This window comes from Coptis chinensis, chromosome 3, assembly GCF_015680905.1.
Source record: "Coptis chinensis isolate HL-2020 chromosome 3, ASM1568090v1, whole genome shotgun sequence".
Taxonomy (NCBI): domain Eukaryota; kingdom Viridiplantae; phylum Streptophyta; class Magnoliopsida; order Ranunculales; family Ranunculaceae; genus Coptis; species Coptis chinensis.
The window spans coordinates 30,824,528-30,896,616 of record NC_141458.1 but is presented as its reverse complement, the minus strand read 5'-3'; the positions used below and the strand labels follow the sequence as shown (position 1 = coordinate 30,896,616).

Here is a 72,089-nt window from a genome sequence, read left to right as displayed (position 1 = left end):
TGCCATGGACAATTGATTTTCCAATGGCCAATTGATCCGCACCCAAAACAATTGATATTTTATGTTGATCTTGCTAAATCCACAGTTGGCTTATTACTGCTAGAACCTTCACCTTCTCCCCCACCCATTTTGTTGGACACAGAAAATAGAAATGAAATACCCAATGAAATACAAGTCTGACTGACTATTTATATAGCAACATGTTCCTGCCCAACTGCTTTCCCGCCTAAAAGGTTTCCCGCCAATATGACATCATTCTTAAGCATTTGTTGTAACGGTCATACTACATTGAAGTTACCATCAGCAATTACCTACCAAGGTAGACAAAACAAAATAATATAATTGGTTGCCATAGGATTCCACACAAAATATAGCCATATATGAAGAAAGATTAATATAGCAAAGTAAGATCCTACATAAACATTAAATTTATCCTCACAGCTAAACACATATAATGTCAAGCCATGTGACACATGAACAGTCAAACTCCCATTAAGATACCATCAACAACTTATGGGAGTTACAGAATTCAAGCAAAATAACCAAGTTTAACAAAATTTCAAAATATTGATAATTTATGGCCTGTGTCACTTGTTTTCGTGCACCTCAATGGCCTCTACGCCATGGTGGGTAGCTGCTTCTCTGGCATCCACCAAACGCTTCTCCAATTCCTGTTGTCGGCTTTTACAAACACTATCTAGATTCAATCCACAGTTAATGATATCCATTCCAATCCTCTTCCGCATTCGATGGGGCTGCATATCGCTTTTGTTAACTTGGTCAGGCACTCCCCTAAGAAGGCAATCCAGAAAACCTAGGCAAAATAGGCCACAACTGTTCCCATCTGGTTGTTTGTTCACATGCACAAACTCACGAGTCTAAGAGGTGTTCATATCATGATCTGAATATGGATCAGCACACTTGATCACATAAGCAAGACATGACTCCAATGCTAGTTGCTCATTACCAACACTCTTACCACCAAGAGAATCATATGTGTAGATTTTTTCCTCAAAATAATTGTATACCTCAAGAATCCAGTGACTATGTTGAACTTGAAGTGGAATGATAATACCTTTGCCTTTGGTTAGCTTCGCTTGATTTCTAATTCTTCCTTCAAAAGGGTCTAGGTGCTCTATAACAACTTCAGAGGGATGATAAGATAAAATTTCTAGTCTCTGATCAGGTGTTGCTGCTCTAAAACTTGGCTCTTTAAGCTTCTTCTTCAAGATATCATATTCTCTCAACATGAATTTCTACATCAACAAAGTCATCATTCATGAATTCATGAACAATGTCTAGAGTACTATTATATTCTAAAATTTGTTAAACGAAATATCAAGAAATGAGAGATAACTTACAACAAAGTAGACATCCTGAACGATAGTATATGATTCTTTTTCTAGAATGTCATTATCCTTACAATGTTGAGTGTACCACCTGGACAACAGTTGCACATATATGCTCATAACCTACAAATCACATCAACCAATTAAATAGGAAATCAAATGTACATGTGAGTTGCGTACTTACCTCATAGTTAGTGTATGAAGGCATGGTGGTTGTGTACTTACCTTACCATCCACCCACTATCTTCCATGCAGTGAATGAAAACTATGCACTCTAACGCCAATATTACTGGAGTATGTTCAACTCGCCTTTGGTTGTGGTTTTCATGATAAAGGTTGAAGACAAAGCTTCCTTGATCAACTTATCACATTCCTTTCCAATTGTTTCTTGCCATGACCAACCCTTCTTCCCTTCTTAGTTCTTTTGCTTGTCTCTTCAGTTTTTTTTTCCATGTGAGCCTCCATTTGAGTCTCAATCTTGAACACATAAGGAACGACCATATCATCCTCCACAACATCATCATCATCATCCACATCATTATCATGTTTGGACTGCTCAGCAACAGTTTCATGTTGATAGTCCACAACATCTTCATCAATTGTTCCTCTGGTAAGTGACAAAGTTGGCAACACGGTTATGTCACCAGTGGCAGAAAACAAAGTAGAGAAATGGACCTTATCCATTTCATTGTTAAGGACTGCCTCAACGTCAAGATCATCATTATCTGAGTGAAAATATATGGTTGTATCCTAAGGATCGAGTAACAACATCTGAGATAGCATTGGGCATTGTTTGTTGCAAAGGAGTAACAACATCTGAGATAGCATTGGGCATTGTTTGTTGCAAAGGAGTAACAAATATGACCAATTGTCCAAAAGGCAATAGTGTAACATCATCTGAAGTAGTCAGTTGATTATTCTCCTAGGAAGACAATGGTGTAACATCATCTTGATCATCATTGAAAAGCTCATTGGATGGTTCCTAAACCACGTCTTATTTCAAACCTCAACAACATCATTTTTCAGAGCTTCATCAACATCATGTTCTTTCAAAATCTCCTCATGTGAATCTTGCTGACTATCAACGTTATCTTGCTGACTATGATCATCAAAATCCCTTCCAGTCTTGAACATCTTTTCACTAATCTCTCTCAAAACATTAGCTGCAAATTTCTCACCTTGAGTTTCTTCTGCATCATTTTCATATTCTGAATCATCTGCACGAATAAGATTTTTTCTTCTTTTTGGTTTCTTTGCTTCCTTCTTTTTAATCTCCATTCCTTTTGTTTTCTCAGTTATTTCACATCGATCTATTGAGAATTGTTCGGGTTTTGGTAGCCTGTACCGCTAGTGTTTTACTTGATCTTGATGGTTGGACTCTCACTTGCTCCCTAGTCACTGATTTCCCCCTCCTCTTTACCATTCTAAACTATGTGCGGATTTTGCCATCTTGGACGACTTCAATGTGTGTTCCATTTTCCAATGGTCTTTTTCTTTTCCCCATAGTCTCAGCAGAAAGATCAAATGAAACTTTCTTAGAAGATGATGACTTCTTCTTCTCAGGTGTTGAATCGATAACTTCTTTTTTAACTGATTTAACCTTATTCTGAGCAGGCTTTGTACTAGGTTCTTAGAGAACAACATTAGCAATGGGAGACCTTGAATTCATTCCCCTTGTTCTCTTTGATCTCGGTCCCTTCATAACCCCCTCAGATGAACCTTCACCTACACTACCTACTTTCCTCATAGTCTGAAAAAACTCTTGCATTATTGTCTCCATACCTGCCCTTATTTCACTCTTGATCTCCTTCCTAGCCACCATAACCTCCTCACTTACCTGCATTGCAAAGGTAATATCCACATTTAAAGATATATATAAATAAATTGTATTTGCTAATATACAAAGTTAGACAACATATCATATGAGTACTAAATATGTAAGGCAATTAATACTACAGAATTGTTGATATATCAACTTCAGGAAAATATTAGTAAATCGTCCAACACATAGAGTTTTACACTTACAAAGCCTTTGAGCAATTCAACATGTCTCTCAAACATTTTCTTACTACTGTAGGGATCTGAAATTGATGCAGCACTTTGGCTGGCCTATTGCTGCAAAACCTCCTTGCTAAATCTTCTTTAATTTCATCTTCACCAATATCTAAAGTGTCAAAAGCTACAACCTTACCCTTCAAAGGCTGGAGTTTTTTCTTCCAACTTTGGAGATGTAAGTTCTTGGAAGGCAACTCTTCCCATTCAAGTATTCTTGGGAATCTACCTTTCATTTCCCTACGAGCCCCAAGAGATGGGATGTGAAGGTATGCCAAAACATCGAAGCATTTCACACAACCATAAACTGCATATGAATCCCTTTGTGCTATAACATTTTTGTAAATATCATCTAGACAGTACTCCAACATCTCAAACAAAGGAGTGCCCCATGGAAACTTATCAAAAGCAACTAAATCCTCTGCAAGATCAACAAACCTTCCATCTATAGTCCTAGCAGATCCAGAAAGAACAACTTGAAGCAACACATACAACCTATTAAACCTAAAGATATCAGTTTTATCATCCTTACTATTGGATTTTGCCATTTGTAGAGCTGCTAATATTTCTTTCTCACCAGTTCTAGTTCATTTCAAAAACTGTGAATGAAAATCAGATGATTTCTTCTTCACGTATGTTGTTTAGAATGAGTTTGCAATAGGTTTTCACACTGAGACCCATAATCAAAGCAACATCGCTCTTTTTAAACACCAAATCTTTTTTTACCGATCCGGTAACAAAGTCTACCAACTTTGTACGTAGAAATGGCACAAACAAGTGTAGTTGTTGTGTGTATATTTCTCTGGATTTGCATAAAACTCCCACAGCAAAATTTCTAAAAATCCTCTTTTTCTTCCTCACTAAAAGCATCGAACAATTTGTGCATTTTATGTAGTGACATTCGACAAGTCAAATTCAGCTTCCTCATTTCTTTATGAAATAACTCTAACAAGTAAACTAAACAATATGGAATGTGGGCAATAACTTTAAATTCAGTTAGGCTTTCGAATTTGACGGTTTTTTTTTTTATAATTTCATATTTCATCTGAAATAGCAACTTCCCCCCCTCAATTCATATAATTAATTTCGATATATATTGAGATTGACACGTGGCACTCAACACCCTTAATAAATTTTGGGTAATTTTTGGGAAAACATGTCCAAATTTGTTTCCCGCCAAAATACACTTATCAATGCAACCACTATAGACCTATGGTAGACATACTGTATTGCTTACTTTATCAACAACTAAATTTCATTTATTATTCCGATATTTTTTCGATATTTTTTGTGTCAAACTTAATTCACAACAATTAATTGCATTTAGACTATTACATTTCCAATATACGTTATAGATTTATAGATAAGTATGAACCATTAATTTTTCTACCGACCCAATTAATTTTTAATTTTCCCATTAATTTTTCATCTACTTAACACTGTAGAAACTACATTCACCACATCTGTTTACCTATTAACATATTCTTCTCTGCAAAAGGTAAGCAACTACCTTCAACATAACAACATGTCTCTAAATAATTTCTTCCTGTTGATTTTACTAATGCCACTGGCCTCCAGTCATCCTATCCATCCCAAATTGTGACAGCCCTCCTACAACCGATTATTCTGACGAAGAGAACTCGGACAAGTGGGAGACCTACTCTACTGATGATTTCATAGAAGAAGAAGACGAAGAAGAAGATGACTGGCTTCAGGATCCCTACTATGTTGGAGATATTCCTATGAATAAGAAGAAAAAGAAGAAGGACAATGACGAGGAGGACGACGATGATGATGGGGGTGCTGATGATGAGGAGGATGATGATGATGAAGAATACTGATTTTGTCTGGTCTTATTTTGTTGTTTAGGTTTTATTTTCATTAGTTATGTTCTCTGTTATTATGTTGTTTTGTTTTGTTTTCTTCTGCACTTGTTGATACATTTTGCACTATAATATGTTTATTATCATTATCATCATTTGAAAATTATCTTTTTTATTTTATGACTTTCTAATATGAACCATCAAACTTCACTTTCAAAGATACAGTTAAAAATGGCGAAAATGATTTTGCCCTTTGTGTATCTCGATGAAACTTTCTGATTTGTTCAAAAATGGTGAAACCGATCTTGGCCCTTCATTTTAATGTTTTCATCTCGACGTAATCGTGTGGTTGTTAATAAACACAAATCAAATCACGTTGGGAATAGACGGAACTGACAAAAGCAAATTTGTTGGTCCACATGGCTCTGTCTGGAAGTATGCGCAAGTGTAAAAATGTCCAAAAATCATTGAAAAGTTAAAATTACAACTCGTGGTCTAATTGAGAAGGAATTGACATTATCATGGTCTAATTAAGAAATTACCCTTCTAATTAATGCATAAGAATATACGTCTAATGCAGAGCATAAAAGCCCTGTACTTTGGAACTCTGCTGCAATACACTTTATGTTCCATTATGGATGACCATGTTCAATACCATGGAAGGTTAAGACTTGATTCTTAATTTTCTTCAACTTGAAAGGAAGGGCAAAAGTAAGTAATATTAAGGAAGTGGCACGGACACCTCCTAACTGGGGAGTGATTAAGCTAACACTGACGGTTCTGCCTTGGAAAATCCTGGAATGGGTGGAGTCGGCTTGATATTCAGAGACCACAAGGCGGTGGTTATTGGCGTCTTAGCATATGGCTTAGGAGAAACTACAAACTACTCTGCAAAGTGTTCTGCCATTGTCATGGTAGAGGAAGCAACAGTAAAAAATAATTGGAATAAACTTTGGATTGAAAGTGATTCAATGGTAGCAGCTCTAGCTTTTGGGAAGAATCAGGACAAACTACTCTGCAGAGTGTTCTGCCATTGTCATGGCAGCGGAAGCAGCAGTAAGAAAGAATTGGAAGAAACTTTGGATTGAAAGTGATTCAATGGCAGCAACTTTAGCTTTTGGGAAGAATCAAGTGCCTTGGAGGTTAAAAACAAAGTGGTTGAGAGCATCAAATAAGCTAGATTTCTGGTGTATCATACATATATTACAAGAGGCAAATTTTGGAGCAGATGCAGTAGCAAAGAAAGGCTCTTCCCAAAGCATGGGAGAAACAGAATGGAGTACTACCAGACCTTGTTGGAACCACACTTTAACAATATGGAAAAATTTAACAAAGCAAAACTTTATAGATAACAGTATGAATGAAGAAGATGATGTTTCACAGAATAAAACAAATAATAATAAAAAAATAATTACTCTTGATGATTGAGGCTTGCAAATGCAATGTCCTAAAGACGAATTTCACTCCTGTCCGAGTGCTCACAGTTCTTCGTGTGCCGTCTTCCGAGGATACAACAATTAGTTACTTCGAAATCATAGCACCACAACTTCAAAGCCCTAGCGAACCTTTTAATGGATTTTTGTACTCTCAATGAAACTTCAGAAATCGACAAGGAGAAAAGACATGCACGTTTTGTCACTCTCAAAAGTTCTTTTCTCTTCTCCAGAGATCTTTCTCAAGTGTCTTTTGAATGAACAAGACAAGGGTTTAAATAAAATGAAAGTGTCTCTTCAAATAGCCACCATGTTCCCAACCATACAACAAGTCCAAGTCCAATACCCCCAAGGCCCAATCATAGATCATAGAATATTCAATATATTCCTATGTCTATTTTGTTGGGGAGTAGGTTTGAACCCTTCACATCCAACTTGGATTCCAAAATGTGTACCACTAGACCAACTTCTTAAAGTTGTTCAAGTACATCATCTTTCATATATGGGACTACATTATATTCACACTTAGATTTTCCAACACTTTTATTATTTCTTTGGAGTGTCCTTATGGAGTTATAGGTCATACTACAAATCTGTATAGAATGTCTTGTAGATTCTCGTTTCTTTTAGCTATTTAAATCCTACTCACTTTATTTTTTTGCTAGGTGAGCGAAATTTATGTTAAAAAGAAAAAAAAATGAAGGAATACAAGATTTTTGGGGGCTATGCATAGCACCCCAAGAGCAAGCCAAGTACACACTAGGTTGTTTCCCCATTAGGCAAAACCCAACAAGGTACAACATAAGAAAACAATTAAATTGGTTAATACCAACATAGCCAAGCCCAAAGACTGATATCCCTACATGTAATTATTATATTTTATCAATAATATCCCTACTTGTGTGTGGAAAAAATAGAACATACGGTCACTGCCCTGGATCAATTTAGCAAATAGTTTTTTATAGTTTATCCTTTGAAATCTTATAGAACCAAAGTATTCATTCACACCTATTAAATTAGGGCTTCCGCTACAAGCACCTAGCTTCTATTTCGTGTTGGGCAGACAAAAAATAAAGAAAAAATAAATAAATAAATATATATATATATATATATATATATATATATATATATATATATATATATATCGGTTTGTCTAGGGTGCCACTCTTAGAGTGCCACCCTTATCTCACTCTTCTCTTGAGCCGTTGGATCCGACCTCAAGATCTGAAGATCTCAAACCACTGATAAACCAATATTTCAATATTTCGCGGTATTTCAAAATAAAAAAAACGAAAATCACAAAAATCACGAAATTCAAAACTCTCTCTCTCTCAGTTTCTTCTTCTCCAGTTTGAACCAAGCTTCTGGATTAGGGTTTAGGGTACTCTCTCTCTCTCTCTCAGCTTCTTCTTCTCCAGTTTGAACCAAGCTTCTGGATTAAGTTATTTTTCCACTTTTAATTCGTTTGATTTGTTATTTAATTAGCTTGGATTCATTTGATTTGTTATTTAATTAGCTTGGATTCGTTTGAAATAACCTAGTAAACTTTATCAGTGGTTGCTGTTTATATTGTTGTTTAAAACGCGAAATTGGGTATGAACTAACCTAGTAAACTTTATTCTTGAATGTTGTTTATATTGTTGTTTAAAACGCAAAATTGGGTATGAACTTAGACAAGTAAACAAGTTTAAAACGCTTGGTTAACGCTTGGTTCAACTGTTTATGAACTTAGACAAGTAAACAAGTATGAATTGGGTATGAAATTGTTTATATTGTTGTTTAAAACGCGATATAGTTTGGTGAACTCTGCCGTATTTTGTATTGGAAGTAAACTTTGCGTAATTCTTCAGGAGTTCGGTGAACTCTGTCGAGCTTTCAACTCAGTCGTATTCTTCATGCCGTATTCTGTCAGAGTTTTGAACTTCGAGTTCGGTGACCTCTGTCGAGTTTTGAACTCGTCATTATTCTTCATGCCGTGCCGTGAACTCTCGTCGAGTTTTGAACTATTCGTGAACTCGCCGAGTTCGGTGAAGTAGCATATTCGGTGAACTCGTCGAGTTCACCGGTAGCATATTTGGTGAACTCTGTCAGAGTTTTGAACTCTGTCGTATTCTTCATGCCGTTACGTCGAGTTTTGAACTCGTCGAGGAGTTTTAAATTTCGTCGAGTTCTAAATTCTCTCGGAGTTCGTGAATTAAATCGAGTTTTGAATTGTCGAGTTTTAAACTTCGGTGAATTCGTGAGTTCGAGTTTTAATTTCGTCGAGTTTTAAATTCTGTCGAGTTCTAAATTCTCGTCGAGTTCGGTGAATTGACATCCGAGTTTTGAATTCTATCGAGGAGTTCGTGAATTCGTCAATGTCGTGTGTGTTTGGCAACCGAGATTTTAGGGTGGAATTCATAATATATTTTCAAAATTAAGAGTCACCTGTTTGGCAACTTTTTATGCACCGAATAGAAACCTCAAATCCCCAAAATCAAAAAATTGTAAGTTTCTATAGGGGTAGAAACTTGAGATTTCCATATATTCAGGAATTTTAACTACTTAAAATTGTAAGTTTTGGAATTATATTTTCAATTCCAATTCCAAAGGAAAACTTCCAAACACACCCTCAGAGTTTTGAACTCTGTCAGAGTTTTAAATTCTGTCAGAGTTCTAAATTCTGTCAGAGTTCGGTGAATTTTGTCAGAGTTTTGAATTCTGTCAGAGTTTTGAACTCAGTCAGAGTTCTAAATTCTGTCAGAGTTTTGAATTCTGTCAGAGTTCGGTGAATTCTATCAGAGTTTTAAATTCTGTCAGAGTTCTAAATTCTGTCGAGTTTTGAATTCTGTCAGAGTTTTGAATTCTGTCAGAGTTTTGAACTCTGTCAGAGTTCTAAATTCTGTCAGAGTTCGGTGAAGTAGCATATTTGGTTAACTCTGTCAGAGTTTTGAACTCTGTCAGAGTTTCGATGTTTAAGTTATTTACACTGTTTATGTACATTGGGATTTTTGACTGTTTAAGTTATTTATATTTTTAATTTTTTCGATTTATAGAAATGGAGACAGAGACATCAATGTTATGTTTATCCAAGTTCAAAATAAATAAATCATTAAATCAAACAATGAAGTTATGAACTTATTGTCTCTCCTGTTGATATCACTAGATTTTTATTTGAGGCCATATCGACTGGAGTACTGCTTGCTTGATTCAAAATAAATATATAGCTCTGTTTCAGGTAACTGTTCTATCTTTCTATCTTTTTTTTTTTTATATATAATGTTATGTTTGATTCAATTCTTTTGAATTCTAGACACCCATTTTGTACTTTCCCTGTTGATATCACCCATTCTGTTGATATCACCCATTCTTAAAATGAAGTTAAGAATGCATGAAAACCAAAATAAAGCTGAACCTAGCTAGTGGTCATCCATCTAACACAAGTTTCACAAGATTTCGAGTATAACAAAATTTATATTTTCGCAAGTATAGCAGATATATATAGATACGTTCCGTAAGATCCACATCAAATGATATCGAAGTTTTGCATTCACCAAACTCAGGAAGGATAAATCAGTTGATAATCAGAGAAGTGAAGTTAGACAAGCTCTTTGTGACACCATTTAGAATGGTGTAATAGGAAGTAAATACAAGCACAAACTAAGAGAAAACAAAGAACTCGCTGCCCTATGGAAATCCACCAAAGGGATAAGAGTTGTGTTACTAGAACTCACCACTCTATGGAATCCACCAAAGAGATAAGAGTTGTTTCACCAAGAAGAACCACTTCTTCTCAATAAAAGTCCTATATCTTCATTCAAATACTGTTCTACTTCCATTACAAGTCTTAGAGAATTTATAGCTAAATACAAACTTCGGATGCGAAGAGACAAGCATTAAAACTATTCCTGATTTTCTTCTAAGTTCAAAGTCAAACTTGAATCTGAATAGGACGTTTCTCCATACATAACACACACCACTAGAAAGCTCATGAAGTCTAGTTTCCAACCAAATTTACGGTTCAAGAAAACAAAGGTTTCTAGAGAAAGTTATGATCATTTTGTCGTATGTTGTCAAACCGACTGCCAATCCAAATTAGACTTATTTGGGCTATATCTTGGACTTTCGATTGAATGTTTCGTCATCACTTTGGCTTATCGCGAGAAGTCAATCCTGCTACTTGGGCGTACTTCCTTCTCAGGAACGGTGAATAAAGCTAGGTACTACGAAAGTACAACAAACCCTTATGTGAACTAATGACCAATTCATTGTCTGAATCAAGCCAAAGCGTCATTGCTTTATATACAACCAATATACTTAGATGCTTATTGTGTTTCAGCTAACCCGATCGGCACCAATACATAGTAAATCGAACACTTCAACGTCAGATAAACTCTCAAAGGTAACTAATCGGTTACTACTCTTCAAATTCTCATCAGATTACTAGTTTATGGTACCGATCTCAATCAACTAAATTAAATCTTTAAGTTGTACAAAGTCACAAACCTTATTCCGAAATATTTCTCAAAAAGCTAACCGAATCCAAAGTCTAAATCTTCCAACAAAGATGTGATCAAGAGAAATGTAGAAACGATACCAAATTCAACATAGAGTTCATACAGATCGATCAAAGGTGAAAAGATGACAAGACACCACTTGAGCACTAATTCGACATCACATATATTATTTATTTGGGATATTTTCAGTAATGTAGGGTAGCATTCTAGCAAAGCACACTGACAGTTATAGGTTGGCATTCATGGCAGAGGAAGGATATCATAGAACAACATCCTTTTCACACACCAAATGTAAACACTCATTCTTTTATGTTAGTACATTATTAGTAAAGAAAACGTTTGTTAAGCAAAGTAGATTTAGGTAACTCACACATAGAGAACAAGAGAAATCCAATAGCAGATCCAACTAAGCAAACACCCCAAAAATCTTATCCACACAATACAATCTTGATACATAATATCCCACTATTTAGCAACAAAGTGCAGAAAATTGAGTTTTCCAAAGTCAGAGCTAAATACACTAATTAATAGAAAAGTTATTCAGTTTTCTTTTTCTTTTGTGTGTGTATGTGTATCACTAGATTTTTATTTGAGGCCATATCGACCGAGTAATTGCTTGCTTGATTCAAAATAAATATATAGCTCTGTTTCAGGTAACTGTTCTATCTTTCTATCTTTTTTTTTATATATATATAATGTTATGTTTGATTCAATTTAGTTTTTGAGTTAGAGACTTAAAATCGAGTATCAACAGTTGTTCCCCTTTGATTAGGGGTGGTCATCGAGTCGAGCGAGCTGAGTATTGGCATGCTCAGATTCGGCTCGTGAGTTTTCGAGTCGAGTTCGAGCCGAGGTCAAACTCAATGTCGAGCTCCACTTTGTGCTCAAACTCGACTCGATTTGAATTATAATTAGCTCGAGCTCGACTCGACTCGACTCGTTTTACAAAACAAGCTCGAGTGAAGCTCGACTGCTCGAGCTCGAGACTCGTAGGTCATGAGCTTGCATCTGGAAACAGTGGCATATATACTCAAAATTGTTGAATAAACCCCATTTTTGTATGATTTAAGTACAAAAATTCCAAAAACGTAACCAAGGTCTGATTCTAAGTCACAGTTGAACCGGTGCTTACACCGGCGCAGTTTGTCGTTGCCTTAAAGTTACTTAACTACAAGTAAAGAGAGAGTCCCTGGGAACTTGATGAGGATTATATTAAGCTTTAGCTGGGTCTTGCGCACATACCAAAGATGCGGGATGAAAACAAAAGAGGGAAAAGAGTCGCCTTACTTTCGGGTCGAGCGCCAAGCCTTAGTAAAACAAGTATGTGATTTGATCTCAACCTCGATCTCTATAGTTACTCATCACACTACAAAAGACCAATCTCTTGTTACTAATAATATTGTAATCCGGGGACCACATCATTTATGTACGCTCTCGCCAAGAAGGGGTACTACCTCTCACAACATCCCTCAAAGAGGGGTAGGTGGTAGTTTGGCTTAGCTTTACCCCCAACCCGCACCGAACTTATATCTAATTTAGGCAGGGGCGGGTAGGTGCAGAAAAGTCGTCTTTCGGGGACATGCTTTGTTGAAGACATCTCTATACCCATTCAGGAGTGAAAGGGCCTAGTAGGCTCCTCCTTGGAGAGATAAGTACTTGATTGAGATAGGGCGCGGGTCCTTGTAGAATTGGTTGGGCGCAGTCCTCGTAGCTAGGCATGAAGGATCGAATCTCTTCTTGTTGACGGACTTCTTCCCTCGCTTCCTCACCCCTAGGAGAGCAAGATCTTCCTCCTACAGGTAGGTTTATAGGAAGCTAGGATAGATTCTAACCTATTAGATGTAGCCATCTGGTTCTTCATGTAATCCAAGATTGCAGCTATCGAAGAGCGTAAGAAAGGAAAAGAAGTAAGAAAGGGTATGCAAGCAAGGAGAATCTCTCTATCTTCCCTATAGTCTGTGTAGTCTGTAGCTTCATTTCCTTACTGCATCTATTCTAGAAGGAGATGCAAGCTATCTTCCTATGGATTTTCGCTTCTTCTTTCCTCTGTTAGTTATTGCCTGTAAGCTCTCGAAGGTGGTTATTCCTTCTTAAATGGATGTTCCTAGTGAGTTGTAGTACTTAGATTAACTTCACGGAGTTTGTTTGTAGTTTCTCTTTTTAAGTTTATAACAGATAAGGAAAGACAAGAATGTATTAGATTGGGCTTTCCCTTTTGGGAAGTAGGATGTAGCCTCACTTCCGTAACTAGCTTGCAGTTCTCTAAGGGGAGTGAAGCGAGGTCCCTCCTCTATCTAGAGGGAGGAGCGTAACGTCTAAGAGTATGATCTACTTTTTCTTTTGATAGCTCGATAGTGAAACCTGAGGCAAGTAGCTAACTGCGAGTGCTTTCAGATTCAAATAGCCCTGGTTTCTCATTCAGTAGTATCTTAAGCGAGTTCCGTTAAGGCGGCCAGTTGTTCCGGTTTGGCCTTAGTTCCAAAGCGTTTGGCCTTTTGAGTTCCAAACGGTGCCGCCATGCCGTTTGCTTTGAACTTGCAAAAACAATGCCTGTTTGGACTTTGTCCCAAATGGCTAAGGCCAAACCTTTGTCCCAAACGCCATGCGGCATGACCACCGTTTGGCCTTAGTACTTTGAACTTGCAAAAACAATGGCGGTCTGTTTGGACTTTGTCCCCAAATGGCATGGCCATCCAAATTCAGTACCGTTTCGCCGCCATTTTGATCCCAAATCGGCATGACCACACCATTTGATCTTATGAGTTGACCAAAACGTTGGCATTATCTTGCCATCAATACATCATATCAACTTTGGAACAAAATTGCAAGTGGGCACGCCAATAACAACAACATAAATTTATAATAACATCAAAATGCTTTATGCAATCTCAAATATTATTGTTCTCAGTATTACAACATTTAAGCACATCGTAATGAATTAGCAACAAGTATAGCCCGCCTGCACCTAGCTTTGGCTTGTTCAACAAAGTTTCAAATTCAAACCTTCTTTCAACACTTCGCTTTTTCTATCCAAATTTCTCCCGTTGTAGCTAATAACTCATCCAAAAGGCGATATCGCCGCAAAGTCCAAACAGACACGCATTTTTTTATCCAAATTCAAGTCCATATCGCCGCATTACTAAGTCCATATCGTTGATGTTGATGTTTTGGCAATCTATCGGTTTGGTTTGTTTGTGTTGATGTTCATTGATGATCATATGAGTTGAGGTAAATTTGTTGTTGACAAACGTTGGCATTATCGGTGGTATAGTATCTGCATCAATACATCATATCAACTTACGGAACAAAATTGCAAGTGGGCACGCCAGGTAACAACAACAAGAACATTTATAATAAGCACATCAAAATGCTTTATGCAATCTCAAATATTATTGTTCGTATTACAACATTTAAGCACATCGAATGAATTAGCAACAAGTATAGCCTTTTGCAAGACCTAGCTTTGGCTTGTTCAAGCCTTTCACTCCAAGTTTCAGCTCTCTTCAACTTCTCCACCTTCTTTCAACACTTCTGCTTCTTCTCTCGCTCTTTTCACGACAATTTCTCCCGTTGTAGCTAATAACTCACCACACCGTTTGGTACTAAGGCCAAACGGTGTGGCCATGCCGTTTGGGACAAAGTCCAAACAGACACGCCATTTTTTTTATCCAAATTCAGTAGTATCCAAACGATATCGCCGTACTAAGTCCATATCGTTGATGTTGATGTTTTGGCAATCTATCAGTTTGGTTTGTTTGTGTTGATGTTCATTGATGATCATATGAGTTGAGGTAAATTTGTTGTTGACAAACGTTGGCATTATACTGGTGGTATAGTATCTGCATCAATACATCATATCAACTTACGGAACAAAATTGCAAGTGGGCACGCTTGTGTAACAACAGTAACATTTATAATAAGCACATCAAAATGCTTTATGCAATCTCAAATATTATTGTTCTGTATTACAACATTTAAGCACATCAGAATGAATTAGCAACAAGTATAGCCTGCCTGCACCTAGCTTTGGCTTGTTCAAGCCTTTCACTCCAAGTTTCAGCTCTCTTCAACTTCTCCACCTTCTTTCAACACTTCTTCTTCTCTCGCTCTTTTCGACAATTTCTCCCGTTGTAGCTAATAACTCAATTTTGACGCACTTTCTTCGAATGGTGCATAGTCAAGGTGGCAGTGATACTGTGGCATCTTGTGGAACTGTAGCAGTCAGAAACATAACCGCAGAGAATGATGAAAAGATCAAGATCGACCGATGCAAAGTCGAGGGCTGAAAAATGAATTTGAGTAGGCAGTATTTTTACCTAAAGCAAAGCTTTGCCTCCGTGATTCTCCATTTCTCCTTGAGCCATACTTCTCTTTTCTACAACATCAATGAGATTAGAACTTCGGTCTAATTAAACTCCCCAAATATAACCTAAACCAGCAATATTGAACTTTGAAAATAAAAAGGGATAAAGAAGTTATCAAAAAAAGCACCGGTCTATCATTATGATGTTTCCTATCTAGAGCCTAGCTAGCGAGACAACATTAGATACTATCCAATGGACATAATGATGCAATGGAACACAACCCTCGACCGCAGTTCAACTTAACAACACTTGATAAAACTCTAACAAGGCTGCCATATCTAAACCACTCTTAACAAGTCCGGACATCAATGAAGTCCATGACGCCATATAAAATATCATTAGAACTAGTGAACATTTAGAATCAAAGAGTTTTGAATAAAGCTATACTTACACAATCGACAGTTACGTATTATTTTTCTCCGGACAATTTCTCGAGTCATGGTTAGCAATCATCCACATCCGTGACACTTTCTTCTGAATTGTTTAGGGCTATCTCTTTGGGGATTTCCATCTATCCGCTTTCTTCTTCCCCTCCCTTTTGTTTGAGAAATGTTGGGATTCAAAATCAATAGCTGAAATAAAGACCGAATTAAAATAAATATTTATATCAAATTAAACACCCAATTAAACACTAAATTTATATCAAATTAAACATTCAAATAAAAAAAACCTGTGATGTATTAACCGAAGGTATCGAAGGCTCTCTGGAATCGAGGCTCTGAAACTTCAAGCGTCTCCTTTGTAGGAAGTCTCATTAAACTTTGAAATTTCAATAGCCATTTCACCAATCTTTTCAATAAAATATGAATAACCCTCAAAAGTATGCGACGATCGTAAAGCCACTTGAGAAGCAACCTTGATAGAATGAGCCACTCTCAAAGGTTCATTTGAGACATTCCCACCACAAATCCAAAGATTATCAAACTCCGCTCTATAAAGTGTTAGACTTCTGCATCCACAGCGTCAATCTAAAATGGTTTGGAATCTCTTCAATCTCAGTAAGCGCGCAAAACCTTTAAGATATGACCACAAAAGCAAACCCATAAACTGAAAGTACTTGCATTCGCAGTCTCCCTCTAAGGTTCCTCTATTGAAACTCACTCTCCAAACAGAATTCTTCACCGGGTCTCTCCATTTCACCATGTAGCTTCGGTTCCATACACGTCAATTTGTTCCCCATCAATTTTGTACTCCATCTTTGCTTTTTCTAGTTGCTCTTTAAATTTATTGAATATTGAGATCATTATAGACCTTCAAGTGCATAAGGATGAAAGCATCGTTAGGCACAATCCGTGAACTATGCTTTCGGTCGCGGTAATCGAATCTCTTTCTTTCCTAGCAAGCAAAGCCAAAGACTTCTCATTACCATGTACAAACTGCATAAAGCGTAGTCGTCGAATTGACAAACCGGTCATAATGAGCATTCATCGATTCACTTCGACCCGATCGTGTGCATACCGACAAAAAGGTGCCACCGAGATAACAAGGAACCCATTTCTCCGCATTTAATATATCTCTCATCAAACCAAGGATTTTCGGACAACTCATACTTCTCAATGATTGTACACCATCTTCTCTCAAAATCAACAATCCTATCACGAAAAGAAATAGTGTTCTTCAACTCAATTACCAATGTCTCAAATTTGGTAAATGACATCTTCTCTTGGAATTTCTGCATAATATGCCAAAGACGATAACGATGACGAGTATTTTGGAAACACTTTGGCAATGGTCGCTGTCCATCGCTCTATCATCCGGTCGATGATGATTGCGGTTGGCGCCGCCACCACCACCCATGGCTGCAAGCCGGGCCTTAAATAGCCATATGAATGTATCTTACGTCTCATCAAGCAACAATGTGCAACCAAACTGAATCGACCGATAATGATGGTTGACTCGATAAAAAGGAGCAAAAGGCATGGGAATATGCATTGGTGCGATATGTGGTATCAAAAGACACAACATCCCCGAAATATTCATCGCGGCATCGAGACCTCCCATGAACCCGAGAAAAAGTTCACCGCGATCCCATTTTCATCTAAATCAATAGCGTAATAGAACCGGGGATCCTCGGCACTCTTACTCGCATAAAATATTGCGGCCGGCAGTTGCATCACCTTCTTTAGGCATCTTTTCTCGGTCAAACCATAATAATGGTTCCAACAATCTTTACGTGTAAACCCAACTTCCTCTCCATGGAAAACAGATGCCACTTTCCCCAACGGATAAACCTGTTATCACTAAATATCTCGGTCAAGCACTTCAACGCCCGGGCATATGTTTGTTAGTTTTCATGCAAATTCTCTTCGATGGGGTCACCGGACCGTGACTATGGTCATTATGAGCAACGCCGACCTCATATATCTCTTCATGCATTCTTTTCTTAATCACTTAATTCTAGCTTGGCAACCACATCGGATAGTTGATGTATTTCTTGATCGGACTTCATCTCTTTGTTAACCCCTTCACGTGAGCAAACCAAGAAACAACCACTAACCAAATCCACCTGATTTTGTTGCTTGAAGTCGTCCAACACGAGTCTCAAATCCCTCTTGTTGACCATACTCTTTGTAATAAGTCTTTGCCTCGTCAACACTTGTAAAAGTCATTCCTATATAAGGAGCAGCTAATGTTTGCGTGCCTTGAACAGGGGCTTTAGTAGACGAAGACCCAACTACGTCTTCTTCGATATTGATTGATGTCTCTGTCTCCATTTCTATAAATCGAAAAATTAAAAATATAAATAACTTAAAACGGTCAAAATCCCAATGTACATAAACAGTGTAAATAACTTAAATATCAAAACTCTGACAGAGTTCAAAACTCTGACAGAGTTAACCAAATATGCTACTTCACCGAACTCTGTCAGAGTTCAAAACTCTGACAGAGTTCACCGAATATGCTAGTTCACAACTTCACTCGTCATTCAACGAACTCGACGAGTTCAAAACTCCGACAAAGTTCACGAATATGTTAGTTCACGAACTTCGACGAGTTCAAAACTCGATAGAGTTCACCGAACTCTAACGAGTTCAAAACTCGACAGAAAACTTCAAAACTTTCACTCGAGTTCAAAACTCGAAAAGAGTTCAAAACTCGATAGAGTTCACGAACTCGACGAGTTCAAAACTCCGACGACGAGAATACGATGAAGAATACGACGAGTTCAAAACTTCGGCGAGTTCACCGAATATGCTACTTCGTGAACTCGACAGCCGAATATGCTACTTCACCGAACTCGACAGTTCACCGAACTCGACAGAGTTCAAAACTCGATAGAGTTCATCAACTCGGCGAGTTCAAAACTCCGACGACGATCATCGGCATGAAGAATACGACGAGTTCACCGAACTCGAAAAGAGTTCAAAACTTCGGCGAATCACGGCGAGTTCACGAATATGCTACTTCAACGAACTCGGCAGAGTTCAAAACTCGATATAGTTCACGAACTCGACAGAGTTCAAAACTCGACGAGAATACGGCATGAAGAGTACGGCAGTTCACCGAACTCTAAAAGAGTTCAAAACTTCGACGAGTTCACCGAACTTCGGCGAGTTCAAAACTCGGACGAATCACGGCATGAAGAATACGACAGAGTTCAACGAACTCGAAAAGAGTTCAAAACTTCGACGAGTTCAAAACTTCGGCGAGTTCAAAACTCGACGAATCACGGCATGAAGAATACGACGAGTTCAAAACTCGGCGAATCACGGCATGAAGAATACGACAAAGTTCAAAACTTCGGCGAGTTCACCGAATATGCTACGCCGGTGAACTTCGTGAACTCGGCGAGTTCACCGAATATCTACTTCACCGAACTCGACGACAGAGTTCACCAAACTCGACGAGTTCACAACTCGATAGAGTTCACGAACTCCCCGGCGAGTTCAAAACTCGGACGAATCGGCATGAAGAATATGACGAGTTCACGAACTCGAAAAAGAGTTCAAAACTCGACGAATCTGACGAGTTCAAAACTCGGCGAGTTCACCGAATATGCTACTTCAACGAACTCGACAGAGTTCAAAACTCGATAGAGTTCACGAACTCGACGAGTTCAAAACTCTGACGAATCGGCATGAAGAATACGACGAGTTCACGAACTCGAAGAGTTCAAAACTTCGACGAGTTCACCGAACTCGACATAGTTCAAAACTCGACGAGAATCGACATGAAGAATCACGGCCGAGTTCACCGAACTCCGGCGAGAATATGGCATGAAGAATACGACGAGTTCACCAACTCGGCGTATCAATCGGCATGAAGAATACGACGAGTTCACGAACTCGGCGAGTTCAAAACTCGGCGAGAATCGGCATGAAGAATACGACAGAGTTCACCGAAATTGTCGCCGTCTTTAAACGAGGGTATTAATCATAACTATAATCATAGCAACCTAAATTAAATCAAAATTCAAGTTTTTATGGTATAATGACAATTCAAGTGTCAATTAAAACGTTCCAATAGGCAAGCACCATAACCAAAAGTGCACTATAGTTGAAGTGCCAAATGATACCTGTCAGAGAAGAAGAAACCAAATGAAGAAACCGAATTGCCAAATGATGAGAAGAAGAAGCCGAGAGAGCCGTAGAGAGAGAGAACCCAATTTCGTTTTTTTTTGTTAGATCGGTTGGTTTTTTTTGTTAGATCGGTTTTTTTTTTGGTTTTTTGAGAAGATGATGAGGAAAATACATTTTTACCCTCATTGAGATCTTCAGATCTTGAGGTCGGATCCAACGGCTCAAGAGAAGAGTGAGATAAGGGTAGCACTCTAAGAGTGGCACCCTAGACAAACCGTATATATATATATATATATATATATATATTCTCTGAAGGATGTACATATGCGGACTTGGCAAAAAATAAAGATACCACGTGAGAAAGAAAAAGATAAACTCACTCATACAAAAAAAAAAAAAAAAAAAAAAAGAGAAAAATAAGGAAAGGAAAATAAACATTCTCTCTCCATCTTGACTTTCTCTCTCCCTAATATTCTTTGAGTTGCTATATTCTTTCCTCTCTCACGCTCTCTCTCCTATTCTTTCTTTTCTCTGTCTCTCTCTTCATAACATTTTCTCTCACGATCTTTTATTTTTCAACAAAGAAAATTTCAATTTATAGATGGTGACATGTAAACAACATTCTCCTTACACTTCCTACTATGAGAGATGTAAACAAAGAATTGAAGTAATTGACTCTGCAAATTGATCCTGGCTGCGATGAGATTGGGTGGTTGAATTGGTTAGAGAGAACCAACATCAATTTGAGGGTGTTCAGCTTGTCTCGGATTCATATTACTAATCTAAGTACTTATGTGTAGTACTTACGCAACCATGTTGGTCTTGTTTCAATTACACCAAACCATGTATTCATTTCAATAAAATCATTTTGATTTTGAATCAATGATGCTAATCTATATGCAAAGAAACACCTCTTAATTTGTTTGCTAATTTGTATGCAAATAACAGGTTCTGGGTGCACATGAAGCGGTCATGGGTAAAGCAATATCAACTTATTAATTGAGGTGAGAAAGGCGGATCATTCCTCATATGCGGCAGATCTAAGAGTTGGCAAACCAAAGCCAATGAAACATGACAAATTGAATTCATCCACTAAATCATGAACAACAAATTTTCATCTGTGGACTAGCTCAATTAGTTGAGGACTTGAGGTACTTGAACCAATTGACTTTTCTTCATAGAAACGACACCACAAACGCCTTCGTGGACCATACCACCACCACCTATAAATCTCCAAAACTCATTTTCACCATCACTTCACAGTCTAGTATTTGCCTATCAACATCAAACAACAACATTCTTTTATATTCTCTGTTAATTTCTAGTGTTGAAAAAAAAAACTATTAATCATTATGTTATAACGGGCGAAGTTGTTTTTATTTATTTTCTCTTTTGTGAATATGAGATAGAGATTAGAGAGAAAAGCTTGGGGAAAGAAAGAACAAGAGGAAGAAACTGCATGAGAAGTAGAGATGGTATGTATATTAGGGAGAGAGAATGGTCACGAAGGAGAGAGAGTATTAGGGGATTTATTTCCTTTTTTTATTGGTGGGGTTTTATGTTTTGGTGCGCAAGTGGGCTTATTTTGTTTTCTCACGTGAGATTCAGTTTTTTTATAAAGTCCGCAGTAAGTATGTCCGTTTGAGAGCTTAGCTATATACTAGCCATTTGGTCCGCCCTATGGCCGGACTTGCTACATAAATATCTAATGACTCAAAAGCCTAAAGTCCACTTGAATAAATAATATATGTATATTGATAGCTAATGATTCATTGCATACTTTGTTTGAAGAGTTTATGTTTTTCTATTTTTTTTAAGATATAAAAACAATATATGCACTAAGTAGCAGTCAAAGGTGTAACATATATCAATTTATTAACTGTGCCTATATTGCTAGCAGCATAGCTATCAAGGATCGGGAACAAATGCAACAAAATATAAGTTACTTGGTCAAGTGGTTTGATCTACAAATCGTGTAAAACATAATAACTGTTTATATGTATTTGTGGATCATAGAAAGAGTTTTTAGTTTTATCAAATTGTGTGCAAATTTGAAGAATATAATTAGAATCTTAAGTTAGTTTGGCCTTCGAACATCATAAAATACATGATATATTGAATGTACTATTTTTTTTTTAGGTTTTCTTGCAATTTGATCAAAATGGAAGTGTAAGTTGAGTTATTTTTGTTTTATGTTTAAATGTTTATTTTTGTTATGATTACTAATTTCTCTTATTTTTTTTATTTTTTTTTTTATGTTTTGTAGAGATTGTTCTTGTAAATTTCGTAATTTTTTTGTTCTCCAAAAGACAAATGGTCCGCAAAATCGTATGCTCGATATAATTATGAGTGCATTACTGTTTTTGGTTTTTTTGAATATCTCATTAAAAAAATCAAGCAGAAGAGGTGTTGTATACACCGTGGTCAATCTAATATTTACGCGAATAGTGAAACTCATCAGTCGGTTCTAAGGATGAGGAACACATTAGATGAGTAAGTTTTATTTATTTATTTTATTTGTAATTTATTTACTAACATCAAATTAATAACATTATAAGTAAATAAATTACAAATAAAATAAATATATTGATTTGTAAATATATTGACATTTTTATTTTATATATATATATATATATATATGGTATCACATCAGAGATACCAGAATTATATATATAATTCTGGTATCCATCCATATAAATAAAAGTTCAGTTTAATCAAGTGTTCTTGCTGCTGACTGATCTTCTTCCGCATTAATCAGGTGTTTTACCTGATCTCTTTCTTTTTATTTGGTATCAGAGCCATGGCAGCTTAATTTGAGGTTAGTGCATAACGGTGAGGAAATGTTTTACAATTATATTTAATTGTATGATTTCCTAAGAAAAGATGTAAGTAAGAGATATAAGTATGATTAAGGAAAAAGGTATGAGGGTTACTCTTTAGGACTACTTGCTTAAAGGCTCGGTTTTCCGACCACAAGAATGTCCGCCTGGATCCTAAAATACTGTTGACTCTTCCTTTCCAGTATTATGAATAGTATCTTATTAGAGATAAAATTAAGATTACTTAATTTTATTCTTGTTGAAATAAGACTATTTGCATTGGCAAAAGGTCATTATTGTTTCTTTACGTTTATATTGGTAACTCTGGGACGTCACCAAAGTCGCGTAGGGTATATGCTGTGCCGTTTAGCAGAAAGCGTTTAGGCCGTTTGCTCCCCGTAAAGCGTTGACAGACGTGGTTTTACTTAATATAAGCACTAAAGACTTGATTTTGATTATACTGTTTATAATATTTGGAGAAGAAGACGATGTGTCAATGATTACATCAAGAATAGTTTTTATACTGTTTGGTATAGTTATAATTCATTATACTCTACCTGTTTTGCACTAACACCTCAACCCCCATGGCACAATCATCAAATAATGATGATCTGAGTTCAATTAAGAACACAAAATTAATCGAGTATGATCTCGACACCGCGGGACAAAATGAATAAATGGGCGATCCCTAATATGGATCCCAAAACCATATATAGATATGGTAACCTGGATTGAAAATTGACCAAGAAATTGCGGTAAAACTATGGAACAAACTATTAGTTTAAATTCCATGAGTAATAATTTAAATCTTTTAAGCCCTCGTGATTTATATCACCATGTGAAAAATTATAAATTTATTCACATAGGCTTAATCTGAGGTTGCTTTCGGACCATTGACCCTTTTGGGTATGAATGCTTGTATCCAAGCAACACTCAGAGATGCTAGGTGTCTCGACTATTTACCGTCCCTTATGGGGCGGTAGAGACTAGTCTTTGTCATGGACCAGTCTATTTTAATGTCTATCCTAATTTAAGTTTAGCTTTATCGGATAGAAATCTTTATGATTCTCAGATCATTACAAATTCAGGGCTAAAGGTTATAACTTTTTACGGATCTGAAGTGATAGGAATTACTTACAGAATTCACTACAAGGTGTTCTGACTTTAACACCTAATGTACGCGACATAAAACTACACCGGTAAGATCTGTGTTAATAGACACAAATCTTTTAACTTCTAGTGTAGCAACACCCGGGATGATTCCTTGGAGTGAGATTCAATTTCGAAACATGGATTTGCGTAAACGCTTTGTTCAACCACAGCCAATCATTAATAATGATTTAGACCGGATAGTCCAAACAAATGTATGAAGTTATATTGAACTTTAAGAAACCTTTTGTTGGTAGAAGTTTGTCTTTAAGGTCCCCTTACAAGATCTCTATACCACAATCTTCTAGGCATTCAGTTTCAGAAACTGAATCTACAACACAGTATAATCAATCTGTAGAAGAGATCAGTATCTCTAATCAACAAATACCACATGGTATTTATACACAGCAAGCTAGGGAATCTCCCACAGCATCAGAAATGGATTTTGTTTTATAGATGGATTATACACCTTATGAAACTTATCAATTTTATAAATTAAAATATGAAGAGTTGAGTAAATATTTTACTCCTACAGAATTGAAACCTATGCTTAGACCTTATGATGATTATTATGATTATCATCGAGAGAATTGTACTCCTCGACACAAAATGGTTTTGCTTAGAGTATCAGAATCATAAAATTCTGAATGGCAGAGTTGAGCGTGCAACTCTGAGAAAATATATCAGTGATTTTCTTAAAGCCAAACAAGAGGCTAGGCTTATGGCCGAGGTAAAAATAGATTTACCTAAGGAAAATACCTTAATTAAAAAGGAAAATAATTTACCTAATAAAGAGGTAATTCAAGAACAGGAAAGGATTGATATTCCACCTGTTATCAAGGAGAATATTACTATTACAAAAAGTAATTTTACTCCTACTAATAATTATATTGGAGTGCTAGAATGTGAAACAAAACATTCTAAGGTGAATAAGGATATGTTGACTGTTCAGTCTCCAATAAAAGAAAAGGATAGTAACATACTAGTTACTAAAATCAATGATTCTAAGACTTATAAAAAACCAAAAAGTCTTAGAGAAAAGCAGCATTGGAAGAGACTTAGGCCTAAAGCCAAAGCTCTTCGTTTTTGTATTAAGTGTGATCATCATGGTCATAAGACTAGTCAGTGTTCTACTAGACCACAAGACTATAGTAATCTTTTGAAAATAAGAAAATTCAAGATTAATCCACAGGAAAAGGTTTATGATCTTAATTATCTTCAAAACTTTATGACCTTACAGAACCTTGGTTCTTATAATCATATGAGACTTCCTAATACTTTATATAAAGGAAATTCTCATATCACTAGTATTCGGGATCTACAGTATGAGGTTAATAACCTTAAAACAGATATAAAAGCCTTAAAGACCAATAAGAATATGGTGGCCAATTCTGAATATCAGAATTATAATAAGGCTAATAACATCACATTCCAAAGATGGAATGTCCATATAAATTTAGTTATTAAAGGAGAATATACTCTCACGAACCATGTTGCCCTTATTGACAGCGGAGCAGATCTGAATTGTATCCAAGAGGGTTTAGTTCCTACTAAATATTTTGAGAAATCTACTCAACATCTTTCTACTGCTAGTGGTGCACCTATGCAGGTTGCATACAAATTAACAGATGTATTCATCTGCAAAGAAGGACATTGTTTATCTACTACCTTCCTTCTGGTGAAAGATATGTCTCAGCATACTATTTTAGGAAATCCTTTCCTTAACTCTATCATGTCTATTACTAGTATCACTAATATAGGTATTCATGCTACTATTGATAAAAATAGAGTTATCTTTGAGTTCATAACTCCTCCGGTTCAAAAGCAGGTTGCTATGATTAATACAAATCTAGTAGCTAAAGAAAGTCAATTAAACTTTCTCAAAGAAGAAATAACTTCTTTAAAATTACAGCAGAGACTCAACAGTAAGGAGTTTCAGAATAAAATTGAGCAAATTAAAAATCAATTTATTACTGAAGTCTGTAGGGATATTCCCAATGCTTTTTGGGAAAGAAAGAAGCATATGGTTTCTTTACCCTATGAATCTAGCTTTAATGAACAGTTTATTCCCACTAAGGCTAGACCCAGTCAAATGAAATCAGAATATTTGACTTTATGCCAGAAAGAGATCCAGAGTCTTCTGGATAAGAAGTTGATTACTCCAAGTAAATCTCCTTGGAGTTGTGCGACTTTTATGTCAATAAAGCGGTGAGAAAGAAAGAGGTGTTCCCGGACTGGGTTATTAATTTCAAACCTCTTAATCTTGCCTTTACAATGGATTAGATATCCTATTCCTAATAAAAAGGATTTATTAGATCGTTTATCTACAGCGATCATCTTCTCAAAGTTTGACCTTAAGTCAGGTTACTGGCAAGTCCAAATTGCCCCTGAAGATAGGTATAAAACTGCTTTCACAGTACCCTTTGGACATTATGAATGGACAGTAATGCCCTTTGGTTTGAAGAATGCTCCTTCGGAATTTCAGCATATTATGAATGAGATTTGCAATCCTTATTCGGATTTTACTATTGTCTATATTGATGATATTCTAATTTATTCTAAATCTCTAGAACAGTATATTAAGCATTTAAAGATATTTAAAGAGCTTATTAAACGAAATGGTTTAGTAGTGTCGGCTCCAAAAATGAAGTTGTTTCAAACAACTGTTCGTTTTCTTGGACATAACATTACTGAAGGAAAAATTATTCCCATCGACAGAAGTATTGAGTTTGCTTCTAAATTTCCTGATGAAATTTTAGATAAAACTCAATTACAAAGATTTCTTGGTAGTCTGAATTATTTGGCAGACTATTATAAAAATCTTTCACAGGATACCTCTATTCTATACTCCAGATTAACAAAGGTTCCAACCTCTTGGAGTACAGCTCATACTAAGGCGGTACAGAAAATTAAGCTTAAGGCAAAACAATTACCTTGCCTATCTTTGCCTAATTTTAATTGGTTAAAAATTGTGGAAACAGATGCTTCTAACATTGGTTATGGTGGTATCTTAAAACAGAAGAATCCTATCTCTAGTAGAGAAGAATTAATCCGTTTTACTTCTGGAACTTGGAAGAAAGCACAGATTAATTATTCTACTATTAAACAAGAAATTCTGTCCCTGGTAAAGTGTATTCATAAATTCGGGATGATTTCTGAATCGAAAGTTCTTGGTACGTATTGATTGTAGTGCCGCTAAACAGGTATTACAGAAAGATATCAAGAATATTGCTTCTAAACAGATTTTTGCAGGATGGCAAGCGGATCTTTCTGCCTTTGATTTTGACATCGAGTATATCAAAGGTGATTTTAATTCTTTGCCAGATTTTCTAACTAGAGAATTCTTGCAGGGATCATGAGCACCTCTCAGAGAGGCAAAGGTCGTGGTTATACCACAAGAGGCCGTGGAAAAAGCAAAGGAAAATATAATTTCCTTGACAATAAGGAGCAATTTCCTCCGTTATCACAGCAAAAAGGAAAGTCAATGAAAGATGCTGTCCTTACTCCTCTGACTCCTTATGTCCCTAATAAAAAGGCAGATCAAACAGTCATTTATCTTCAACCAGGTGATGAGCAGTGGATGCCTGATCCTTGGGAAATTCAAAGAAGATATTTTGACACACAAAGCAAAGATATCACATGTTAACGGCAAACATAGATATATCTATGAAGAAATTTTAGCTTCGGCTACATCCAAGATGGATATTCACCATAATGCGTTCTGACATCCCGATTCGAATATAGTTCGATCTCTTACAAAAAAGCAATCTTTAAGAGAATTATCTCTTACAATGAGTGGGGTTTGGACCCCAACAAGTGTCGAAAATTGAGTTAGACAAATATCCTATATAACTCTTTGGGACTATATCTCGGCTTTTACTAATGTGTTTTTCTATCGAAATTCTCACAGGAAACACTCATGGTTTATCAAGCTATGCCCACAGTCCATCAAGACTGACTATCCATATTGGATCTTTCAGTGGTGGGAGTATTTTGGTCCAGAATTGGATATTCTCCCGGAGAATCTTTTAGATATTTTTCTAAAATGGACTGACAATCATCCTCAGCTGAAAGGCAATGATAAGATGCCAAGAGGATTATCATCCTTGACCTTTTTTACCATATATGGTATTCCTTGGATATTCAAGTGGGATTTTAGTTGTGAATATAATCACCTTAAAATTCCATCCTGAAGAGAAAATTCTATTCAAGATGGTGGATTTCTTTTCCAACAGATGAAGCCATCATCAGCATTGAGAATGATTTGAAATCATTCATAGAACAGACTCCCAGAATTAATCCTACAGAAGATGTGGATACAGGAAATCCTTTCGATATGATGAAGAATCTTATCAAATTTCAGAATCCCAGTTTCTCTGATAGCCAAATCAATGAGTTATGCATGGAGAAGCTTAAAAATCATTTTGTAAATTCCTTTAAGTTACCAGTTTTGGAATCCCAGGGTACTAAGGAAATTTCATCCTCCAGAAAATGCAATGCTATCTTCTCAGCGATGATGATGTTTCCATGACATCAATTAATAGTCAGGAAGAAGCAAACCAATTTGCTTGCTTAGCCGGAGAAGGTCAGCCCGAAGAAGAATTGGGTGACAATTTTGATATTACAGAAGCAATAACCCAGTTATATCCAAGCTCTTCCAAAACTCCAGAAGAACCTATGGACATATGGGCTAAGTTCAAAGAAGCCCTTAAGGCAAAACAGGAATCCAAGACTACTTCCTTTAAAAAGTAAGGAAGTTCAGGATTACACGGCAAGTTTTCAGAATACCAAAGATAATAATTATCTTTTCAGCATAATGGCAGACACTATGGCCCAAATTAAGGACCAGAAATAGAATCAGCAGCTGTATTCTTATTACTTTATCCAAGAAGGACCCATGAAAGGGACATTTCACCTTTTCTTTTCCTTAAAGTCAAAAGGTATTGGAATAAAGTATCAAAAGGATTCTTATCCTTTGAAGACAGAAGTAAAAGACAAGTATGCTTTGTCAAGGTGGCCCAGTCGACTGCAATTATTGAAGCACACGTAGCCACTTCCTGTGCGGACTCCAAATTATATTTTGAGTTCCGACTAGTATAAAAGGGATACCTCACCCTTGTTGAGGGCATCCAATATTTTACCTTTCAATTTTCTTTCTAGTTTGCTAAGAGTGCTCTCCATCTCCCCTTGTAACATACACTTCCATCCATATAAATAAAAGTTCAGTTTAATCAAGTGTTCTTGCTGCTGACTGATCTTCTTCCGCATTAATCAGGTGTTTTACCTGATCTCTTTCTTTTTATTTGGTATCAGCACACTATGGCTCTGATACCTGGCTCTGATACCAATATTGTTCTTGTAAATTTCGTAATTTTTTTGTTCTCCAAAAGACAAATGGTCCGCAAAATCGTATGCTCGATATAATTATGAGTGCATTACTGTTTTTGGTTTTTTTGAATATCTCATTAAAAAAATCAAGCAGAAGAGGTGTTGTATACACCGTGGTCAATCTAATATTTACGCGAATAGTGAAACTCATCAGTCGGTTCTAAGGATGAGGAACACATTAGATGAGTAAGTTTTATTTATTTATTTTATTTGTAATTTATTTACTAACATCAAATTAATAACATTATAAGTAAATAAATTACAAATAAAATAAATATATTGATTTGTAAATATATTGACATTTTTATTTTATATATATATATATATATTGATTTGGATGAATCTGATGAAGAGGTTGTTCCTTTTATATCACCTACTTGGTTTTTTTTTTTTATCCTAATTTTTGTTTTGGCTGAATTGAATATTTTATGTTTGATTTGACAGGTTTAGTAGTTAACATGCGTTAGGAGTAAAATGTCAGAGTATGGATAGGGAAGACAAATGTGTCGCTGTTGCGAACACAGAAATGGATAGGAAAGTCGAAGGCTAAAGGGCTAGCTGTGGATATTTTTAAGAAAGACCTATTGATGTTTTGTTTGTTTTAAAAAGTTGGTGTTAGTTTTTTGGTGTTTGTATGGCTGTTTTTTTCGGTTTGTATTGTGGTTTCTTTATACTTTGCAAGATTGTGTGTTTCAGTCAGATAACTTATTTTCTAGCTTATGTTGATCACATTGTAATATTTACTTTTAGTTTTATCTCTTTGCGTACATTATGATAAAGACTGTGTGATTTGGTAGTAGATTTCTGAGTAAATTATGCTCCTAATTTGTCGAGGTCAAGATTAGTTTTTGATGATCAAAAAAATTTAAGCTCAGATACTTCTAGTGTTAGTCCATCCGTGGTAGCCGAGAGAACGCCAAAGCCAAACAATGATAGTACACGGCAGAAGGTCTCTATTGTATTTGGTGATCTTGGAACCAGTGATTTAAAGCTTTTTCTTACTAGGAAGCAAGGATTTTCTATGAACATGAGTGTTCACAGGACTGTGCTTATTGAAAATAGCAGTTTTTTCGCCAATAAGCTATCTCAACAAGAGCCTCCGTTGTCCTGCCTTCAAATTGGTGATTGTGAAGACGTGGAAATTTATCTTGACACTGTAGGATTGATGTATTGCAAAGAAATGAAGCAGAGGCGGATTAAGCAAAGCAATTTAAGCAATAAAAGAGGCTTACCAATAATAATAATAAAACATTGAAGCATATTGCAATGCTGCAATCACAGTTTATAATTATATTTAGAAGAAATAACCAACAATCTAGATGCAAAACATTGATTCCGTTACATTTAATTAATTGCCGAAGTTAAGTTCATACTAAAGCTTCTAGCACCAACAACATAAGCTAGGACACTGTCAATTACAAACACCATTGGCATGCATTAGGATCCGTTACATCCAACATCTGAAACATAGAAGTTGTTCCTGCAGAATGCATAAAGCAAGCAAAAGAAACCAAATAACTGCCACCTACAGAGGCTGAGAAGCAAAACAACCAAATAACATCAATTTAGTATAGTTATGAACTGATGTGTGCTCAACTTTTCCTTTGAAGAAAGGGTCTAAAAGAAAGAAATAACATCCTTGTACACTCTAGCATTGAGTGTAAGTGTGTGAGTGATCCTGTTGTTTTGATCCAACTCAGACTGAATTCGTTCGCTCAACTCTTCACAAAGATTATTAAGCCAGTATTCAACCTGCATCAGAGAGGAATAGATGGGAGAAAAAAGATACTTAGTTTAAATACTTCATTTCTAGAATTTTAAAAAAGATAAAACAAATCTCTAGCTCTCAACAATACACATTTTAGCATATACTTCATCATAGGTATATTCATCAGTTGTACACCCAGGTTACCCACCACGGCCACCATATGGACGTCTGGCATTATCGAACTCGATATCACTGAAAACAAAAACTTTCTCAATCATCTTATCTTTATCCAAGTTTCCAGCAACTGCGACTTGTAAAAGCAAGTCAGAAACTTTCTGAAAATCTGTGTTATATCATGCTTCCATCCTTCGAATAAATTGAGTCTTGGAATGCAAATTGCCTCCTTCAATCTTGTGAAGCTTTGGATTCTCACTAAAGGTTATTACCTGTCCATTCCATGGGTGTTCACTCAGCTCAGAGAGCAAAAGACTGAGAGCTACACAGACCTCCATTGGCTCACCACTCATGCTTCTAGATACATCACAAACAACAATACAGTTATGCAATTTACCTTTTTCTGAGAGGTCATCTACCATTCTCTTCCACTGCAGCTCTGCAACACGACCACCATCATTCTCCCGTTGTTTAAGCGCTTTATGATGTCATGAGGAAACAGTGCTCCAGCCGCAATCTTTGCTTCTCCACGTTCAACCTTGCCTAAGAACTCATTGAAGCGGTTTTCATCGTGTTTCAAAAAGTGCTTCTTGTAATTGGACATTGCGATTGAGGCAACTCGATTATAAGGAAGGTTGGATTCTCACTAAAGGTTATTACCTGTCCATTCCATGGGTGTTCACTCAGCTCAGAGAGCAAAAGACCGAGAGCTACACAGACCTCCATTGGCTCACCACTCATGCTTCCAGATACATCACAAACAGCAATATAGTTCTGCAATTTACCTTTTTCTGAGAGGTCATCTACCATTCTCTTCCACTGTAGCTCTACAACACGACCACCATCATTCTCCCCGTTGTTTAAGTGCTTTATGATGTCATGAGGAAACAGTGCTCCAGCCGCAATCTTTGCTTCTCCACGTTCAACCTTGCCTAAGAACTCATTGAAGCGGTTTTCATCGTGTTTCAAAAAGTGCTTCTTGTAATTGGACATTGCGATTGAGGCAACTCAATTATACGGAAGGAAGTCCCACTTCTTAGAACCCATGTAAATCTCTGGTAATTCCAGTACTTGACGAAGTGGAGCAAGAATTTCTTTTCTGAGTCAGTCACAAACTCTGTAAGCATAATGTGTATCTTCTACTCCTTCATGTCCCGAATAGGACTCGGCGTGGAAAGACTTTTCTTGTAATGCTCTCACAAAGAAGAGTGGCCTTATCGAAAAGAAGAATCTAAAGAGGGACACCACTTTGAAGCCAAACCGATAGTACCAAACTCACCGATTTCAAAGACTTGATCCATCCCGAAGAAAATATTGTCATAGCTCGATATTATATCATTGATAACTTGATGCAAGTGTCGCGATGAGTAACGACTTTGAGATGAAAAATGATAGACAAATTTCATATCCAAATAGAACTGCACATGAATCCAACATGTTGGAAGAAAGGTCAAACTATTTGCCGAAAAAGGAAATTGGAAAAGAACAACCTAATAACAATTTTAAAATACACATTTGAAGTCCAAGAGGGCCCATGGCGTTGACCATCCTCAATATCTTCCCGTAAGCTCGATCATTAGAAAGATATAGGATAACGGTCTCTATAAGCCTCATCAACAGAAGAGTCACAAATCGTTCCCTACCTACAAACATATCTGCTGCTATGCTCTCCATTCTGTTCAATTTTGTAAAAAGTTCTTGAATGGCCAAAATGAAAAAAAGAAAAATAATAGTAAGAAACAATCAGATTATAACTTTTAATTCATAGACGTGGGCGAGAGATGATTGGTGCCTTTAGTATGCATGCTTGATGGAGTAGTGGGGCTATTGTGACTCTTGCTTAGTAGGGAAGAAGAGAAGAATAAGAGAGAGGGTTTGAATAGATGAATTTTTTTTTTTTTTTTGTTGGGAGTGTTTTGTAGAATTGAAAAAAGAGTATAGAAAGAGGTTTTTAACTATTTTGGGCTACAAACAATTGAAATCGGCAAAAAAGGGCATAGAATTCCTTTTTTTATAAAAAATCTGATGTGTCAGTCTCAAAGAAAAAAGGGAGGCTGACGTGGGTCACTGGGATCATTTTCCACTACTCAGTACTAATGGTCTTTGATATATATATAACACCCCGTGTTTTTATTTAATATTTTCCTATTACAATAAATAATAATAATAATAATAATAATAATAATAATAATAAATAAAATAAAATAAAATAAAAGGATAAATATTAGAAAGAAATAAGGTAAAGAGGATAAACCCCATTCCCTATTTTTAAAAGGTTTTTGAAAAAAAAAAATGTTTACACAGGAGTTTACACGGAGAGTTTTAAACAGTAGAGAGAGTGTGTTTTTACACATAGAAGAAACAAATAGAGTTTTATACATAAAGGAGAAGGGAGAATTCTTGCTGGAAATCTACTGATAGATAGCTGATAGCAGGAGCGTATCACGGGTGAGTAGATATTTTTATTTTTCACTGAACCTAGATTTTTTATGACTGTTTAAAAACTTTACTGTCAAATATGTAAGGTTTTTGTTTGTTCCTCGTTTCATATTTTTTTGTGTTCAGGAGAAAATGATCTTCTGTATTCACAATTATATGGATTTGTTCAAACCGAATTTAACTTAGTAGAATTTTATATTTCGCAATTAATAGATACAGCTTTTAGTTGTTGTTTGTAATTTTTGAATATGAACGTTTACTACAATTAAGGGATTGAATATTGAAGGCCATGACCTCCACTCCTGTATTTAGAAAGATGAATTGTGTATTCCATCCAACTAGCTTATATTATTGGAATCTTGGGAGCTTTCTTTTAGTCGAGGTTGATAATGGTTTTAGGAATAATCTAAAACTTATGGACATAAAGTAATACTCGTAGATCGAGACTAAACCAAATCAAATGCGCTTAGATCAGGAAGTATTTTTTTTGTTCATTGTTGTTAGCTTCAACAACGATTTACCTTGTGTAGATTGTTTTCGCACTTCCGTTTCTTTTGAAATTCTTGGATGAAGACAAAGCAGCTGTTCTGTCACTCTATTTTAAGTTTACATTACTATTAGTTCTGTATCAGCTGTAGAATTAGATTTTTATATACAAAGCGAATTGCTATGACTTTGGTTGGAACAACTTAAAGACATTGCCTATGATGCAGAAGATGTATTGGATGAATATAACACTAGAATTTTCACTTCAAGAAGCCAACGCTCTTCCCATTAGCAAGCAAGAAGGCCGGCTCCTACTTGTTCTCTCATTTTCTCTTGTTTCAAAATTGTTATTGTACACCATAATATTGTTAATAGACTAGCCAATAGTTTTAGGTGGTTGGTCGGTGCTAGCAGGTGACCCATTATTGATGAATTGTATAGTTATTATGTTGGGCGTCGGCGCTAGAAATTCTAGAGTGAGTTAGTATTTTTTTGTTCAGAAATTCTATTTGTCAGAAAATAGTTTTCTGCATAGGGCAAATTGCATAAAGCTAGGGAGAGAGTTAGAGTTTTTGTAAAACATGAAAAAGTAAGGTCTGGAAGTCTGCTTTTCAACCCAATCGACCTCAACGCATTCCAAGGTTTGTGTATATGGTTACGGTGTTCGGAATTTAGCACGTCAGAATTTTCTGACTGCAGAAATCCGGATCTGTGCCTGTTTTCGAACCACGTTTTCACATAGTTAGGCTCAGATTCAAATTCTCGCCAAAACATGAAAGAGTGAGTTTTCTGAGTCTTCTTTCCAACCCAATTGGACTCGACGCATTCCGAGGTCTGTAGAGACAGCTATGATGTCGGGAAGTTTGACTGGCAGAAAACAGTGCGTCAGAAATCAGTTTCTGCGTACTGTGTTCGAGCCTAGTTTTGGCACATTTAGAATGAGATTGAGTATTTTTGTAAAACATAAGACAGTAAGTTCTGTGTGTTAGCTTTTCAAATCGAAAATCCTCGATGCATTTGGACACCTGTGGAAAGCATTGTGTCATTCGGAAGATAGTTCGTCAGAAATCTAGTTTGCTAAATATTAGGATTTTTACCATTTTCAACATAAGTTTTTTTTCTAGATGGGCTGAGGTTGGGACTTCGAATTTTACATGAAAAAGTATGTCTACATACCCTAGTTTCTAAATATTTAAGTTACATGTCATTTGAATAAATGTAGGAAAAACTACAACATTGACTATGTGGCGGATAAGAACTACGAAGGCTTTATTCCAATCTTGAAATATTTGGATACGTAGGCAACTTTGAGTAAAAGTGCAGCCACTATATTATATATTAGTTATTAGTTATTAGTTATTGTGATAACTATATATATATATATATATATATATACAATGTTAGTACTTAATTGTGTACATGATTGTAGTTGTTTAAAATATATTCATGAGACATTTAACTAATGCGTTATTTCTGATTGAACCTTTTGATATCTATGATTTATATAATTGATAATGAGGTGAGTTGATTAGTTATTGTATTTGGAATATTAAGTAATGATTCTATTGTTTGAGACGATATTTGTTTTGTAATGAAAATATTATAATAAATGAGAACTCTTGAGTGTTAAAATCTGGTATAAAAATGTCCGATGAAAATTTAATGTGTCGCCCACATCTTTAGATCTGTCCACGCCTCTGTGATAAAAAGAAATGAAAAGAAATGTTTATGACTAATGATATCATGTAAAAAGCCGTCTTAGAGAGGAACTAAGGCATTTGCCTTGCGGGTGGGTTATATTCCTTGAATGTACGGGAATGTAGGTGGGTATTCCTTGAATGTAGCAGGAATGACCCAAGGTATATATTGAATGTGTCATGAATGACTTGTTAGTGTTATGATAGGTATTCCTTGAATGTGGCGAGAATGACCTAAGATATTCATTGAATGTGCCATGAATGACCTGTTAGTATTATGATGGGTATTCTTTGAATGTGGCAGAAATGACCCAAGGTATTCATGGAATGTGCCATGAATGACCTGATATTTTGTTATGCCCAAAGGAGGCTTTGTGATTATGTGTATGGAATGCCCAGAGATGGCTGTGACTCACAAGTTACGAGTTTACAAGATGAAAGTATGTTTCCTGGAGGCGATATCCCGCTTGGGACATATGTCTTGTAGTGGTACTCGGTGTGAGTGAGGCACACGGATATGTGTGATTTGGCAAATGTGTGTAGTGCAAATCGTGGAACTAAATGTTGAGCTGTGTCATTGAATAAATGAGTCAACAAGATAATTAATAAGTAAAGTAAAATATTGATTTTTACGTGTGATGGAGTTATTGCATATGGTGTATATGATTTCTTATGAGAAATATATACGTGGTTTATAACAACCCCAATTTTTAAACAACATAAATTACATTATTTGATTGAAAATAACTATTATATTATGAAGTCTAGCTTATTCTAGAATTTGTTTAGCTATTGTTGATTTTTTAAAAAGTTCATGTTTTTATTTGAATTGTTTGTTTGAACTTATGTGGGTATTTTATAATCATTTTGGGCTTGAAAACATTGTTAAAATGTACCCATTCATATAGGTATGGACCTTGGGTGTTTTTAGACCCATTAGAGGCCCATAGGTTAACTTAAACAGACTTAAAACAGGGAATAAAGAAGACCTGCGAATTTTCTCTGTAAAAAAGATTATTATTCAAAAACAAAACCCTAGCCTCCAATAAAAAGAAGGGGAAGAGGAAGAAAAGAAAAAAAGGGAATCAAAGTATTGGGCTCACCGCACTATTGATATTCAAGTTGTTTACATCTTGTAGACTTAATAAGGTGAGTTATATTTCTTTCTTTTATTGTTTCCATAGAAATAGGATATGTTGTTTGTTATGTGTGATCATATGGATTGTATATTGGGAGGATAAAACCATTAATAAATTGTATAGAGTTTTGTGAAGAAGATGAACAGCTAACAGTAAACACCATTCTAGAAAAGTTGTCTGCGCAGTATTTTAATTCTGTTCAGATGGAGATCTTTCCATACACGGATGTCTCTCAAATTGAATCCATAGTTTCTTGACACATTGTAGTCTGACATATTAAAATTTTAGACAGATCCAACGGTTGGATTTATGTCGAGGCGCGCATAAGCATGACAGGTCGTAGTGTTTCTACACCAGAAAAACTGCAGTGTGCAGTCTTTTATTTCTGCTTAGATGGTGTCGTTTCCATACTCGGATTTGTATGAAATTTAATCCGTAGTTTCCTGACACATTGTAGTCTGAGATATTAAAATGTTAGACAGATCCAACGGTTGGATTTTGGTCGAGGTGCGCATAAGCGTGACAGTTCGTAGTGTTTCTACACTAGAAAAACTGCAGTGTGCTGTCTTTTGTTTCTTCTTAGATGGTGACCTTTCCGTACTCGGATATGTATAAAATTTAATATATAGTTTCCTGACACAATTTAGTCTTCCATATTATATTTTTAGATTTATCCAATGGCTTGATATCTGTCGAGGCTTCCATTAGTGGGACTAGTCGTAGTATAAACTACACCAGAAAACTGATGGGTGCAGTCCTTTGTTTCTGTTTAGATGGAGGTCAACCTATTATCTGATTGACCTCAAATTTAATCCATAGATTCTTGATATCCAGTTAAATGACATAAACAAATTTTAGGCAGATCCAATGGTGGGTTGTCTGTCAAGGCACGGATTAACAAGGTTGTTAGAATTAGCTAAAGTTTAAAATAGATATAGTTTGGTGGTTACATGATGGCATTAGATGGTCAGTGGTTATTATACTTTCGATATATTCTTACTATTGTGAAAATATTGGTGTGGAATGAAAATATATCTATATATTTTATTTTATCGTGATTATTAAAATATTTGGAGAATTGGTTAAGAGCTATGTAAGGCTTGATTCTAATCTTAAAAGAATGGATACGTAGGCAGCCTTATGTACAGGTGCAGTCACTATATCTATAATATATATATTAGTTTGTGTGATAACTATGTGATTGTGTTAGAAATTACTGTTGTTTTGAGACTACATAAATATATATGTGTGAGATAGAAGTTGTATATGAATATAGACTTTAGTATATGTGGATATGTTTTGGACATTAGTGTGTGTAGACTTGAATTTGGGATAATGAATTATTTGTTTACGATATTGTATATATGAGTGTGGTTAGATAAATTGTGTTTGTTTGATTATAAGTCTGTTTACATTCAATGATATTTAAGTGCATGATTTGCCTTGACGCGCGAAAATGGCTCTCTGCATGTGTGGTCTATTTTGACATGAGTAATGCTAGTATAATTATAAGTGATAATAATATTTTAATGTGTCGCCCACATCTTTAGAACTCTCCATGCCTCAGGATTTGGTAATGAGATATTATGACTTGTGATGTCATGTGATAGATGGGTATTCATTGAATGTGCCATGAATGACCCAATAGTTTGGACTGCCCTAGAGAGGTACTAAGGTATTCGCCTTGCGGGTTGGTCGTATTCCTTGAATGTACGGGAATGTAGGTTTGGGTATTCCTTGAATGTGGCGAGAATGACTCAGGGCATTCATTGAATGTGCCATGAATGACCCGTTAGTGTTATGATGGGTATTCTTTGAATGTGGCGGGAATGACCCAAGGTATTCATTGAATGTGCCATGAATGACCTGATATTTTGTTATGCCCAAAGGAGGCTTTGTGATTATGTGTATGGAAAGCCCAGAGATGGCTGTGACTCACAAGTTACGAGTTTACAAGATGAAAGTATGTTTTCTGGAGGCGATATCCCGCTTGGGACATATGTCTTGTAGTGGTACTTGGTGTGAGTGAGGCACACGGATGTGTGTGGTTTGGCAAATGTGTGTAGTGCAAATCGTGGAGTAGGAACTAAAGGTTGGGCTGTGTCTTTGAATAAATGAGTCAACAAGATAATTAATAAGCAAAGTAAAAATATTGATTTTTCGTGTGATGGAGTTATTGCATATGATGTATATGTTTTCTTATGAGAAATATATACGTGGTTTGTATGAGTTGAAACTCACAAGGGATGAATGTACTCATTGGGTGTGATATTTTCCCCGTTCTCATAAGTAGACGAGTGGTTTTTAAGTAAAAATATATGAATTGTGTGATATTATGGAATGTGAAGTGTGACTGTGAATAATATTAGTAAATGATTGTGATTTCTATGTGACTGCAAAATGACTATAACGTGATATATTATTCCGAAAATATTAATGAATTGTGATAGTCTGAGATCTATGGTTATGCACGTAGAAACTTTATGACGTAATGATGTCATATGAATGACTACCCTTAATATAGGTATTATGATAAGTGGTATTCCCCGAATATGCGGGACGAACTAGGTTATATCAATTAGACTTAAATGTCTTAAATGAGGTTTGGTTATAAATGGAAATTTGACTGGTTGAGATAAAGCATTTTATTGTGATGTCTAACTCTGTTTTGCATGAGGGTAGGATCTATTAATCTTTTCTATAGGGATGTAAATATCCTACCCTAAGACGACGTGTTGGCTTAAAGGTAAGGTATACCAAACTCATATTTAATAAGGTTATCATATGTGCATTTAATAAGTAGAATGTAAATGGTATTTATGTTGTGAGTTATTTTGGAAAGTGGGAATGATGAGTACTGTTATATGAGATTCTTGGAATTTGTATATTGGGGTGAAATCTTACTTGGGAAGAAACTACACCCCGTTTTGGAAAACAGAACTATATTGTCTTCCAAGTTGAAATGGTTGGTAATGTTATATTTATTAATTTGAAAGACTATTATATATATTTTGTTGTTAGTCTACTCATACCAGCAAATTCAATTTGCTGACCCATGTTTGCTTTGTTTTGCAACGTGGGTGTGTTCTTGGGAACATAGATGGTGGAGTGTAGTGGATAAGGACACGTGGTTTGGAGTTGCTCTTGGAGTCTTCTGGTTTAAGATTTTCTGAAGGGTACGGTTTTGTTTTGAGACAGATGTAATAGAGTTGGTTAGTTTCTTTGTAGTTTAATAATGTGATTTAAAGATTGTTCCTTTTAGGTTTCTTTTGATTCCAGTTTTGTATATATCGTGTTTGATAACAGGGTTTTGGGGTTTTGTTTCACCCCGGGTTTCCAGATAATTGAATATAATTGTTTTAAATATTGTCTGGAAATTTGGGGTGTGACATGGTTTGTATGAGTTGATACTCACAAGGGATGAATGTACTCCTTGGTTGTAATATTTCCCCGTTCTCATAAGTAGACGCGTGGTTTTTAAGTAAAAGTATATGAATTGTGTGATGTTATGGATGTGAAGTGTGACTGTGAATAATATTAGTAAATTATTATGATTTCTATGTGACTGCAAAATGACTATAACTTGATATGTTATTACGAAAATATTAATGACTTGTGATAGTCTGAGATCTGTGGTTATGCATGCAAAAACTTTATGACATAATGATATCATATGAATGACTACCCTTGATATAGGTATTATGATAAGTGGTATTCCTCGAATATGCGGGATGAACCAGGTTATATCAATTAGACTTAAATGTCTTAAATGAGGTTTGGTTATGAACGAAATTTGACTAGCTGAGATAAATCATTTTATTGTGATGTCTAACTCTGTTTTGCAAGAGGGTAGGATCTATTAATCTTTTCTGCAGGGACGTAAATATCCTACCCTAAGACGACGTGTTGGCTTAAAGATAAGGTATACCAAACTCATATTTAATTAGGTTATCATATGTGCATTAAATAAATGAAATGTAAGTGGTATTTATGTTATGAGTTATTTTGGAAAGTGGGAATGATGAGTACTGTTATATGAGATTCTTGGAATTTGTATATTGGGGGTGAAATCTTACTTGGGAAGAAACTACACGCCGTTTTGGAAAACGGAACTATATTGTCTTCCAAGTTGAAATGGTTGGTAATGTTATATTTATTAATTTGAAAGATTATTATATATATTTTGTTGTTAGTCTACTTATACCAGCAAATTCAATTTGCTGACCCATGTTTTCTTTGTTTTGCAATGTGGGTGTGTTCTTGGGAACATAGTGTAGGAACTGTTATTCATAATGCAAATATCTCTACAAACCGTGAACACCACGTGCAGCGGAATCAATGGGTTCTCACGATTTGTGATAGAGAACATACCTTTTAGATCTAGTTTTGATAACTCTGAGAATCCAAGCTTTATGAATCCGAATCAACAATCAACCTCTTGATCTTCTGTTGTATTCCTTTAGAACAGATTGGACGTTGTGTGGGCAACGATCTACCAATCCTCTTCTTTCTCTCAAGATCAGAAACGAATTCAGATCTACTTTTCTTACCTCTTTTTCAGAACAATGAATAGTGAATTTCGGCCAGAGAGAAAGTATTCTATTTATAGGCTACAATAGGGACCATGAGGTGAAATTAGGGTTGGGCCTCCTAACGGGCTTGGGCTTCCCATGTTCGCCCCGAACACACGGCCCAAGTCCGTCAACAAATGACTTATTCCACTAAAGGCCATTGTTGCACTACCACCCTAATCTCAACTTACGTGTTAGCGTTTATGGGCTCCATATTATATGCTCGTTGATCTCCCCGTGTTTAAGATATCGAATGTTTATTGATTAAGTCAAGTTACTGATAACTACATTAATCAACTTCTTATGTCCTTGAGTAGTACCACTCAACCTCATTGTCATGTCGGAATAAATCCACCTGCAGGGTTTACATGACAATCTTTTTGAGCTCCTCAATGGGACATCATCAACCCGACATTTTGCGGGACACGGATTCCTTCTATAATCAACAACACACCTTACATACAATGTCATTACCCAATCCATCGAGTTTGTTGATTCACAAATGAATCTCACTCATTGATGATTTAAAGTGATGTACAATGCATGTAAGTGCTCGTTATTATATCCGGATTAGGAGGACAAGCATCCATAATAACAGAGGCGTTTGTTCTCTTATATAGTCAGTATAAGGAGAAACAACCTCACTTGGTCCTGTTCAATACACACAAAGTGTACTAGTGTAATCCTATAGTCAAGATAGACTAATACCAGATTATACTACAACCATACCAATGGTTTGTCCAAATCCATCTAGGTTGTGAACGATTACTTATACTTTATAAGGTACTGATGATATGATCTTCTGTGTGTCCACACTATATCATCTACAACATAAAGTATTAGACACATGCATATAACTAATAACATATATAATATGCATAACATCTGCCCATATGATTCTCATTCAAAATATAAAGAATTAGAGTTAATACAAAAGTAATGCTTTTAGTATATAACCCTATCACATAAATGGTGGAGTGCAGTGGATAAGGACACGTGATTTAGAGTTGCTATTGGAGTGTTCTGGTTTAAGATTTTTTGAAGGGTACGATTTTGTTTTTAGACAGATGTAATAGAGTTGGTTAGTTTCTTTGTAGTTTAATAATGTGATTTAAGGATTGTTCCTTTTAGTTTTCTTTTGATTTCAGTTTTGTATATATCGTGTTTGATAACAGGGTTTTAGGTTTTGTTTCACCCCGGGTTTCCAGATAATTGAATATAATTGTTTTAAATATTGTCTGGAAATTATATATATAAGGAGATGGCTACCTTGACAGCCCCCGTTGACATATTATCTTGACAGCCGATCCTAACCATTCATATATCACTAAATCAACGCTGACATCTTGTTCTCTTTTAGCAAATAAGTAGAGCAGGGTAAAATAGGAACTTTCCTATCTAACCTCAACCAAAATCCAAAATTAATCCCCGACCCAGACCAAGAAAAACCAGACGAACTCCTCACTGAGATTAGATTGAATTCTCATCTCAATTCAAACTCTCCCCTACTAAAGTGCCAACTTTTTTTTTGCTACTTATTAGACGAAAAACTCCAATCATTTGGTAATCTCTAATAAAAATTGGGTTGATTTGTGGGGTTTTTTTAGGTAGAATGATTATTTAAAAAACAAAAAAAAATATATTTCTATCTATCTCAACACCAATTAAATTGAGATTATTTTCTTGGTTTAATTGAAATGGAATTTATGGTTGTTAGTTCTAGATTTGTTGAAGTTCCAAGTGAAGTTAATTAACCAATGCCTTTTTGGCTGAACTTGTGTGAACAATCCATACCACATTTTTATTGAATGGTTGCTACAATTTGCTTGTTACATAAACTTGAATTTGGTTTCCACAACCTTTTTAGATCGACCTGAGAAATTAAACAAATAAATTTGACACCAAGCTTTTGTTCAAAGCACGACCATAGTTCATAGTTAAAATCTCCATAAGAGGAACTAAGTATATATGGACAATTTATTGGGTGAAATGACAAACATGAATTAGGCAATGATAAGAGAATATGTGATAGAAGATATAAGAGTAATCAAAATATTGCACTAGACATAGTAAGCCATAACCTGACCAACCATGTCATAACTATCAAATTGAGAAATGGTAACAATAATTTCAAATCAAAATCCGATTGAGAGACGATAAGATTCAAGAGAGATTGAGTTTCGAATCGAATGGAGGTTGAATAAGAGAGCTTAGAGGAGAGAATGTGATGGAGTGGGAAGAAGAAGATTGGGGTTTTTTGTGCCTTTTTTTTATTGTGAATAGAAGTCAAATGACTAAGTTACCCTCTTTGATTTCTTTGTTAAATTAGCTCAAGATCTAGGTGTTGGATCGGCTATAATCTATTGGATGTGGTGGGTTGTCAAGATAATATGTCAACTAGGGCTGTCAAGGTATTTTTTGGACCGTTAGATTTCTTTTCAAAGATGACAACAATTTTTATCTAGGTTAGAAGTTTCCAAATGAGTTGAAATTTTGTGGAGATGGTCTTTATATTGAGTAGATGATATCCACAATAAATTGGGTTTGAATTCATTTTCTAGGTGAAGTTTTACTTACGTACTTATTTTAACTTAAAATAAGTATGTACTTCTAAGATCCGTGTATATATATATTGTGGATCCAATCGGGCTCACTACGTCGACATACAGAATTGAAATGAAACACATTCCAAAAGCAGATTTGCACATATATTGAACTAAGGGCTGAGTTTCGGTAATGATGACTTACCTACCATGGATAGTATTTCCACAAAAAATTAGCTCAATTGGATGTCTCTAGTCTTGTCAAAAATGTGTTTAAAATTATAGACCGTCAGATAAATTTCTAATTTGAATTGAACTTTTGGTAGGGTTTGACATGTTCAAATGATCTTATTTTTTGTGGAGATGATCTCCATGTTGTGGAGATCACATCCCCAAAAAATCAGCTTTTAGTTCATTATGTAGGTAGGTAGGATTGCGTATGTCATTTCCGTATGTCAATTATGTATGTCGACGTAGCCATGTATATATATATATATATATATAGGGCAGGCTATCTTGACAGCTTATCTTGCCAGCCCATTACCACCGTTTGATCTCATCTAATCCAATGACTAGATCAGGCTCCCAAATAGAAAAGGAAAAGAACAAGGGCAAACTGGTCATATATATATATATATATATATAGAGCAGGCTATCTTGACAGCTTATCTTGCCAGCCCATTACCACCGTTTGATCTCATCTAATCCAATGACTAGATCAGGCTCCCAAATAGAAAAGGAAAAGAACAAGGGCAAACTGGTCATTTGATTTTCTATCTTAATTAATTCCAAATAAACCGACTACTCTTCCTTCTATTCTCGACTCTCTTCTTCCTCACCAAGAATTGGAGTCTTGGAGATGACCAACTGACTTCCAACTCCACAGAAACTCAAGTCCTTTGTTCTATTCAATGTTTTTTTTTTTTTATACCTTTATTTTTGGGTTTGATTTTTGGTTGTGTACTGTTGAATTTATCTATACAAAATGGAATGAGGATGCTGTAATTGGAATTGCCAAAATTGAACAAGACATTAAAATATGAATTCAAAGCTCTGTACACAAGGATTCAATTAACACCCTTTGGAATCAAGCTTCATAAGTCTTGACACCCGAAATTCCATGAAAATCATGTGCATGAGCATGTCCACAACTCCATGAGATCAACACCCAAAAAATCCAAATTTTTTTGGTCCATCTAATTCTAGATTAAAAAAAATCAATATTTGTCTAGAGATAGAGCGGCAACAAAATGGGGCTTTAATGGCGTTTAGCAGCAAAAGAATAATGGACCAAAAGCTTTTAGAGAGGTGAGCATAGCGTGTCTTTTCTCCAATTTTTACTTTTAGAGAGAGGGAGTTTTGTTCATGTCTTCTTCAAGATATAACTTTTTTGCTGGAGAAGAGAGAGGGGAAGAAGGAGAGAAGTAGAGGGAGAGGAAAAAGCTTCGGGTTTTTTTTTTGGGTCATTTGATGCTAAAAGACCAGTCTGCCCCCGTTCATTACTTTGTTGTTTGAGAACATAATCTAATCGTTGGATTAGATGAGATCAAACGGTGGTAATGGGCTGGCAAGATAAGCTGTCAAGATAGCCTGTCCCTATATATATATATATCTACTACTAGTATAGCCTATAATGATCGTGGCCTCTTAAATTCATCCGGGACTTTTTCTGACGCATAATATCATTGATGAATAATAAAATCAAATGTCTAGATATTTATTAATGAGGACTACTTTGTCTTTTTACGTGTTTATAAATTTTCAGTACCGATATTGTCTTTAAATAAAACAATTGATTAATACTTTTAAATAGGGCCAATCAGTCTTTTCATGTGGGAGTATATTAGAAAACCAAATCCACGCCATTCTCATTTGTACGCATTACTATTAATGCCATTTAATTAGCAATAATTGTGTTATTTAATAAACTAAGACTTTAATTACCACAAATAAATACACGAAAACCTTACCTTTCCGTTTCAATCTCGACTCTTCTCTCGTCTCACTCGCAAAACGGTAAAAGAGAGGATTTGAAACTTTTTCCCAACTCTTTGCTTGCAAATCCCCTGAAAAAGCCACTCTCCTTGAAATCGATAAAATCAGTTGTTTCTTTACCAGATGGATGCGAATTGGGTTAATTGTCGAAAAAGAGGGTTCTCTTTGAATATTACTGAAGACATTGATGGTTGTTTTGACAATTCGGTGAACCTCACATCAATGTTGTAATGAAAGCTTAAAAGAATATATTCATTCTTGAGTTCTGAAGAATCTTGATGAACGAGACAAAATGAGTTCAAAAGAGATTCATGTAGAGGAACCCACATATCCCATCTCAAAAACCTTCCCATGTCTTTATCCCTCACTCATCATAATGGAGTAGAAACCACATCATTATTTTCTATTATTGGTTTTGTTCCTTCTCATTATTGGTAAGATTGTGAATCGTGCTTTGGAACCAATACTACTCTGATTCTTCAAGTTTCTCATCATATTGTTATTTGCAAATATATTCAAAGAAACTGTGTATGTTCTTTGACTGTTAACAAACCATTCTTCCTTCTATAACAAATATAATCACGATCTGTTTATTGAATGTTATTTTGCTTTCATTTGTCTTTGTTTTCAGTCATTCCTGGGTGCAAAAGTCTGAGCGGCGCAATGATGGAGAGAAGATGATCTATTAACGGGCTCAATGTCCGTACTAGGAATGGGACATTTCGATTAAAGAGAGATTTGTAAAGACATAAACTATCATCTGAAATGAGTTTAGATTTCATTCCCGGTATAAAGTTAGATTTAATTTGCTTTGTAACTTTCTACTTTAACTCTCCATGTATCTGACACTGTTTAGTGTGGTGTGTGCATTTAACATTTCAACGCTCACGTCTTGGACTAGATAACTTTGCTCCATGCTTTAATTTTTGGAGAACTATATCTTCCCCTGTCTTTTTATTAGAGATTAGTCTACTCTTCATTGATCGCGTACTGCAATTTAATTATCTAGACCATCACTTTTATAGTATTGAATGGAATTTGTTAAATTTTTCACAAGCCATAATTACAACAACAAAAAAAAAAACTCTTTAATTTGGTAAATTTTGATTTGTTAACTTTGATTATTTTGGTGTGGGTTTTAAGGCAAATGTATTTGGGTATTGGAAAGACGCAAAGTTGGTATCGTGGATGATGTGAATTATATTGAGTTTTGTGCTTTTAGATTGGGTTTATTGAATTCAGTAATGGGGATTTCATTTGGTTGGCATAAATGATTATTTGGGGGTATTCTATGAATCATTTGATGCGGTATTCTATGAGTTCTGTCACTTTTCTTAAATTATATGGGTATTAGTTTGATGACTCGGGGGATATGCATTGCAAATTTGGGTTTTGAGTGGTGGTGTCATGGTTTAATTTGGTTATCTTTTGCAGGACCGCTTTGCAGATTGTAGAGTAACAAAGTGAAACCTGTATTTGCTAGGTATGGTTCATTGTTCAATTATTCATTTTTGTTGTTTGTAGTTATGACATTCAATTACATTTTCTGGGCAATTGCAGCTTACTATACTGATTTTGGTATTGTGCTTTTTTTCATTATAATTAGTTGTTTTTTATTTGTGTGAATTATTTGATTGATGAGAAAACAAATGTATGGCAAGTATTAACAAATTTGAGGATCCAAGGATTACTATGCGTCTGCTGCAAAAACAATAAAAAACAAATGAAAGTGTAGGGTGAGATTAAATTGTTGACATGTCTTTCTCTTCCCTTAATCAGGCAGAGAAGCAGTTGAGACGATGACAGCCGTTGGTCCTGGATTAACTGGAAGGAGTGTTGGAGATGTTGTTGCTTATGGGGGAAATCCAATGGGTTCATACACTGAAGAACAGATCCTTCCTGCAGGTGCCGTGGTGTCTGTCCCATCTTCTATAGATCCTATTGTTGGCGCTTCTGTCATGCTAAAGGGAATGACAGCTTGGTTCTTACTTCGCCAATGCTTCAAGGTTTGTTTATAATTTCAGTCATTTGGTACCTTAAACTTTATTTTAACTTCAATTGCAGGAGCTCATTGGAAAATCATGAAGTTTAATAGCACTAGGACATGTCCACCTAATACATGTTAATGAGTGCGGGCATGCTTAAATCTTAGCAGTCCAAAAGTCAATGAATTGAACCACTGTATTGAATTGGCATGGAGTTATTTGCTATTCAAGTTACCACATTTGATTATTTGGTGGAATGGTGATTGCAGCGTGTAATCACCTATATCACATAAGGTTGCTAATGTAGCAATTCTTAATACTGTAACCAATACGTGAGCAGCCAATTGTCACGTGTATGATAAAACCATTGTGTCTCCGATGTTGAATTCGATAAGAGTGGCTCTTCCCTCCTAGAGAAATGCCCTCTTTATGGGTACCTCACACTGGAAGCGCAATCAAGAAGTTGTCAGTAAGAGTTTTGTATTTGACGTGTTGGCTTAGCTGCTCTTAAAATTGATTCCGCCAGTGAGTTATACATGATTAGTCCAATGCATGTGTATGGAGGCAGTGATGACACTCTTATTGCGATATATCACTAACCTGGCTAAGTCACGACCTGGACCGACAATACAATTAGTTATGACAAGTGTACTTGTGAAGTTGCGTAATAGGATGAGTCCACCATTGTCTCAGCATTCTTTTGGTTATCTCATTGTGACTGCAGAGTTGCAATGTCTGAAGGAGTCTATCAAGAAGATTGAAGCTAAATATATAAAGAAAGCACAACCTGATCTTAGAGTTTTTTTTTCCTAATTGTTTTAGAGAACAGCTTGGTGCATACTGTGATGCAGAGCCATTGGTCTCATCATTTAGTGGTTGGTGTAGGTGCCCTTACTATGAAGTGGATTTTTTTGAGTGGTAAAATCCCATATGGGTCAGTCCTTAGTCTGCTTCATGAGAATTTTATTGTGGTTATGGATACAAAGATTGGTGATGGGATTTAAGCATGGGTAACTTTACATGAAGAAGACATGCCTACTTTGAATCTGAACTAGAGCTCCTTGCTTGGAAGAGATGGGAATAAGTAGTCATAATGATGCAGTCCCAAGTAGAGGATAATGAAAAGCGCAAATATTTTTGTCTTAACATTAGCAGGACTATAGAAAGCTCAAGTGTCTTAAGAATTTTTAGAGTTGTAAGAATATTCTGTTTTTCACTGATTTTTTTTTTCTTTACTACCCCAACAAATATTGATAGTTCAAACTATTATGACCCTCCCAAGTAAGTGAGTACGACTTTAGAACTGCTTTGCTCATATTTTCTCCGTATCACATGTATTCCATGTAAGTGGTGATTGCAGTTTTGAGTACAACATCCTTGTGGTGTTATATATGCAGTGGGATCCTTCATGTTTGGACAAAGTTATGAGAGAGATGGTCGATCATTATTTTTCTCCACTTAGTGAATCTGAACCCAAACTGGAGATGCCCGTAAAAATTGCGAGAAGCGTTCTTCTGATTGGAGACATACTGCAGGTTACTTATTCTTTACTTAACGAAATTTAAATGTAGTTCTTTTGTCTAGAATGAACGTTTGATGTATCATTGTTACAGATTAACGGGAAATGCTATATGTTACTCTTGAAATGTTTTGTCCTATGAAATTTTATTCCTTAGTAATACACCGAAATGCATGACCGAGGCATCCGGGTCTTGGTTGTGATATATGTACAGATTAAATGATATGATATGTTGATATTTTTTTAATGAGATTTGCAATGCCCTTGAATGAAATGTTCTCTTTTTGTACTTTTAATTCATTTTCTTTGATGGGCATTCCAATTTCTTTTAATTGGTACTAGGACTGCTTTACTGAAAATTTCAATATTATGGTTTTTTGTTCAATGAAGGATCAAAGACACCCAAGAAGAGTAATGAAGTAGTGTTGAAGGATTGGTTGAAGAAGTCGAATATTCGAGTTGAACGAGTATGGCTAAATTCTTCATTGATTCCAATTTTGGAATACCTAGTGCCATTGCAGTGACTAATAAACACCAAAAGGAATTTTTCTTGGAGAGCATAGTCATCGAAGGGTTGGTGTGTGAACCAGTTCATTTCTCTTGTAATTCATGGGTTCAATCAAGGAAAGATCATCTAGGAAAAAGGGTATTTTTCTCTAACAAGGTAATTTCCTTCTTTACTTCCTATGAATTTGTAAGCACAAGTCAAAATTTGTGGACGCTTGAATAAAATTCAAAGTGAAACCATTTTGTCTTAATCTTTTTTTTTTTTTGGTTTTTTTTTGTTACTAAGTTGGTCTTAATCTTTGAGTCAAGCAAAGAGTTAGTTGTTGTCAAACATTTTGTCCTTGAAGGTCAACATATTCTTCCTCAGATATTACAATAATGTGGGAAAGAGAGACCTTCAAAATTATGGATTTAGGTAGCTAGGGGAATATATAAAAGTTGGTCCTGAGGATCTATTACCACTTACGACTTATGACATTGAGTGTTCATTAATTATTGAGCTTTCTTTTGTTTTTTTGGTTTGAGCAACCATATCTACCTTCTGAGACACCAGCTGGACTTAAAGAATTAAGAGAAAAGGAACTGAGTGATCTCAGGGGTGATGGTCAAGGAGAGAGGAAGCACTCGGATCGGATATATGACTACGCCATATATAATGATTTAGGTAATCCAGACAAAGGGATTGATCTTGCTAGGCCCAAACTTGGAGGTGAAGCGATTCCTTTTCAAAGGCGGTGTAGAACTGGCTCTCCAACCGATCTTGGTTGGTTCCCGACTATTATACATATTGTAACAATGTTTAGACTTCAGCCATGGAAATATATCGTATTTGTAGTTATCCCTTCTAGGGACCAAAACACCATTTCAAATTTAGTGAAGAGACTAAGATGTATTTACTGGCATACAATTTCCTCTGAGATATAAATGCAGACAACAGGGTTGAGAAGCCATTGCCAATGTATGTGCCGAGATGAAGCATTTGAGGAGTCAAAACAAGATACATTTGCAGCCGGAGGCTAAGGGGAGTGCTCCACAATTTGATACCATCATTAATTGCTAGTATTTCTGCGGATAATCATGACTTGAAGTCCATGTGTACTTGTCACAATATATTTTGGACTTCAGTCATACTTTGTTGCCTACTAGAACCACCAATATGTACATCAATTTTATTTTCAGACCACAAGCAATCAAGTTGACCCTTCTTCGAAAGCACACCCAATTGCAACTTGCAATTCTTGTGTTGCAATTTAAATGTTTCGAAACACCAATTTGTTCGCAGCCATTAATTAAATTTATTCTTTAACTTGTGTAACATTGTAAGATTGTGAATTTCGTTCTATTGCATAAAGAATTGTCACGAGTACATCTCAATTTTTTGTACGATCGGAAGCATATGCATGCAATCTGTTCTTGGACACCGATAATTCATCGAAAAATTCACCAAAGATGTCGGTGATAAATGCAAGAGCATTGAAACCCAACAAATTAACATCTTTACTCTAATATAAAATTATCGGCCGGTTCAATCAAGCACACGCTAACATTAAGAAAATGAAGGAGTGGAATACTTACCTAAATTAAACTATGGTGACAAATTGACAATTATTGTGCCCTTGCAATTAGACTCACACTCTTAGATTGTGCATCAATGCAATAAAATATCCAATTTGTATTAGATTGTTGCATCTGACTCTTCTTCTTTGTACAGATATTTTCCCCATAATCAATGTAAGAGACCCATACAAAGGCTTGGAATCAGCGGTGAAGCTTCTTAGGATGAAATACAAGCAGCAAAAAACTTTTTGATTAACAAATATGCAGGACACAAGTCCAGTGTCGATGCTATAGAATCAACACATGACAAGATAATTATGCAGAAGTTTCATGAAAGGAGGAGACCAGAAGTTAACGTCAAGAAAAGAATGAGGGATGTAACTTAATCACAGGTTGTGCTGGCTGTCACAAGTATATTTCAAACTCCTTCCACCAACTCTGTCATAAAGACGGCTGCCGTCTTTATAGTACTTGCTGCTTAGCATACTCTTTCCGACAAAGGATAGACTGACTCTGCAGGTGTTAATATCTTTTTTGACAACCATATATGAAGTCTGAAGAGCAAACTCCGAGCTCTGCTATATGGGTATGCATACTGATAGTTCTTTTACTACTAAGATCGTATAATACTGCTCTATGGATCTTTGTTTTTGTTTTGTTGGATAACGCTAGGCTTTACTCACTTTCGGGATTGATTCCACCTCATTTCCAGGTGCGGTCCAAGGAGTTTGGAAGTCACAACTTCACTCTTAACTTATCTGCTTCTTTGGGTTTCTTCTACTTATCCAAGTGATTGCGGTACCCTTGGCATCATATTTTCGTGACGTAAGTGGGTTAGAAGCGAATGTTTATGGATGTTCTAGCATCTCTCTTATTATTGCAACGAGCATTCACGTTTTGTTTGTTTCTCTATCATTTTTATGACTTTCTCGGAGCACATGCTCGCCAGTCAATGTGTTCAATACGTGTGATAGTACTCAACCTTTCATTCCCGGATGCAAACGTTCTGGGAAATAAAATCCGGGGATGGTAAGTTAGGTTACAACTCTTAGTTTAACACTTTAACCCTCCCTTATCTCGATCGAGCTTATAACGCACATCTCCCCCCTCCCTCCTCCCTCCCCCTCTTTAGACTAATGTAAAGATGAGTACTGAACCAACGAAGATAGATTTTTGCTACATGAACAAAACCATGCATGATCTTTGGGCGCTTTTTGTCACTCTACTCTCTAAACCAATAAGTGGAGTCTCCCCTCTTCCTCTACCTTTTCCTTATAAGGCCTAAAAAACTTACCTATCAATTTCAAAAGGCATGTCAAAATTTATGATACAATTCACTTTCTTCAAAAAATCCAACCACCAATAAATTCCATAATGGACGGGTGCTTTAGGATGTGTTATATATGTAATGGTTTACTAACCTTTGTATACTATGTAATAAATTTGTTTGTTAACAACGTGCAAAGCCCGTACATCTTGCTAGTATATATAATGTTCCAAACTAAAAGATAACATTTTTTTTTTCTTTTTTTACTTTGTAAGTTAAAAATTGTATTAAAGAGAATGAAAAAAAAAATACAAGAAAAAAGAGAATGCAAAAATGCATTCCCATCAAGAAAGCCTGTGGTAAACATGATATGGCATCTCCCATTTATACACCCATGGGGGCTTGATCATGTGTTCGAAATATCCACCTATATGCATACTTGATGCTTTCTTAACTACTACGTCTAATACAAGATTAGCCTCTCTCCATATGTGTGACACAAAAATAGATTGAGCTCTCCTCAAACAACACTCCCATCTTCCTTTTAGTTTCCACGACTACTGCTGCCGAATCAAACTCAATCCACATGTTAAACCATCCTCTATCAATTTCTATTTCTGCACCTTCAATAAATGCGCAACACTTAGCCCAATAGTTGTTTGCAATCCCTAGAGCTTTGCCAACTACCAGCTTGAAGTTGCCTTCATTATCTCTAAAAGACAGTCCATAGCCAAAATCCTTTTCAAAAGGCACTAAGTAGCTAACAAAGCAAAAATCTCACTTTCAAGGAATTATTTGAAGTGAGTTGTTAGATCAAAAGCAATAAAGAACAACCTATCCACCAACTCCTAAAGGACTCCGTTGGATAATCTCAAGGTGCTGGTAAATCTATTATAATGAATTTCTTGGGTTTTATCCTAGGGCTATATTAAAAAGGGAGGGGTTATAGGGATATATATTATAAAAATACGTAAACAAATTCAAAATTGTTAGAACATTTATAAGTTTTAGATTAGGCTAATTTTTTTGTAAATATGATCTCCTAACTATTTTAAACATTGTCACAAATAATCAAAAAAATCAAAATTTTCTTATAAAAGTATTTTAGTTAATAATAATAATAATAAAAATAAAAATCCAATTGCACATGCCGACATCTTTATTGGAAGCTACTCCCCATCATTCTTCGTGTGTGTCATATTGCCATCGTTCTTCATCAATTTGCTATTTCCAAGGTATTGCATGTACGTAGCCATGTGTGAGAGATGGTTTTATGCAATTTATGAATATTGAATATATATATATAGTTACGTGTTATGCATTGTTTTATTACTAGTGAGTGCCCGTGCCTTCGGCACAGATTGTTCTAGAATTGCGTTGACGTGAAAATAGTAGTATGTATTTTAATCAATTTTTATTAGTCTTCTCTTAAGAGAGAAGTTTCGATCACATTGATATCTACCTATTAAATAAATAAAAAAACAACTGCCAAAGGTGTTATTTCAAAAGTGGTGCAGAGTCTGATTTTATGCACACTAATTCATTGAAGAGAATCCCCTGGAAATTATTTGTTGATGGAAGAATGGATCACTTGCAGTACTGATTTACCCACCCACATCACAATATCGTCAATAAAATAGAATACATGGCCAAAGAACATAAACTAAGAACAAACTAATTAGACGATAGTAACATATAAACCCTCCTTCGAGAAAATGTGCTCTATCTATGCAGTTGACACTGTCATGAAATATAAAACAGAAAACATTGATTAAAACACACACCCACACAATGGTGGTTAAGGGATATATTATTTACTTAAGATGAACAAAAAGATTGTTTCAATACAAACACATGAAATACAATTGGCTTATTTCCAACACGTACTAACATAACAACATTTAGCAATATACAACCTCCTAACACGTTCCAATGCTAATTTTACTCACACGTTCGATTAGGGAATTAAAGAACAAAAGAATAATCTGACTCTGGTACACACAAATGCTCATTTTAAGCCCATCCCTAGCGGCCCATAGCTCTGCCATAGAGTTAGTAGCATTGCCAATACTTTGCCCTACTCCTTGCAGTCTCATCAACATCTCATATGGGGATGTAATCATTAGTAATCATTAATGTAGCATTAGTAATCATTTCCCTAAATGGGGAATCCATATGAGATGGATTGATTCCTTATGGGTACTCAAGCACTTATTTGACTTACAAAGATACTATCAGTATTAACAATTGCATAACAACAAATATAGTTGAATGAACTGAAATTCAACATCGAAGTTTACTATTCTTAATCTACACCTATAACATATTATAAAGACAACTTAAAAGAGTACGTAAATCCATCTACATATATTTCTACATATAAATGAAAATAATTAGCTGAATCGAAAACAAAAAGTGGTGAATGAATAAACTCAGATCCTTTAAGGAATGTACCTAGACGTAACGGAGTTCTTAACTTGATCTAGTGTTTTATCCTTCATTATATCATTATCATACTGTTTTGTTGCACGAAAATCTAAGAACACCTATTTTGTAGTAACAACGCATGTCAACAGAAGGCATATGAATTATTGTAAAAAAGCTAACAAAACCTTCAAAAGTATTCTTATGACCTATAACAAAAATATAGTGAGAGATATCTTGTCAATGCATTAAGCTAGGGCAAGTCACCCATGATTAATGTCAAGTCACTCATTATTATTTTTTTATCTATTTTTATTTATTTTTTATTCTTCAATTTTTTAATTTACAAACTAATTAACATATACAGAGGCCAAGAGAGGGATCTTGTTATACCTTAGCTCTCATATGGGGACCAGCAAATTGGGACTTCACCAAACCCTTGATTTCCCACCTGCAAGGTGAGAATCCACATGATGATGCAAAAGTACAAACAACAATGGACTTCACCTAACCCTTGATTTTCCATCTGGCGTCAAGTAGGAATGTAGGACCCTTGTAATATGTGATTACACAGAATTTGATGAGTGGTAATATTGCCGCCGCAAAGAAAATGAGATAAATAGTATTTACACATTATCCAGGCCAACTTTTTACTAAACAACAAACAATCACTAAATTTTAGTTTTTCTTCAAGATGCAATAGAAGATACCATATAAATATACAATCAATAAGTACATGAATAAAAATAAAAATAAAAAAAAAAAAAAAATAAAAAAACATTGCAAAGGCTTGCTGAATAAGAAGCATACCACTAAATAGTAAAACATCTTAAATTTGTGGCTTCTCGTACCACAACCCTTATTAACTGAGATTAGTAAACAAATTCAAAATACCTAGTCTTTTTAGGATAAAAATATACATCCTAAGCATTTTTCTTTAAATCCATCTCTTACGCCAAATTGATTAGCACTAATATCCATCCATAAATTTATAAAGAGGAAAAGTGACAATAGACGATTCCCTAAATTCCTTGCATCAAGTTTTCTATATAGGGGGAGAGATCTACAATGACAATAATCCCAAAAAAAACAAAACAACTATACCAAATGTGACCAAATTGAAATGCAATATTTCATAACAATTCAAGGGAACCCATTTAGTCTGTTACCCCACCCCCTTCTCTCTTGGTAGAAAGGAAAATTGTGGGCATTCTTTGTCCATTGAAACAATTCAATGAGATATAAGAAATTTTGTGTTCTCGTTAGGAAGACCTTGTACAATGCAGGGGAAAGGATTTATTATACATTCTTTGATACCTTTTCAATATAGTCAAAGGATTGGAATAAGAAATCTTAATAGCACATCAAAGAGCTTAGAACATGATGTACCTGAAGGATTGGATTAAAAGGAGCTCGGAATGGCACAACGAATTGGGTGATTAATAGTAGAAGGCAACCGGCTAATAAAGGTAGGAGTTACTACATAGAATCCATTTCAATAAGCAACAACTTTTTAATTCAATAGAATAGAAGGTCGTATAGAGTTTAAATAAAGGTTAGTACAAAAGACTTCATTTCTAAATGAAAACTATTTCTAAATGAATGCGCAATATTGTACGAAAAGGAATGACATGCATAAAAACTAAGTCAAATTCTAGAAAAAGCAGTTGACAATTTGAGCATGTTGAGCATGTAGAAAATCCACATAGACTACTACACAAAATTCATTTGATTGCTTGGTAATACCTACAATATGAGCATTTGAAAAACATATTAGATATATCAAACAAATTATCCCATATCCACAGTTAAATAATGACCAAATACCACTCCGCATACAGACAATAGTGCTTACTTTTCACTACATGCATATGCCTTAACTTTCTAATATATACACCTCTGGATGTGGAGACCAACACTTTGAAGGGAGCTCTAACAAAGAAGTGCAATGCTCAAGCAAGCCAAATGACGATGGATCGTCACATTTGAAATATATGATTGAGTGTAAGAATAAAATGCAGTTTTCTTTTAATGAAATTAGTATTTGTGCTGGAAAAGGAAAAATTAGATAAATACTATCACAATTCTAAGCAACTGGCTATTATTGTACATTGTAATAACTAATAAGCAATTGGTTAACTACGTGGCATCAATTAAAAAGTGGCATTAATATTTGCAAAGATTTAAAATTGGTTACTTGTGTTACACGAAATACCCAAAAAGAATGCCCATTCTGCAATTTGTTATCTACTTCTTTGTCAATCAAGAAGAATGACCCATTTCTGTGTTACAAAGATGGAGTTTCAGTAAACCAATTAAAATTTTTGCATCCCTGTTAAATTAAACCTGTAGACATTCAAGAAGTAATCCTAAAATTTCCTCAAATTTAAATACCCAAGTTTTAAAAGGATAAGGTATACCTCAATTATAAGCCAATAGAAATATTAAGAACTGGCGATGGATGGAAAGAGAGTTTGTAGATTAAAAGTCCAGCGAGAGTAACAGGTTAGAAGAGTTGAGATTATAGGGAACAAAAAGGGGAAAATCAATAAATTTTCCTCATTTGGTTCATAGTACATAATCCATAGAGGCAGAGAAATATGTTAAAGGTAGCGAAATAAATCCATTGAGGATGCTAAAGGGCAAAAGTCTCATAGCAATCTCTGTAATTTAGAACACCATGGCAACAATTTTTTCGATTATTATCAATGTAAGCAACAAAAGTATGGTATTTTAATCAATCTGGGATTAAAAAAAAAAAAATGTTGAATAGTGAAGAATGCTTACCAACACGAATTTCTGGCGGCACTACTGATCAATGGTGAAAGAGTATAAAGAGAGACCCAGACATTTTAAGAAATCTAACAACCAAAATAATGTGGAAGAGAAAAAAAGTAGTGAATCGCTAATTGTGTGAATAAAGGATAGGTTGTTGTGTTTTTTCCCTCCATCAAACGGCAACTTTCTCAGAGCTTCTTTGAACACTTCAACATACTATTGTCTTTCTATTAACTAGTATATAGACTATATAAGACGATTGTATTAGATGGTTTACTTATTATGCCGTATTGTTCAATATATAGATGGTATAAACAAATCAAATTGATATTAACCTTGATTCAACAATGACCAAAAAAAAAAACTGCATCAACTAATTATAACTCATAGCTTAAAAAGTATCAAAGAAATAACTTAAAAACAAAAAAAAAATGATTCAGTTAAATGAAGTTCAGGTGATAGAATATGGAGGTGTACAAACCTTCCTTCTGTGATTCGTGTTTGCCAATCTACTGCTTCCATTGCTCAACTACAACGAAAAACAGAAAAATAAATCCAGAATTATGAAACCGACAACACATTTTTTAGTAGTCAGCAAAAATAGAAACAAAGAGACAGTCTTCAACGAAGAATGCAAAATAAACAAACAAAAGAGGGAGAAAAAATGAACACGAAAGACCAATAATTCTCCACACCATACCATTTATTCTTTCTCTCAATACGTCAAAATTGAAATGGATTATCGATAGAGGGGTGGGAGAAGAATAAGAACGGATAAAATAATACCAATTGTGACTAAAGAACATGGTAAGAAAACTAAAGATACCGGCGTTCAATTTGGTGAAGAAGATGACACCTTGTCCCTTTTAAGATTAGAATTGGGTTATCTTGGAGGCGTGAGAGAGAGAAGAAAAGAGAACAATTTTTTGTTCAATGGTTTTTCATTTCTAATCGCAGTCACGCTGTAATCAAGGAAGAAGAAGGAAGTAGGAGGCGAAATAAGAACATATTGGTTTCTTCTTCGCTTCGTTTCGATGAGAACGGATGGGATGGGAGAGCGAACGAATTGAAAGGGTTTCTTCTAATAAAGGTTTTCACGATTAATATTCCATGATTAATATCCCATTTATTTTCTAATCCAACTCACACACTTTGGTGGCACTATTGTAACCCTCGATTTATACCCCTCAAAATAAATCCCAGCCGCGAGTCAGAAAGCAGTCCTGTTTTGTTAAGTTGATATATATGTTGCTATGCATTAATGACTTGCATTTGTTTAGTATGTATTGCTATGCAAATATACAATATTTTGTCATGTGGCTTCGCTTCACCATTGCAAATTTTGCGTGTTGGAAATAGGAGGAGAGAAGCCAATTTGTGTTCTTGGAGAGAGGAGGAGAGAAAGAGGAGTTCGTCTGAAACATAATGGTGGTTGCTAGGTTTATATAAATTTGGGGAAGGTGGATTGGTCAAAGGACTATATAACGGATCTCGATATGTAAGGGCAGTTAGGATATATATTAAGTGAAATGCCAACGTTGGTGTGTGATAGGAAATTAAACATCCTAAATAGATAGACTAATTTAACCCTACTTTATGATACTCACAAGTGTACAAAGTTTATTGTAGTAGACAAACAATAACGAGATTGATCCCACAGATAATGCAATTGGGGACAATTGAGTATTAAACTATTACCTAACCTAATCCAAACAAGATTTGTTTATGGGATTTTGAATTGCTAATAACTAAAGCTATCTAATTTAACTATGAAAGCAATGAAATTTAGATTTAAAAAATTAATAGATAAAACACTAAGGCATTCGAATCCACCCTCGGCCGTTGTAGATTATCTTGGTTTAATTAATTTAAAGTTCTCTTTTCATTACAAGTAGCATGAGGGAAAGATAACCCTTGCTTGCTCAAAGATATGATCGTTAAGCTCTTATAAATATCTATATATTAGGTTGATTGAATTTTAGCAAACAAAAATATAAATCCCTAGCAAATTAAGTTGTTTTTTTATAGCACAGTTTTTCACAGATTTAATTAAACGATAAACGTAGTGCATTAATATCGATAAGAGAATAATCTAACTATTAACTAGTCAAGACATGAAATTTTAACATGCAAGATATAATTAATGAAAGTAATCCTATTAATATAAGAGGAATCAATCAATTATTATTCATTGCAAAACCCAATTCTGAGAACAATAAACTCATTAAACATTAAAAAAAAAAAAAAAAAAAAAAAAAAAAACCTATGCAAGTCTAGGGATTCATCTCAGCCCTAACATGTATTTAGCTACACATATCAATTAAACAAAAACCAAAGAAAGAGATAGAAAAACTCATGTAGTCAACGAGTTTGTTTTATCCTCTATTCGAATTCTGCTCCCAATTCCGATTCACTGTGCTGCCTAAAAGTCTCGGCCTCTCCTCTCCTGTTCTCTCTTTTCTGCATTTGAGGCTCCCCTTCATCTTCTTCCAAAACTCTCGGCCTCCAAAGATAAATCATGTTTTCCTGCTTTCCCGAGGCTCTTTCAATTTGTTCTACCTCTTTTGCTTTTATATGGTTCCCTTTTCCTCTTAGGGCAACATGTGTTGGAACCCTTTTAGGAAGGTTGCCCTCGGTGTTTGAATGGAATTGGGAATTTCTAATTCGTATGCAAGAAGTTCGGGATTTGATCAAAATTAGAAAATATATTGTTTCTGTGCATACTGTGAAGAAGGGGCGGGCGCCCTCTAACTTTGGCATGATCATTCCAACTTTTCACAACTATCTCAGGATGTCCTCTCTATACTACTTTCAAACTTGTATCGAGTATCCTATCTGTAATCAAGCCATGATCATTTTCCAATCTAATCTCATCCCGTTTCATCGCATTCATGTCGATTTTTGTAAACCAATGAAACAAACTAATTAAAGGAACATAAATCAATTAATTGGACAACTTAATATAAATTTGGACATAAGTATGTATCAATGTGATGGAGTAATAACATATAGGGGGTTTATGTCTAAGGAATCATACAATATGGAGTTTAGCTAGTCTAACTAACCCTATATATATAGGAGGGTTTAATTTGAAGTATTTCTAATTTACTACCCCATATGGGCTTTGATGACATCATGGGAGATTCTAAAGGTGATTTTAATTGCGATTCTGAACTTAAAAATTGCCTCTTTCCTTCCCTTTTAAGGTAAGTTTCTTAGCTTCTTTTAGAACTAAAACTTATCACCAACCATTCTTTTCCTTTTATATATCTTTTTCACTTGTTGCTCCATCAAAGATTGCTTGGAATCTTACCCCAACTAACTGCTAGTCGCACTAACACCGTTGGAGCTTAGAATCCTTGACATCTTAATTAGTGAGCAATGCCCTTTCCCTAGCAGAGGGAATCCTACATTTTTGTACAAATTCTTGTCTTTTTAGGTGTGAGTTCGGACAGAAACTGTTCTCCTCACTAGTACGATCCAGATCTTTAAATGTTATTCTCTTGCTTATAGTTTCTTTGGTGACTATTGATAAGTGCTCAAAAAATATTTTTTAACCCTCGATTATACCTCTTGTTTGTCCCTCTTAGTGAACTAATGATACTTGTAAATTATGTTTTATGACTTTACAGGTGAAAAAAATACTTTTGCAAAATGTTAAAGTTAAAGGAGCAAAAATGAGCAATTTGGAGCATTAAAGATCACTTGGAAACTCAAGGATAATTATGGATAAGGCTAAAGGTTTAAAGCTATGAAAATAAAGCACCTTGACATGTTTTAAAGCTTATTTGGAAGCACAAGGCAAATGGACACGTTATTTGGACCAAAACTCGCAAAAAAAGAACAAAAGTTGGAGCAAAAAAGGGAAATAAAACAAACTCATACGTCTGGGACGCATGGAATTGCACTAGCCCGTGCGTCCAAACGAATGAAACCGACCTACAGCTACATCTCTTCATTGTTTTTGAAAACATAAATTGAAATCGGAAGGAGGTCAATATGTAATAGGAGATTGGATCCAAAAACCCATGTTTTAGATGTTTCAAGAGCACATTAAAACACCCCTATATAAAGAGCACCTCAATACTAGTTGTAAATACCAATTCACAATACATTTTCTTGTCTCCAGAACTTGAGGCAAAATAATAATAACAGATTCAGTTTTCACTAGCCAAGTCTTAATAATTTAATCTCCCTAGTCTTATGTTCTTATTCTCTTTCTTTTCGTGTTATTCCTTCTTCATGAAAGGCTAATCTTCTCCTTCAAAGGAGGAGATGAAGCCGGTGCTTAGGGTTTGGTACTTTTTTTTATTCATAGTGTTCTTCAGTTAGGTATGTTCTTTATGTTTTGTTAGTTCTTTGTCTTATCTCCCACATAAGGGGATGGAAGTATAGAATATGGTTTACGTTTTGTAATTTAATATTATGCTAGATCGAGTGTTCTTTATTGTTCTTCCAGTAATGTAGTTTTCATAGTTATAGAACTATTTTTGTGTTGCCCTAAAAAGGGTAATTCAGGGAGTGGCTGTCCAGGGTTAGTATTCTTTGTGTTTGCTGATTCATCGAATGGCTATCTAATTGGAAAGTACTATTTGATGTTGTTCTAGGTAATACATTGAATGACAGCCCGAGCACGTACTATAACATAAAAGGCCTATTATATCACTGGAAAAGTGAAGTTAAAACTATATCACATCACTTTCGAAAGTGATGTGACTAATGGTGATGTTTGTTAAAAGTTGGTGTTATTGACATTACCTTTTAATTGATGTTGGGAAGTGATGTCGTAACCTTTTAGATTATTTTTGCAAAAAATGTTATAAGGGTAAAAATATGACGTCACTTCGTAAAGTGATAACCAAAAGTTATTTTATAAGAATACAATATCACTTTTTTAGTGATATAATATTTAGTAATTTGATATCACTATTGAAAAGTGATGTTATAAAAGCCCAGTGACATTACTTATGCTTAATTCACAAAAGCACAAATTTAAATATAATTGAAAAACAAAAATATAATTGGATCCAGATAGATTCGAACTATCAACCTCTCAAATATGAGCGCTCTTGCCATTTTAAGCTTATGGATCCATAATATCACAAACTAATATTGATTGCCTACCAGAGAAAACCGCATATTGAGTCCTTGTCGATCTTCAAAGCAAATTTCTATAGAGACACCAACCATTCTGTAGAGAAATTTTTTGGCCTAAAAAAGCATTTAAGAAATAATAAATGGGAAAATTCCGGGAGCCAAAACACATTGAGTTCACCGCATTGATAAAGCTATTGAACCATCCATATGTTTGTAATTTAACTTACATAGACTCTGACTAAATGGTCTAGCCTTGTCACCTTACATGCTGGTTTACACTCTAAAGCTCCATTGCATATTCTAAAATTTTAATACAAGACCATTCAAAGGTTTGCTAGCACCCCCAACCACTTTAATATTAAGACAACTTTGAGGTCTCTTACTGTACTTTCACTTCACAATATGTTGTCAAATATGAAGAATGTGAGTGTAGTTTATCAAAAACAAGATGATGAGAGGTGAAGCAAATGAACAAGTAGCAAACGATTTATTCATGAAATTTAAAACAAAACTAATATTTAGTAGTCCAAACATACCATAGTGAATATCTGATGTAAAACCAGTGATATATAATAATAAAAGGAATATAAAAATGTACTTGAGTCACGTACATGTTTACACTGTCCTTGAATCCCCTTTTCTCTCCTCCTTTATCCGAGCTTGAGACCTGCAATGTATAAACTAGACATGCTTATAAAACTATGGTAGATGTTGTATTTAATTTTCCAAACATCTCCCAGAAAATCCCAAATAGTCACGGTAAAAACATAGTTCACGTAAAGTCATCAGCCCAATGTTCTAACTTCTACCTTGGTTTGAGTGAAATACCAAGAATAGTCTTAAAAATGCACACCCACGAGGTTTCTAGGGACAATGATAGTAATCTATCTAATCCACCCAAAACTTGTTCGACTTCTTAGTGAAACAAAGTTCTACCATGAACCCCAAGAAATTCCACAACTAGCTAAATCCATCCATAGCTCCAATTAAACAAACACCACTCAGTCTATACCAAGCCATTCCAAAAAAAGAGAAAAAAAAAGTTTTCTTAAGCAGATATGAAGATAGAAATCATCAAGTGTGAAACTTGTTCCTTCTTGCCCACACAAAACCAAAAAAATCATCCACCCAACCCTTCTACAACATGAAATTAAACATATAAGTAACCAAATTCTATTAATCAAGAGTAAAGTTTCAAATTTTACAGCAAACATAAAATATTTCGAACTATATTACACTAGAATCACGAACCAAGAGAAGGAAAGTAAGAAAAGGAGGAAATTTCAATACCCTAACCTGATTTCAACAATATATTCGGATAAAAAAAGTCATCATTCTTTGAAGAATCCGAAGATTTCATGGCTTCGATGCTACAAATTCCATCGCTTCTAGAGTTTCTTAAATTTTTAGTGGTGGGAATTTGAGAGGAGTGATAAAGAAGAGATAGTTGGCTGAGAGAGATAGCAACGGATTCGAGAAAAGTGTACGTTGAGTAGCATAGTACAAAATCATGACACAGTGCCAATTATTTTGTTTTTTTGGATGGAATCACGAAACGGTATCGAAATATGGTGAATCAATTCCCGCATGTGGATCTCATCTTATCGAGATAAAATCCAGATAAATTGTGATATTTCTGATACTAGCGAAATATTTTTAAATAAAACCTAATAGTAATTTAAAAATATTGAAATTAAGTGTTGGTTTTCAATTATTTTTGTATACCAATCTAATCGATCTAATTCTAAATCTAGGGCAGCTATTAAAGCCATCACCTCTCTCTATATTAAAGGAAGAGTACATATGAGGTGGACAATTTCTTTCCTAATACGTGGCACTTTTCCAGTACTTGGTTCAGCCACATGGATCACTTAAATTGTGAGAAGTTTCCTAATACAACTTAAACTAATAGGAAACCAGTTCGTAGTGAGATTAACTTCCTTAAGCAATTTTCCATTAATAAGAAATCTTATTTGAGCAAAATCTTACACTCTTATCCAGTTTACAATCGAAAATCTTCCTATTAAGAAATCCACGACATATTTACAAAAATCTTTCCGTAGGACTTGGGAGAAGGAAAGAAAAATTGAAGAACTAATTAACTAACACGTAAAGATAAACCGTTTGTATTAAGGTGCCAATCATCAATCATCAAGCTAGGTAATAGCTATGCAGTCTAGGAATATAGAATGCAGCCCCTTAACCATATAATCCATTCACCAATCCCAACTACAGGTGTATTGTGTACCTTTATATAAAGTCATGTGAATACCTAATTATATTTAGTGATATTTTCTTGAATTTTGTTGATGCATGGTAGGAATAATCTTAGCCTAGGAATAGATGTAGTGCTATCAATTTCTCTACTTTCACCGTGTTGTGAATGAGTTTTTTTAAGTTGTGTAAAAGATTCAATTCACAAGTTAAAAAGAGATTAGGGTCAAAGTGATAGAGCTATAGATGGTACGGTTGCCTGAAATATTACATTAAAAAATAGTGTTGGATCCTAATTGCAAACGAAAAGAGTTAGAACATGTGTATAAATGGATCTGTAAACAAAAACAAATCTTAACACTAAGTTGGCGAAAAGCTAGGCGAATAAACTCAATTCAAATTGAGTTTTTCATATGATAAGAGAGTTTTACTCTCATCAATAATTCTTTCTAACGAAACTAAAATATGTAGTTTTCATATAGTCTGATGTACGTAGTTGTGGTTGGCATAGGCAAGGAAGTTTTGTTGAAAATATATCTATTCATTGCTATGAGTTCATTGGTATTATTTTCAAATTGCTACGAGTTCTTTGCATGTACGTGATTCACTTTGATATATATATATATATATACGGTTTGTCTAGGGTGCCACTCTTAGAGTGCCACCCTTATCTCACTCTTCATTTGAGCCGTCCGATCTCGCCCTCTAGATCTCAAGATCTAATTCAACAAATTTACCGATATTTACCGATATTTCGATATTTCATCATCTTCTCTAAAAAAAAAAAAAAAAACCGATCTTCACCAATACTCTACAGACAACTCAGTTCAAAAAAAAAAAACGAAATTTAGATTCTCTCTCTCTACGGCTCGGCACTCTCGGCTTCTTCTTCTCATCATTTGGCAATTAGGTTTCTTCACTTGGTTTCTTCTTCTCTGACAGGTATCATTTGGCACTTCAACTATAGTCCACATTTGGTTATGGTGCTTGCCTATTAATAATGCTTTAATTGACACTTGGATTGTCATTATACCATAAAACCTTGAATTTTGATTTAATTTAGGTTGTTATGATTATAGTTATGATTAATACCCTCGTTTAAAGGCGCACAATTTGGTGAACTTCATGTCATTATTCTTCACGTCAGATTACGTCCGAGTTCGGTGAACTCGTCAAATGATACTCACGGAGTTCGGTGAACTCGTATATTCTTCATGCCGTATTCTATCAGAGTTTTGAACTCTGTCAGAGTTCGGTGAACTCTATCAGAGTTTTGAACTCTTTCAGAGTTTTGAACTCTGTCAGAATACGACGTGAAGTAGCATATTCGGTGAACTCTGTCAGAGTTTTGAACTCTGTCGTATTCTGTCAGAGTTCGGTGAACTCTGTCGTATTCTTCATGCCGTATTCTGTCAGAGTTTTGAACTCTGTCAGAGTTCGGTGAACTCTGTCGTATTCTTCATGTCGTATTCTGTCAGAGTTTTGAACTCTGTCAGAGTTCGGTGAACTCTATCAGAGTTTTGAACTCTTTCAGAGTTTTGAACTCTGTCAGAGTTCGTTGAAGTAGCATATTCGGTGAACTCGCCGAGTTTTTGAACTCTGTCGTATTAATATCGTTCAAAAAACTCGGAGAATCACGACATGAAGAATACGACAGAGTTCACCGAAACTCTATCAGAGTTTTGAACTCTTTCAGAGTTTTGAACTCTGTCAGAGTTCGTTGAAGTAGCATATTCGGTGAACTCTGTCAGAGTTTTGAACTCTGTCGTATTCTGTCAGAGTTCAAAACTCTTTCAGAGTTCGGTGAACTCTGTCGTATTCTTCATGCCGTATTCTGTCAGAGTTTTGAACTCTGTCAGAGTTCGGTGAACTCTATCAGAGTTTTGAACTCTTTCAGAGTTTTGAACTCTGTCAGAGTTCGGTGAAGTATCATATTCGGTGAACTTTGACTCTGTCAGAGTTTTGAACTCTGTCATATTCTTCATGCCGTATTCTGTCAGAGTTCGGTGAACTCTGTCAGAGTTGTGAACTCTGTTAGAGTTCGGTGAACTAACATATTCGGTGAACTTTGTCAGAGTTTTGAATTCTGTCAGAGTTCGGTGAACTAGCATATTCGGTGAACTCTGTCAGAGTTTTGAACTCTGACAGAGTTCGGTGAAGTAGCATATTTGGTTAACTCTGTCAGAGTTTCGATGTTTAAGTTATTTACATTGTTTATGTACATTGGGATTTTTGACTGTTTAAGTTATTTATATTTTTAATTTTTTCGATTTATAGAAATGGAGACAGAGACATCAATCAATATCGAAGAAGACGTGGTTGGGTCTTTGTCTACTAAAACCCTGCTTCAAGGCACGCAAACATTAGCTGCTCCTTATATAGGAATGACTTTTACAAGTATTGACGAGGCAAAGACTTATTACAAAGAGTATGGTCAACAAGAGGGATTTGAGACTCGTGTTCGGACGACTTCTAAGCAACAAAATCAGGTGGATTTGGTTAGTGGTTGTTTTCTTGGTTTGCTCACGTGAAGGGGTTAAGACTCATAAGAGAGATGAAGTCCGATTAAGAAATACATCAACTATCCGGTGTGGTTGCCAAGCTAGAATTCGTATTAAGAAAAGAATGCATGAAGAGATATATGAGGTCAGCGTTGCTCATAATGACCATAGTCACGGTCTGGTGACCCCATCGAAGAGAATTTGCATGAAAACTAACAAACATATGCCTGAAGCAGCGAAGTGCTTGACCGAGATATTTAGTGATAACAATTTTATCTGTTGGGAAAGTGGCATCTGTTTTCCATGGAGAGGAAGTTGGGTTTACACAGAAAGATTGTTGGAACCATTATTATGGTTTGACCCGTAAAGATGCCTAAAGAAGGTGATGCAACCGCCGCGTCTTTGCAATTTTTTATCTTGAAGAGTCTTGAGGATCCCCGGTTCTATTACGCTATTGATTTAGATGAAAATGGGACTGCGGTGAACTTTTTCGGGGGTTCATGGGAGGTCTCCGATGCCGATATGAATATTTCGAGATGTTGTGTCTTTTGATACCACATATCGTGCTAATGCATATTCCATGCCTTTTGCCCCTTTTACTGGAGTCAACCATCATTATCAGTCGATTCAGTTTGGTTGCGCATTGTTGCTTGATGAGACAGAAGATACATTCATATGGCTATTTAAGGCCTGACTTGCAGCCATGGGTGGTCGTGCGCCAACTGCAATCATCACTGACCAGGATAGAGCGATGACAGCAGCCATTGCCAAAGTGTTTCCTAATACTCGTCATCGTTACTGTCTTTGGCATATTATGCAGAAATTCCAAGAGAAGATGTCATTTACCAAATTTGAGACATTGGTAACTGAGTTGAAGAACACTATTTCTTTTTCGTATAGGATTGTTGATTTTGAGAGAAGATGGTGTACAATCATTGAGAAGTATGAGTTGTCTGAAAATCCTTGGTTGACAGAGATATATTCAATCGCGGGAGAAATGGGTTCCTTGTTATCTCGATGGCACCTTTTTGCCGGTATGCATGCACCACCGGGTCGAAGTGAATCGATGAATGCTCATTATGACCCGTTTGTCAATTCGGCGACTCACGCTTTATGCAGTTTGTACATGGTAATGAGAAGTCTTTGACTTTGCTTGCTAGGAAAGAAAGAGATTCTGATTACCGCACCGAGCATAGTTCACGGATTGTGCCTAACGATGCTTTCATCCTTATGCATGCCGCGAAGGTCTATACGATCTCAATATTCAATAAATTTAAAGAGCAACTAGAAAAGGCAAAGATGGAATACAAAATTGATGGGGAACAAATTGACAGGTATGGAACCGGAAGCTACATGGTGAAATGGAGAGACCCGCTGAAGAATTCAGTTTGGAGAGTGAGTTTCGATAGAGGAACCTTAGAGGAGAGATCACGAATGCAAGTACTTTCAGTTTATGGGTTTGCTTTGTGGTCATATCTTAAAGGTTTTTATGCGCTTACGAGATTGAAGAGATTCCAAACCATTTTAGATTGACGCGGTGGATGCAAAAGTCTAACACTTATAGAGCGGAGTTTGATACTGGATTTGTGGTCGGAATGTCTCAAATGAACCTTTGAGAGTGGCTCATTCTATCAAGGTTGCTTCTCAAGTGGCTTCACGATCGTCGCATACTTTTGAGGGTTATTCATATTTTATTGAAAAGATTGGTGAAATGGCTATTGAAATTTCAAAGTTTAATGAGACTTCCTACAAAGGAGACGCTTGAAGTTCGCAGAGCCTCGATTCGCGAGCCTCCGATTCGCGAGAGCCTTCGATAACCGGTTAATACATCACGTTTTTTTTATTTGAATGTTTAATTTGATATAAATTTAGTGTTTAATTCGGTGTTTAATTTGATATAAATATTTATTTTAATTCGGTCTTTATTTCAGCTATTGATTTTGAATCCCAACATTTCTCAAACAAAAGGGAGGGGGAAGAAGAAAGCGGATAGATGGAAATCCCCCAAAGAGATAGCCCTAAACAATTCAGGAAGAAAGTGTCACGGATGTGGGATGATTGCTAACCATGACTCGAGAAATTGTCCGGAGAAAAATAATACGTAATCTGTCGATTGTAAGTATAGATTTATTCAAAACTCTTTGATTCTAAATGTTCACTAGTTCTAATGATATTTTTATCTGCGCGTCATGGACTTCATTGATGTCTGGACTTGTTAAGAGTGGTTTAGATATGGCAGCCTTGTTAGAGTTTTATCAAGTGTTGTTAAGTTGAACTGTGTCGAGGGTTGTGTTCCATTGCATCATTCCATTGGATAGTATCTAATGTTGTCTGCTAGCTAGGCTCTAGTTAGGAAACATCATAATGATAGACCGGTGCTTTTTTTGATAACTTCTTTCTCCCTTTTTATTTTCAAATTTTAATATTGCTGGTTTAGGTTACATTTGGGGAGTTTAATTAGACTGAGTTCTAATCTCATTGATATTGTAGAAAAGAGAAGTATGGCTCAAGGAGAAATGGAGAATCTGGAGGCAAAGCTTTGCTTTAGGTTATGTTCGTTTCCAGCCCCTCATCTGTTCGTTTCCAGCCCCTCGACTTTGCATCAATCGATCTTCAGTCTTTTCATCATTCTCTGCGGTTATGTTTCTTACTGCTACAGTTCCACAAGATGCCACAGTATCACTGCCACCTTGACTATGCACCATTCGAAGAAAGTGCGCCAAAATTGAGTTATTAGCTATAACGGGAGAAATTGTCGTCGTGAAAAGAGCGAGAGAAGAAGCGAAGTGTTGAAAGAAGGTGGAGAAGTTGAAGAGAGCTGAAACTTGGAAAGAAAGGCTTGAACAAGCCAAAGCTAGGTCTTGGGCGGGCTATACTTGTTGCTAATTCATTCGATGTGCTTAAATGTTGTAATCTGAACAATAATATTTGGGATTGCATAAAGCATTTTGATGTGCTTATTATAAATGTTACTGTTGTTACACAAGCGTGCCCACTTGCAATTTTGTTCCGTAAGTTGATATGATGTATTGATGCAGATACTATACCACCAGTATAATGCCAACGTTTGTCAACAACAAATTTACCTCAACTCATATGATCATCAATGAACATCAACACAAACAAACCAAACTAATAAATTGCCAAAACATCAACATCAACGATATGGACTTAGTAATGCGGCGATATCGTTTGGATTTGAATTTGGATAAAAAAAATGGCGTGTCTGTTTGGACTTTGTCCCAAACGGCATGGCCAAACCGTTTGGACTTAGTCCCAAACGGCATGGCTACACCGTTTGGCCTTAGTACCAAACGGTGTGGCCATGCCGTTTGGGACAAAGTCCAAACGGTCTGGCCATGCCGTTTGGGACAAAGTCCAAACAGACACTCTATTTTTTTGCAAGTTCAAAGTCCAAACGACATGGCCAGACCGTTGGGCCTTAGTCTCAAACGGCATGGCCACACCGTTTGGTACTAAGGCCAAACGGTGTGGCCATGCCGTTTGGACTTTGAACTTGAAAAAAAATGGTGTCTGTTTGGACTTTGTCCCAAACGGCATGGCCAGACCGTTTGGACTTTGTCCCAAACGGCATGGACACACCGTTTGGTACTAAGGCCAAACGATGTGGCCATGCCGTTTGGGACTAAGTACAAACGGTTCGGCCATGCCGTTTGGGACAAAGTCCAAACAGACAAACCATTTTTTTTCAAGTTCAAAGTCTAAACGGCATGGCCAGACCGTTTGGACTTTGTCCCAAACGGCATGGCCACACCGTTTGTCCTTAGTACCAAACGGTGTGGCCATGCCGTTTGAGAGTAAGGCCAAACGGTGTGGCCATGCCGTTTGGGACAAAGTCCAAACAGACACGCCATTTTTTTTTGCAAGTTCAAAGTCCAAACGGCATGGCCACACCGTTTGGCCTTACTCTCAAGCGGCATGGCCACACCGCCTAAGGACAAACGGTTTGGCCATGCCCTAAGGACAAACGGTGTGGCCATGCCGTTTGGACTTTGAACTTGCAAAAAAAATGTGTGTCTGTTTGGACTTTGTCCGAAACGGCATGGCCAGACCGTTTGGACTTTGTCCAAAACG

The 72,089-nt window shown here is 35.7% G+C and overlaps 1 protein-coding gene, 2 long non-coding RNA genes and 2 pseudogenes across 3 annotated transcripts; 3 read left to right on the top strand and 2 right to left on the bottom strand.

Moving 5' to 3' along the window:
- Positions 1-31,301: 31,301 nt before the first annotated feature.
- LOC147509140 (uncharacterized) lies at positions 31,302-32,576 on the bottom strand (annotated as a pseudogene).
- A 14,997-nt stretch (positions 32,577-47,573) lies between these two features.
- Positions 47,574-50,896, top strand: LOC147509139 (uncharacterized). Its single transcript, XM_086599195.1, has 4 exons — positions 47,574-47,628; positions 47,925-48,151; positions 49,528-49,665; positions 50,040-50,896. The coding sequence occupies exons 2-4, from the start codon at positions 47,945-47,947 to the stop codon at positions 50,070-50,072; spliced, it is 378 nt and encodes a 125-aa protein (XP_086455321.1). The 5' UTR covers positions 47,574-47,628; positions 47,925-47,944; the 3' UTR covers positions 50,073-50,896.
- On the top strand, positions 50,119-52,537 carry LOC147509138 (uncharacterized; annotated as a pseudogene).
- Positions 52,538-54,456: 1,919 nt separating this feature from the next.
- Positions 54,457-64,797, bottom strand: LOC147509137 (uncharacterized). Its single transcript, XR_015218363.1, has 5 exons — positions 64,576-64,797; positions 63,891-63,946; positions 58,664-58,711; positions 55,798-55,855; positions 54,457-54,720 (listed from the first exon to the last, which is right to left on the bottom strand). It is a non-coding gene; the product is annotated as an uncharacterized LOC147509137 (long non-coding RNA).
- A 5,046-nt stretch (positions 64,798-69,843) lies between these two features.
- LOC147509136 (uncharacterized) lies at positions 69,844-70,752 on the top strand. Its single transcript, XR_015216509.1, has 3 exons — positions 69,844-70,109; positions 70,485-70,542; positions 70,654-70,752. It is a non-coding gene; the product is annotated as an uncharacterized LOC147509136 (long non-coding RNA).
- Positions 70,753-72,089: the final 1,337 nt, after the last annotated feature.

Excerpts from the sequence above, each read along its gene's own strand:
- LOC147509139 (XM_086599195.1), top strand. The coding sequence starts at position 47,945 with ATGACAGCCGTTGGTCCTGGATTAACTGGAAGGAGTGTTGGAGATGTT. Across the intron at positions 48,152-49,527 it reads TACTTCGCCAATGCTTCAAG|TGGGATCCTTCATGTTTGGA; the intron begins GTTTGTTTATAA and ends TTATATATGCAG. Across the intron at positions 49,666-50,039 it reads TGATTGGAGACATACTGCAG|GATCAAAGACACCCAAGAAG; the intron begins GTTACTTATTCT and ends TGTTCAATGAAG.